A 72089-nucleotide genomic window follows, 5' to 3' on the forward strand; every position below is an offset into this window, starting at 1 on the left:
TTAAATGTTTAATTTTTACTAAATTTTTATTATAGTAATTAAATTCTAAACACTTCATAAAATTGATAATTCAAATAGATATAAAAAAAACATATTATTAATAATAAATCCTCTGACCCAAATAGCAAACGAGGCCCCAATATTTTTACACTACCTTACCCAGCACCGAAATTGATGTTGCTACTAATTCAGTTGGATTGTATCTTTTTATCTTCTTTTGATAATGATTGTTCCATTGTAGAAATTATGCCCAGAATGCAGGCTATTAATTAATATGTTGTGCAATGAATCATCGTATAAAGGTTCAATTTTAGCTCTAAATTTGACGTTACTATCTGCCCTATCAAGATGATCGTAACATACCTGGCAAAAATATAATTACCCCCTGCAACCCTAACTTTTTCATGAAACATGAATGGAAATAGTTTCCAAGCAATAAAACTGACATGCATTATTATCATATGAGGAGGACAACCTGGCATTGATGATTGACAGTTTAAAATAACTCCCAGGTTCTATAAAACGCTTTAAATCACTCTTTTTTCTTTGGCCATGATAGAGTATTTAGATAGATCATTTGTATTTATTACTTAACCAATCCTTTCATACTTTTTAGTAGCTTTGGAAACACCAATAAGAACAACATCAATGTTCTCTTGAATTTACTTTTTGCTAGCTAGGAGTAGAGCTTCATATTATTAATAATTTGATCTCTAAAGATCCTATTTTTTCTATACTTCCATAAGGCCCATTAAAAAAAAGTAGTCTCTATCTTCAAAGGTCTTGCATAACTAGGCATTTCAAGGAGAAATAGTTTAAACTATACAAAAACAACCTTATACTACATAGAAAGATCAAGTTGATGAATAATGAGAAGAAAAAAAATGACTACATGTAATAGGCATAAGGTAAGTAAAAATTTATATGATCAACACTTTTAAAATCCATAAAATATAAGAGAAACCATTCACAAACAAGAGCCCTCTTTTATTTAATTTGTTGAAGATATGACTATTAATATGAACACTGATTCACCAAAAATTATTAATTATAAGAATAAGTTTAGATATCCAAACTTGATTCGACTACAAGGGTTCATCAATGTGATTATTCAAGAAATAATATGCAGATCAAATAGATAAGATATACAAGGACTAGTGTTGTAATATATGCTCATCTTTTCTCTAACTTAAAAAAATACTAGAGTAGTTAAGAATCTATTAAATAGAATAATTTTTTTATTATATGTTATATAAAAGTCAAAAAATTTCTAAAGCCCTTATCTTTTATCTTTTATATCATTTATTATTATTATTATTTATTTAAATAATTTATCATTTAGCTTAAATATATATTTTAATATTAAATTAATACTTATAGTTTACATCAAAAAACATAGTGAAGAAAATAACCACAAAAAAAAAAGGCACTTCAATTTTAAAAGATGTATAAATTATTATTAAGTTTTCCTAAACTATGTACTAAAATTAAATAGTTATATGTTATTTCTTATTTATTATAATATATTTATTCATTAACATTAATTTATATGTATTACATCTATATATTATTTACAAATGTACATATTAAATTATATACATATTATTTCATAATTAAAAATTACTTTATTCTATGAAAACATATGAGCCATCTATCAGATGACAAGTGCAATTCTAGGAAAAAATCAATGCATTCACAATCCTAATTTACAACTATTTAACCTTATTCTCACTCACCTACACCTCTACAATGACAGGAACTATAACGCATTGCGTCTCTTGTTTCATATATATAGGTATTATAATGCCACAAGTTTATATACTGGTTTGAATTGCTTGATAAGTTTAACATAATAATAAGTACATAGTGAGTAGTTACAAAATGCATACATATAGATTATAGAAAGTTTATATACTAGTTTGAATTGTTTGACAAGTTAAATATAATAATAAATACATAGTGAGTAGTTACAAGATGCATGCATATAGATTATATAGAAGTTGAGGAAACAAATAGAAATGGTAATACATGCATGACCACAAAAAATATGCATAGGACTAAATCATATTAGTTATAAAAATTTCTTAATTTTATAACTATAGGCTTGTTTCAATTTATTGTTCAAATCATTTTTCATAGCTTTGATTTGATTTGTAAATTTATTTATCTCTCTGCAAATAGATTTACTCATATATTTGTGTTGTTTATGAAAGACATTGAAATTATATTATTTTTATTATCAAATATGTTGAAAATGATTCATATATTTTTATAAATCTTAAAAATAATAATGATAGTCAATTTATATATACATTTTGATTTTAGAATTAAAAATTTAGATTATCTTAAATTATAATTTCAAATGCAAAAAGTCAATAGAATACAAAAAAAAATTAAAACAAAATAAAAAGATTGCATTTGTATCTAGATTTTATTTTTAGAAAAGTTGATTATAGAAAAAATATAGAAAGATTGTTTTCATATTAATTACAATTTGAAATTATATGCTTGCATAAATATAAAATAGAATAAGATGCTTTTTTTTTTAAAAAATATAGAAAGTTTGCATTAGGTCTAGATTTTTAGTTTTTTGGTTTTAAATTTAAGTTGATTCATTTTAGAAAATTGAAAATAGAATTTAATATAATTTTAAATTTTTAAATAATATATTAGTAAGAAGAAAAAATAAAATTTATATCTAGCACGCGCGCACACAGACATATAAAATTTTATTTTTAATTTTTAATTTTAATTTTTTAAAATTTAGTAATTATTAAGATAAAAATAAAAATGTATGAAAAAATGTAGATTACATATCTTCAATAGATATAGATAGATTTCCTTTGTAAGTAGATTTTAGTTTTAAATTTATAGTTTAATGTTATCATTTAATTTTTTATAGAAGAATGATTTTAAATTTAGAAAAAAAAATTTATTGAAGAAATCTAATAAATTACAAATAGGGAGAGCAATAGACAAAAGGTTGATAAATTTAGAAAACTTTATTATATACATAGATTATTTTGTACCATTTTGAAAAAATTCTAATACAAATGTTGTTTAAAGTAAAAATATAGAATAATTGTCTTCATATCAATTATACTTTGAGATTATATGTATGCAAAAACTTAAAATAAAATAGGAATACTTCTTATTTTTTTGAATAAATATAGAAAGTTAACATTTAAGTCTAGATTTCAGTTTTTTAGTTTTCAATTTATGTTGATTCATTTTGAAAAATAGAAATAGAACTTTGTATAATTTTAAAATTTGAAATGATTTACAAACAAGAAGAAAAATTAAAATATATGTTATACAAATTTATTTCTATTTTTTTTAATTTAGTAAGTATTAAGATAAAAATGAAATGCATGAAATTAAATATTATTTAAATACCTTTAATAAATAGAGAGGTTTTATTTGTATCTAGGTTTTAATTTGATTATTATAGTTTAATTTTATAATTTAAGGTTTTTAAAATAAAAAATATTTAAAATTTAGAAATGTTTGTCATATATGTAAATTAATTTATATTTCTTTTTATTTTAAAAAATTCATAATTATTTATTTGTTTAAAATAAATAAATTTATTTTAATTCCAACATAATACATAATATAAAGATTTATTTACCTATATTTTAATAATGTATTCTAGGATCATTATATTCTCACAACTTTTAGAACTATCCATTATGTAAATCCTAACTATAACCATAATCTCAATCCTAACTATAATCATAATCTCAATTCTAACCATAATCATTTTCCCACACCTTTAACCCTAGGCTAAACCTTAATCCAAACTTTAATCATGTAGCTACAATGTGACTTTAACTATGGCTTAAACCTTAAACATAAAGTTAATTCCAACTTAATTCAATTTTGTCTATGGATTGAAAATTTTATTCACCTACTAAAAATATAAATCCATCTATCTTAATAAATTAACCATTTACCTATCATTAGACTTTATTAAATCATAATTAGAAATTGAACCCTTACCCTAAAAAAAATGAGTTATTGATGCTTTCAAAAATCTTCTCCAATACATTAAACTTTGAACCTACATAACTCTAATACTTACACAAAATCGAATTGAATCATAATATATTTGAAACATAAAAAAGTTAACCCTAATCCTACACTATAATTAATTTTAAGAAATGTTTGTGTACCATAGCCCTAATCCCAAGTGATATTAAAAATTTAAGATATATTTGAATCATAATCCTAACTCTAATCTTGTCCAATTTGAAACATAACCTCAAACTTAACTCTAACCCTAATTAAATGTTATGTTAAATTGATAACTTAATCTAATTATAATTCTAAATTTAACCATAATAGTTCTTTATTTCCTTTCATTTACTTACACAAATCATTCCTATCGGCTAATTGTTGCACGTACATAAACGTGCAATTGCTAGTATAGTATATTAGTAGAGGATTACATATTGATGAAATTAGTTCATATGATTTTTTATCTTTTCTTTCAATTATAATTAAATATTTTATCAGTGGAAAACTTATGTTCTTGAAAGAAAGATTACAAATTCAACTCCCATATCAGATACAGAAAGACAAATAGATCCCTCTCATATATATCTTACCAATTGAAAATGTGACCCAAAAAAATTAAAATTACAAAAAATAATAAAACTTATATAATAGTCCCAAGTTACTATAAAGCGTCTAAAGAATTTTCGCTTTTTCATAAACAAATTTTGGAAAGATAATGAAAATAATGATAACAAATAGAACTTTACAAACTCCCTTGCTTTACAAAATAGAATTCTATCCAAAATAACATTTTATTTATAAATTTTAGGGAATCTCAAGTCAATTATTGGTATCAACAAAATTGAGCCTCACTCACTCACATTGCAATTTGTTTGAATGCCAATCCTTAGCAAATTTAGAAAGCAAGTGTATAATGGGCTGAAAAGATTCCATTGGTGAGAAATAGAATTTCTATATTGATACAGGAAATATTCCATTTTGGTTTTGCTTTTTCCTAAACAAATTTTGGAAAGATAATGAAAATAATGATAACAAATAGAACTTTACAAACTCCTTTGCTTTACAAAATAGAATTCTATCCAAAATAACATTTTATTTATAAATTTTAGGGAATCTCAAGTCGATTATTGGTATCAACAAAATCGAGCCTCACTCACTCACATTGCAATTTGTTTGAATGCCAATCCTCAGCAAATTTAGAAAGCGAGTGTTCGATGGGCTGAAAAGATTCCATTGGTGAGAAATAGAATTTCTATATCGATACAGGAAATATTCCATTTTGGTATCTAAGGAAAAGAGATGAGAAAACAGAAACTTGAATGTGAGATACGATATTATTGGTCAGAGAAGCGACCCACGAATCGATCATGGGCTTCGTCGTTTACTATATATTGAGCCACTATCTACATATTAGTGTAGCCACTGCCTACATCAGATTTTGTATCTGATAAAAGCACAAGCATATATATTAAGAGGATGAAGGTTGGAGAAAGTAGCCGTGGGCGATGGGAGGTTGGAGAAAGTAGCCGTATAAGAAGACAGAGGAGGAAATCCAAGAGTGTCCGGGCGGAATTATTATTTCCCGTTGGGAGAATTGGAAGGTACTTGAGGAAGGGCAGATATGCAAAGCGGGTGGGAGAAACAGCTCCCGTATACATGGCCGCCGTTATGGAGTATATAGCCGCAGAGGTATTATTAATATTTTAGGTTAAAAATGTTAAATAGTATTATCTATTTAAATTTGATGTATAATTTTTGGATTTTATTCTGTAGCTTTTTTAATCAAGATGTTAAATCATACTATATAATTCATCAATACAATGTATTTAATTAATATAAAATTACTACACAATCAAATCTAAAAACTATCTATCAAACTTTTGCTATTTAATAACTCATATTTAATTCATATAACCTGACTCAATTTGTTTCTAGCCGTATTTGAATGGCCTTTCTCATTCTGACATTTTCATTGAGGATTTAAAGTTAGTAGTGACTCACTCAGTTTTGATGGTGTTCAGGTGTTGTTTATGGCGGGGTGTAAGGCGAGAGGTATGAAGAGGAAGAGAATAACTCCTCGGCATATTGCTTTGGTGATAAGGGACGATGAGGATATCAGCCAAATTTTGAGAGGCGTTGTGATTCTGCACAGCGGTGTACACATTGAGAAGCCCGCTGAGAAGCCACCTCCAAAGAAGAAATCAGAGAAACCGTAGGAGGAGGAGAAAAGATGACTCTTTAGTCTCATGTTCATATTCATTATGGCAATAGTGTACGATGGAAACAGTTGGAGTGTAGAATTTATCTCCTCAATGTAAACTTTGAGGAAACATCGGTGTTCAATCATGTTCGTAACAGTTTCTTCTATTATTATTAGTATAAATACTATTGTGACACATTTTGAATTTTAGCCAGGCTTTAATCACTGATTAATTTTGTTTTGTATTGTACAACTGACAAATAATTAATTTTAACTTTAGCATACATGCAAGTTTTTTAATTTTACAATTTTAAAAAAATATTTTGTTAATATTTGATTGGGTTAATATATTGGTTGGGTTACTTGGTTTTTGATTTTTAATTAGATGAATGTGATTCATTTTTAATATTTTTTTAATGTAAGTGGGTTGATTTATATTTTTATATTTTAATATTACATTTTTTTATAATATAATTTTTGTCATTCAATAGAAAATACTAAACCAAATCTTCCTTATATTATATAATCATTTAAGAAATATTATTATTATAAAGATATTATAATTTATTTATAATATAATAGTATCACATGACATATTTATATATACAATAATATATATATATATATAAATAATTATATTAATAATTAATATATAAATTTAAATTATAATTAATATCATTATAGAAAAATATAAATGTATAATATTTTAATTAATTAAAATATTTTATAAACTATAATAAATTTATTAAATTAAAATTATATTTATATAAAATCTAAAGGCAAGTACTAAGCTACTATGTGACACTTGTTGTACTTGTCATACTCAAATACTATTGCATCCACCATATTCATTTCTCTTTTCTTCAGCATAATTTTTGGATACAAATGTTAATGTAAACCTTCTCAACTTTTTTTTATTAATATAAAATTAATATTCATTGATAATTAAATTAAAATTTTAATTTATTATGTACTTTATAGTTTTTTAAATATATTTATAATGATATTTAATATAATTTTTTAAACAATATAATACTTAAATATAATAAGTAAAAATGCTAATTTTATTTACTGTATTAGTGAGCTTAAAACTATTTCAAAATTAACAATAAGAAAGATAATATTTATGAACAATAATAAATCTTTTCAAAAAAAATTAACATCAACTTTATATAGTTATATTACTAACAATAGCAATATTAATTTGATTTAAATTTAGCTGACATAATAAATTATAATCACATAATCTGAAATGGTCAACTTGAAGAGCTTCATATAGTTGTTTTAATACCAAGGTACTAATATGATAAGGCACCTCTCTCATTATGTTTCTTGGAGGAATTTGGGAAAAGTCCTCCATAATTGCAAGAGGCTAATAGTGGTAAGGGATTAGTCAATGGTAAGTGTTTTGTAATTTTTAGTTTTATTTTTTTGGTAAACAGATTTGTTGTTGTGAAGTTACTTCTGATAATGACCTTGTTTTCCCTATGAACGGTGACAACTGGGCCAACAGTTGGAGAGATCGTAATTGATAACTATCAGACTGCAATCTTCCTCTACGTTTGAGAGGGGCAGCTCCCTCATAAGATATGGGTATTTGTGATTTTTCAAAATAAAGACAATTACAACTTAAACGATAGAAAGGAAACTATTGATGAGGAATGCATCACATGATTTCAGTTCTTCCTAAAATTGATGTAAATTGCTATTGAAAACAAATAAGAACTGCGCTTGAAAGATATCATTGACACAAAGCTAATTCAATGATTCATGAATATTTCAATCATACCATGAAAATACTATGCACACAAGATAAACACAAAAGACTAGATTTAATGTTGGAAACCCTTTTAGGAAAAAAACCCACTACACAAGGAAATGAGTATTGCCCTTTTTATTATAGTAACCAATATTACAATTACTAATGTACATTTATAAAAGCTCAAAATTTTTTGCAATTAGATCCTAATTCACCCCTCCTCTTAGTACCTTGTTTTCTATTAAGACATCCAACATAATTATTCATAATTTTTACCAACCCATTCTCTAGCCATAAATCTATATCATGAATTCAACTCAACATGGCTTTAATCTAGTCAATCTTGAGATTTCTCAAAAATCTTAGGGCTCATGTCAACCCTTTCCTCTGTACAATCTTAAAATCACCCTTTAATACTCCACTACACAAATTCTGATGTGCCAATCAAATTTCATAGGCTCCCAATTCACTAATTTTACAAATGTAAGAACTTCATGCATTGTGTATCATGATAACCATATGTGGTATCATTGATAATGCACCCATTGAGTCTACCTTCATAGAAATTTTAGGAATAATGACATGATATTTTGGTGGAGGACAAGTGTCACTCTTCACCAATTTACCATTACTAACTTCTTTGCCTTGATTCCTTGCTGTTGATGATGATCTAGAAGCCATTCTAAAATTTAAGGTTTGAAATTCACTTCTTGAATAACTCAATGCAAGTGACAATCAACAGTTGATGACATTTCAAAAAGAAATGTTCTCTGTCACCTTTAAAATCACTTTACAAATTGCTCAAATCACTTGGGCTCTTAGAATCTAAATGTGAGGTGTGTATAATGCTTTCAAATTTTTACTATATACCTTCATTCGTTCAAATTAAGGCACTCATAAATGTTGTGTACATTATTAGGTGGAATCCAGCTATCTTGGTCAATATTGCAATTATTAACTTGGTCTTCACTTTACATCTTAGTCCATACCATTTGACTCCACCAAAAAAATCAACTCAATCATTGTAAGCATTTGATTCATATTGAAATACTTGATCAATATAGATAGTATTATCAATGCTCGACACCTATTAATGCAATTGATTCTATTACTCGGTTCTTTCCATAATTTTGTTTGAATGCATCTTATCTTATGCAAACATGAACTTTGTCACAATTTGTATTAGGAATTGATGTAAGATGTCTCATTTTAAATATGAAATTTCATATGTATACCTTACTTGATTAGGTTGAGGTAGAGTAATCACCTTCTCCTATAGAGCTTGGCATAGACAAAATTATTTACAAGTCTTAACAAATACATGACTTGGCCTATATCTAGAGTGACTCAGTTACATTGACGAATGACGATATTTTTCTTCTATATGACTAAGTATTTGACACTAATAGATGACAAAACTAGAGAGATCAAAATTTAGATGATCTACCACATTCACTCCTTCATCCATCTTTAGAGAGTACAACACCTTTCTTAGAAATAGCTTATTTACCAAGTATTCTCCTTTATAAATACCTTCCAACTTCTTGCACAAAGAAGATACATTTTTCTCTTTATGACCATTCAATGAATAGAATCTGCAAGGCTCAACCTTATTATTCCTCTAGCCTTTTGATCCACCAGATCCAAATCTTCCTAATTTATTCATGAAGGCTTGTTGTTAAACACAACGATGTACAGATCTTGGTCAACCAATATATCTTGAACTATAAAGTTCCATAACTCATAGTTTGCACCATTAAACTTTTCAATGTCTACTATCACCATCCTAATTTCTAGAAAAATATGTTAAAAAATCATATTGAAACCAAATCGATACAAACTCCTAACCCTACCAGCAATGATAAAAATAAACTTGTTTGGCTTTGATACCAGTTGTTAGGGAAGGTAAAGTACAAAAATGTCTTCCTAGCATAAAATTTGCATGGGAAATAAACATAAGTGAATCTAAATAAAAATATGTCCAAGTAAAAGAGACTATAAAATTACTATGCACACAAGATAAACACAAAAGACTAGATTTAATGTTGGAAACCCTTTTAGGAAAAAAACCCACTACACAAGAAAATGAGTGTTGCCCTTTGTATTATAGTAACCAATATTACAATTAGCAATATACATTTATAAAAGCTCAAATTTTTTTACAATCAATCTGACTTTACACCACTTTGACACTCTACCTTCTTTAAGCCTTCATAGCTAGCCATTTCTAAGAAATTTTGAAGACATTTATTCACACTGCAAGTCATTATAGAATTTAGTATATTGACTGTCACATTAAAAAATGGTATACCTTCTTCCATTAGTGCAATTGTTAGCCATAATAGAATTGTGTGCCAACACATACTCTACTCCACAAGCATCCCCATTTATCATTATGCAAGAATTAGCATTGTACTAATAGAACATACTTGAAATTGTACTTGGCATAGGTATTGTGTCATCCTCATCATATTGTCTTTGTTGTACTTGAACTCACAATTTTAATACTTTTAATCACCATTACCATACTTTTACTTTTCATTTTTTTAGTCATAGTTATCATTTCTACACTCATACTTGTCATCTCCATACTCATACTCATCATACTCATACTCACCATCTTCATACTCTTACTTTCCATCCCTGTACTCATACTGACCATTGGTACAATATGCCATAACCATTGGATAAATTTTATATGCTAGAATCCCTATTATGGAATCGTGCATAAATTCTTCACCAAATAATGAGAACTATAAAACCCACATATGAGTCACTCTGAACTCTCTAATAAACTAAACGATGGTACTAAATTAAAATTTCTTAAAAAATTATGTAAAAACACACAAATAAAAATTGATTTTAATTTTTAGATCAATTTTTAGGTAGATTATGGTTTGGAATCTTTTACAATAGAGTAAAATTGTATTCTACTCACCATTATCGATTAGTAAGACAAAGATCCATACAACTGGATTAGAATTTTTAAAAGATAAAATATCTTGCGTGTTATCAACTGGTAAGAATTATAGAACTTATATAATCATAGATTCCTATCTATTTACAAATAAAATATTCTTGGATATGGATGGTCCTCCTTTTTTTTGGAAGCACTTTAGTTTTATTTTCTTTTTCTTTTTTGGGCTCACCACTCCTTTCACCCTATCTTTGGGCTTTGGCACTTTTATGGGCAAGATGTGTTTGAGCCCCCACCCCTTCATGGTTGGGCTTCTCCTCTGCTTATTTTTTCTGAGTGTTTCTAGCTGGGAAGGTTTCGGTGTGATTTTTTCCTTTTTGTTTCTGCTTAATTGACTTTGAAGACCCATGGTGATATGGATGTTTTCAGTTCCTTGACAATATCAAAATTTTATACCCTAGTCTTCATATGGGATAGTTTGTTTCTTATTTTTCCTTTGGGAATATTGGTGAATGATGGTAGTTTACAAGGGACCTCATTGGCTCTCAGCTATGTTTGTTTAAGTGAATATATCTTCTCAAGGGCTCTTACCCATTTTAGAGTCATGTGCTCCTTAGTTTTTATGATTTGGTGGACTCTAAGATCTATTATAAGTCTACCCATAGACACTTTTATAGAGGTTAAAATTCTCCTTTGGCCCTTGTGGCATCTATTGGAGTTCTTCTAGCATGAGGGTTCTCTTTTATTCCTTCAAAACTCTAATCCTATGGCGGTGGATATGGCATCTATGAAGGGGATGATATAAATTTTAGTTGAAGCTTTTAGCAAATTGGACATGGCCTCATTTGTTGCAAGTACTTGTAAGCTGTGTAAGTTTTTGTAGTAGTCTTCTTTGAACTTTTCCTGCCCGCACTATTTACTATATCAAGGTGGGATCCCTCTCTATGTTGGTGGAAGGGAGATACAAAGGATGCTTAGGCTCTACCTCCTTTTTCTAATCTTTGGGAGCCAAGTTCTATGCCAAAATTGATGTTATCATGACAAATTTCAGAATTAATGTAAAGAGGTTATTCTTGTCCAAGGGATTAAATAGGTCAAAGGATATATATTTGGTGTGGATGAGTGGCTAAGTGGTGAGAAGAAGCTCATATTTTTTATGAGACATGGTATTAACTTATTTGACTCATGTTTTGTGCGTTTGAGCCACAAGGTCATGTGTGGTTTCCCCCTTTATTAGGTAAGATATTACTTGATGAAAAGGCTTCCTTTTGCCTCTTGTTTAAGATATATATGTTCTCTTCTAGATGATGGACTTGGAGTATGTTTTTTCCTTCCTACATGATCTTTTTTTGGCAAGATTGTCTCCTATAGAAGTGGAGTCCAATCTTGTGATTTTTGTGTGGGAGGTAATATATTCCAAAGGAGATGGTAGTTGGACTACCAGTAGTGATAGCACTAATGTTTTGAAGGTCTATTCCTTCAGCTCTTATGGTTAAAGAAGGATAGGCTATCTATGACCTTAGGTTGGTTACTGAGCAGTTTGAGGATGAGTTTGTTTCTCCCTCTTTGATTCTTTTCATCCCATGACTCGGTAGTCGCTGATAGTTTTAAAGGGTTCACATGGGTACCTTGTTCTCGATTGTAGTTCAAGAAAGCAACTAGTATGGAGGCTTGTCCCATGATGATATTTAGCAATGTACACCATGGATTGTGGAATTTCCACATTCAAACCTTTATTATTTCTCCTCTAATTTTACCCCTAGAGACTTTTATAGAGGTTTATCTTCTCCTTTGGTCCTTGTGGCATCTACTAGAGGTTTTCTAGCATAAGGGTTCTCTTTTGTTGCTTCAAAACTCCAATTCTATGGAGAAGTATATGTCATCTATTAAGGAAATAATATACTTTGTAGGTGAATTCGTTGGTAGATTGGACATTGCCTAATTTGTTGCAAGTACCTAGAAGGTGGGGTAGTTTTGGTTGCAGTCTTCTCTAAACTTTTCCTCTCACACTATTTACCATATTGAGGTCAGATCCCTTTCAATGGAGGTGGAAGGGAGCTTTGTAACATTCCACTGATTTCCTATTATTATTGAGATTCATCAATATTTTCTGTTCAAAAATTATGATTCGAAAATAATCACCAATGTAAATAATATTTAAAATAAAAATATTGAGAGATTCGCCAATAAAAATAATTTATTTTTGCAAAATAATGAAAGACTTGCCAATAATTTATATCTTTTTCTAGAGGTGGGTTTATTAAAGTTTACCCTAGGCCAAGGTCTAAAGTTAGTTATGGAAATATTCATTGATACATTTTAAAAGTTCACCAAGGATTTGAGAACCATTAATATTTACAAAGTCTTTTCAAACTATTTATCTAATAGAAGCTCTTGTAAAATTAAAGCTCATCAAATCTTTAAGAAACATAAATTTAATTAACTAAACTAATCTAATTCTAATTCATCAATAATCTTAATTAAGTTAAAATAAATTGAATTTAAAACTTGTATAAAAAAATTATTTACACTTTCAAAAAATCTATTAATATAATTACTTCCATAAATACTATATTCTTCTTCTAAGTTTAATAACTCTTATAATACAACAATATAAAATAAAATCTTAATTATTGAAACACACATCATAAATGAACAATACAAATTAGAGTTTTTATGGAAGAAATAGTAATACTTAAAATGCAGTGTTGGCAAATATTACTTCTATCATGATCCTTGAAATTTAATATTACTTCATAAATTGGAAATTTGGTGTAATTCCATGAAAATACAATATATAGATAGAAGTATGGCAATAAGTTTAGTAAATCCACAAAAAAATTTCATATTTAATGTAATGCAGTAAATGCTACAGAAGGGCATTACTTAGGGGTCCTCCCTAAGATGCTTCAGTTGTTTAGCAGAACACCATTTAGGTTAAGCAGTAAGGAGACAAAATTAAAATTAAGGAAATTATAATAGACAAAAATAAATAAATAAATTGAAGATTGAAATTTCTTCCAGGACAAAACTCATAGAACAATGTTGAAATAAAATAAAGCTTGACATTTCTTGGAGGACAAGACTCACATAATGATGTTGAAATAAAATAGAGAGTGCAGTTACATGATGACACTGAATTAAACATTCAAGGTACAAAGAAACAAACATCAAATTCAGTTCTGAAAAATTTCTTCCCCAAGTTAAAAGATGGTACTGATTTCAAATCAATTTTTAGAAGAAGAAGTGCGGAGCTTCTCTCGGCGGAGGAGAGGATGAACGCGGGGAACCACACCGCCATAGGGAATGATGGCATTGCCAAAAAGTTTGAGCATCTAATTTTTTTCATCTCTCCCTTTTTTTCTCTTCATCCTTGTCATATTTGCAGCCCCTCACACCCAAAACAATATGCCAGGGAATTATCGTCTTCTTCTCCAGTGCCCAAGCTGCCATCGCAGAAGCTTGTAACACTTGTACACACAAACCATTATCTCAAATTCTAACAAGATTGAAATAGAACTAAATTTGATTGTGTCAATATTTTCAAATTATATTTTATTTATAACACCACTTGGTTGCAAGCATAGGACTAGATAATAGGAATACAATATTGGAAATAGGAATGACTATTCCAATAATAGTTTTCTTTTGGAATGGGTATAAGCTCATTTTAGAGGTAAAATAGGAATATGTATTCTGATTCTCTATTCTATTTAAGTAACCAAACAGAAAATAGAAAATGTATTCCAAAATTTCTATTCCTATTTCAGGAACCAAATGAGTTGAATATTAGAAAATTAAAATAAAAGAAAGAAATTATAGCCATTTTTTAAAGATTTGATTGTGTCAATATTTCTTTAATTTATTATTACTAGAACATAACAATATAGAAAGAAATAGTGAACAAATTCATCGTTTATATTAGATATGAAAAACTAAAATACAATTATTAACGTTTAATATTTCAACCACCTAAACAAATACTAAAATAATACCTCTCCAACAATGTACTCTAGGGTGGCAGCCATAAAGACAGTAGCCGACCAACGCACTTGCTTTGCATATGTTCCATTCTTCAAATACCTTTGAATTCTACCGACAGGGAATCGAACCCCTGCCCTAAGGCTCTTTGACTCTCTTCTCTCTACTCTCCTTCTTCACTACCTTCCCCCACGACTGCTCTCTCCTACTTCTATTTTCCCATGATCAGGTCCCATCTTCTTTTTCCAAATGCACTTTTCAAACAAATTGGTATGCAGACAGGGATTCGATTACTATTTGATATTTTTAATCTAGAAATTAAGTCTTAGTGTATGATGTTTATGTAGACCTATTAATTTATAGTAAAAGAGGACGGGGAAGGTTGGATTGGTCTGATCCATGGATAGCTACTCTAGCCAATAGAATCTCATCTTCCTTTCTTATCTTAAAAGAGTGAGCTAATAGAATCTTACCTTCCTATCTCATCCTTAAAGACCAAAAGGGAATATATTTCTGTCTAGATATAGAAATTGGATTTCCTTGGCTTCTTCCACCTATTGGAAACATTTTTAAATGTTGCCAAGGAGGTTGAGATTTGATTTATACAAATTCTTAATAGAAACTCACTTGAGTTCCACTAGAACTTCTTAAAATGTAAAATGTTAACTGCAGAAAATTCAAGAAAGAGAGAGTTTCTATTATTCCATTTAACTGAAATAATTTCTTTATTTCTAATATTGGAATATGATATTAAAATTGTATAGATACGTAATTAGATAATTACATGTGTTAGAAGCTTCTACGATGCCAGTGCGGGCATTGGAGAAGAAGACGATAATTCCTCGGGATATTGTTTTGGGCATGAGGGACTCCAAATATGACAAGGATGAAGAGAACAAAGGGAGAGATGAAAAAAATCAGATGCTCAATTTATTTACACTTTTAAAAAATCTATTAATATAATTACTTCCATAAATACTGTATTCTTCTTCTAAGTTTAATAACTCTTATAATATAGCAATATAAAATAAAATATTAATTATTGAAACACATATCATAAACGAACAATATAAATTAGAGTTTTTATGGAAGAAATAGTAATGCTTAAAATGCAGTGTTGGCAAAAATTACTTTTATCATGGTCCTTGAAATTTAATATTACTTCATAAATTAGAAAGTTGTTGTAATTCCATGAATTGAAATACAATATATAGATAGAAGTATGGCAATAAGTTTAGTAAATCAACAACACATTTTCATATTTAATGTTATGGAATAAATGCTACGGAAGGGCATTACTTAGAGGTCCTTCCTAAGATGCTTCAGTTGTGTAGGAGAACATCAGTTAGGTTAAACAGCAAGGAGACAAATTAAAGGAAGTTATAATAAACCAAAAAAAATTTAAAGATTGATATTTCTTCCCGAAAAAAACTCATAGAATGATGTTGAAATAAAATAAAGATTGATATTTCTTCTAGGACAAGACTCACATAAAGATGTTGAAATAAAATAGAGCATGCAGTTACAGGATGACACTGAATTAAACTTTCAAGATACAAAGAAACAAAAATCGTTCTTCCGCCAGTTAAAAGATTGTAGTGATTTCAAATCACTTTCTAGGAAGTGCTTCAATTGGGCAGCTTGGCAGAAGAAGAAGAAGTAGTGGGGAGCTTCTCTCGGCGGAGGAGAGGATGAATGTGGGGAACCACACCGCCATAGGGAATGATGGCATTGCCAAAAAGTTTGAGCATCTGATTTTTTCCATCTCTCCCTTTGTTCTCTTCATCCTTGTCATATTTGCAGCCCCTCACGCCCAAAATAATATGCCGAGGATTTATTGTCTTCTTCTCCGGCACCCGCGCTACCATCGCAGAAGCTTCTAACACCTATAAACACAAACCATTATCTCAGATCCTAACAAGATTGAAATAGAAGAACTAAATTTGATTGTGTCAAAGTTTCCAAATTATATTTTATTTATAGCACCATTGGTTGTAGGCATAGGATGGGAGAATAGGAATACAATATTGGAAATACGAATGGCTATTCCAATAATAGTTTTTTGTTGGAATGGGTATAAGCTCATTTTAAAGGTAAAATAGGAATATGTATTCTGATTCTCTATTCTATTTAAGTAACCAAAAAAAAAATAGAAAATGTATTCCAAAATTTCTATTCCAATTCTAGCAACCAAATGAGTTGAATATTAGAAAATTGAAATAAAAGAAAGAAATTATAGCCAATTTTGAAAGATTTGATTGTGTCAATATTTCTTTAATTTATTACTATCAGAACGTAACAATATAGAAAGAAATAGTGAACAAATTCATCGTTTATATTAGATATGAAAAACTAAAATACAATTATTAATGTTTAATATTTAAACTACCTAAACAAATACTGAAATAATACCTCTCCAACGACGTACTCTAGGGTGGCAGCCATAAAGACAGCAGCTGGCCAGCGCACCTGCTTTGCATATCTTCCATTCTTCAAATACCTTCGAATTCTACCGACGGGGAATCGAACCCCTACCCTGAGGCTCTTGGATTCTCTTCTCTCTACTCTCCTTCTTCTCTGCCTTCCCCCATGGCTGCTCTCTCCTACTTCCATTCTCCCATGACCAGGTCCCATCTTCTTTTTCCAAATGCACTTTTCAAACAAATTGGTATGCAGACAGGGATTCAATTACTATTTGATATTTTTAATCTAGAAATCAAGTCTTAGTGTATGATGTTTATGTAGACCTATTAATTTATAGTAAAAGAGGACAGGGACGTTGGATTAGTCTAATGCATGGATAGCTACTCTAGCCAATAGAATCTCATCTTCCTTTATTATCTTAAAAGAGTGCGCTAATAAAATCTTACCTTCCTATCTTATTCTTAAAGATCAAAATGAAATATATTCTTATCTTAAAAGAGTGAGCTAATAGAATCTTACCTTCCTATCTTATCCTTAAAGACCAAAATGGAATATATTTCTGTCTAGATATAGAAATTAGATTTCCTTGGCTTCTTCACTTTACATCTTAGTCCATACCATTTGAATCCACAAAAAAAATCAACTCAATCATTGTAAGCATTTGATTCATATTGAAATTCTTGATCAATATAGATAGTATTATCAATGCTCGACACCTATTAATGCAATTGATTCTATTACTCGGTTCTTTCCATAATTTTGTTTGAATGCATCTTATCTTATGCAAACATGAACTTTGTCACAATTTGTATTAGGAATCGATGTAAGATGTCTCATTTTAAATATGAAATTTCATATGTATACCTTGCTTGGTTAGGTTGAGGTAGAGTAATCACCTTCTCCTATAGAGCTTGGCATAGACCAAATTATTTACAAGTCTTAACAAATACATGACTTGGCCTATATCTAGAGTGACTCAGTTACATTGACGAATGACCAAATTTTTCTTCTATATGACTAAGTATTTGACACTAATAGATGACAAAACTAGAGAGATCAAAATTTAGATGATCTACCACATTCATTCCTTTATCCATCTTTAGAGAGTACATCTTTCTTAGAAATAGCTTATTTACCAAGTATTCTCCTTTATAAATACCTTCCAACTTCTTGCACAAAGAACATACATTTTTCTCTTTATGAGCATTCAATGAATAGAATCTCCAAGGCTCAACCTTATTAGTCCTCTAGCCTTTTGATCCACCAGATCCAAATCTTCCTACTTTATTCATAAAGGCTTGTTGTTAAACACAACAATCTACAGATCTTGGTCAACCAATATATCTTGAACTATAAATTTGCATAACTCATAGTTTGCACCATTAAACTTTTCAATGTCTACTATCACCATCCTAATTTCTAGAAAAATATGTTAAAAAATCATATTGAAACCAAATTGATACATACTCCTAACCCTACCAGCAATGATAAAAATAAACCTATTTGGCTTTGATACCACTTGTTAGGGAAGGTAAAGTACAAAAATGTCTTCCTAACATAAAATTTGCATGGGAAATAAACATAAGTGAATCTAAATAAAAATATGTGCAAGTAAAAGAGACTATAAAAATACTATGCACACAAGATAAGCACAAAAGACTAGATTTAATGTTGGAAACCCTTTTAGGAAAAAAACCCACTACACAAGGAAATGAGTGTTGCCCTTTGTATTATAGTAACCAATATTAAAATTAGCAATATACATTTATAAAAGCTCAAAAAATTTTACAATTAGCCTACAATGGTGTAACATGCAAATTTATGTTGTAGACAACATGTGCTAAAAATGGAGTGCAAATAACTGTGTTCTTTACATGACAACTTAGTGAATGATGCAAACTCCAGTGTTGTAGACACCATGTGTTGAATTAGAGTTGCATAGTTCTATGTTTTCAACATGACAACTCATAAAGGTGTGCAAACTCCTAAGTGTCTCACAAATTTTTATTTTTTTAAAATGCAATATAATAAAATAATGCATTAACCTAAGTAAACTTAAGTAAGGGTAAATAGTAAATACATATTTACACCAACAAAATTAATTGTAGAAAAGAAAGTGGATGGATTAGACCCAAAGCAATAGTGGATTCTGTATTTTTGGATGTGTATATTCTTATTTCAAGTTATGTCTTGAAAAAACAAATACGTTATACACGGATTACTTTGTAAAAGTGACCTAATTCATCAATTAAGTATGTCTCATTATTCAATAATTAGGGTCCTTAATGGTGGGATTATGAACACAATTCAAAGTACATTGAATGAGGGAAAAATGATTAATACAAAATGTGATTTATGTGGTGAGTTTCTTTGTTTTATAGTTATAGGGAAAAAGCTTCTAAAGTAAGGATAGTAGAAAATTAGGCCTCTACAAAGAAAATGTCCTTAAGGACTTTGGTGTGGACAATTTTATAGATTTTTAGAGTTGATGTTAACTACCACAGTTACATTTTTACCAAAATATTGATCTATCAATAACTAATACAACCACTAGGCTTATAGAATCCATAAGAGATAATTAATCCATGCCATGAACCCCATGAGTAACACTAGCCCACTATCAATAGTCCCCCTCCTTGCATCACTCACTATGAGCTACAAGGATTTAAACCTATGACAAAGCTTTAACAAAAATTATTACAATATAGGTCTTTTTTGGCATCAAAACATCAATTGTTAGTGCCTAATACAACCAATAGACTAATAGAATCCACAAGAGGGGGTTAAGCCATGTTTCAAACCTCACAAAGGATCCTACCCATCTGCAATGATTGTATTGGGTCCCTAGAGTTCATAAGTAGTGAGAGGAAAAGCATAATCCATAGAAAGCAACTAGAGGAGGTATTACCCTCACATGTCTAGGTTGAAGCCTAAGTGGGATAGTGGCTTCAAGAGAAGATTTTGAGGTGTGAAGTTGTATCAAAGTTGCTAGGTGTTAGTGATATTTTCAAGAATTTGAAATGCGTTGTAAGGTACTATTTTATTTTTACTAAACTAGAGATTAGTTGGGATATTCTACATAGTTTCTAGTTAAACTAGTTTTGCGGGCTATAGGTAATAGTCATTGTTTCCTAGTGTTCTCTACATCATCTTGTTTAGGGATTTATGTATGGAAAATTTTCAACCATCATAAAAATATGATTCTTTTGACCTTTCTTGGTTAATCATTGCCATTTTTTGTAGATTTGGATTCAGATGGCATCCTCAAATTGATGGCTCTATCACATACAATGTAGGATATAGGAAATTACAAAATGCTGAACAAATATTTTCAACATAAATTCATATAAAAAAATCAACAAAAAGGTTTCAAATCAATGATATAGAAGAGAAGGGTAATGTATTGGACATCAATGTATGTGGAGAAGCTCAAAACTATGGATCTCAATGGGAATCCAGATGATGCTCAATTAGAGGCTAGAAAATCGCCATAGACAAGAAGCTAAAATAAATAGTATAATTATTTTTACCTAATTTTTGACTTGGTCATATAGAAACCAAATTGACATCAAATGACCGATTGAAATCATCAAAAGAAACATTAGGATCAAAATCAAAATGAAAGTCAATTGCACCAAGTCAACTCTTAAGTCAACTCTAGTCAAAGTTCAATTAAATATAAGTCAAATTCAATCAAATCATTTGTAGAATAAACTCAATATATTTTAAAGCTTTATTTAAATAATTTCATATGTGAATTAGTCAAACCAGGTCAAACTATAGTCTAAATTGAAAAATAAAGTCAAATCAAAGTCAAAGTTAGCCAAACTCATCTCAATATAACTCAAAATCCATTTTAATCAATAGAATCAATTTCTAATCAATAAAATATGTTCAAAATTAGTTCATAATATTTATTTCCTTTCTATTTCTCTCCCAAGGGAGGCTAATAATTAGAATTGATAAATCAAACCGTCAAACACATTATCACTTTTTGAAATTGAGGCATGGGTTTAATTTAGAGAATTAAAATTTTGTTAGAAAATTAGAAGCATTAATGTCCATCAAATCATCATATTGTTAGTTAAATTTCATCAAACATCCTTGAACAATCAAGGCATCTACAATAAAATTAAATCTTAAATCAATCAACTACTAATCGAATTAGAAATCCAGTTTATCAAATTGAACTAAATAATATTGATAAGTAGGACATAATTTCATAAAATTAATTAGTAGGAGTTAATTAAACTAAATGATTTTGCCAAGGGTATATCAAATTCATCAAAATCCATATCAAGTTGGTTATATTGAACCAATAAATCATAGGGAATGAGTTATTTCATCTAATAACTTGCTTGCTCTTACTAGTGTTTTCATCATTTAAATTAATAGGGACATGTGATGAACTTCATCATAGCACATCAAATTCATTATTCTTTATAATTGACATCACCAGAATAAGTAGATTATTAATTTTATCACTTCATATCAATTTGGTTGTCTTGCTTTCAAACTTATCATGAGGCACCACATCAAGATTTTATATTTTACACATACTTTATATTTTAAATAGTTTCTTGAGGATCTATATCAAACTATTTTCTGAATCTAAACCCTATTGACATCAAACATTAGATGCACACTAATAAAATGTTTCTTCAGGGAGAGGCAAATCTAATCACCTAGAATTTATTCTATCCTTATCAAAAGACCTAAATAATGATAAAATAGATCCAAACCCTAATTAGGTGATTTAACCCTAGTTAAGGTAAATAAATAAATTCAAACATAGGATTACTTGTGTAACTAGATTACATCAATTTAATTAAATAGTTCATAAATACTTGAAGATTAGTGATCAATCATCAAAGTATATTAATCAACTTATTGCCCAAAATATTTAATTATATTGATATTAATTAAGTGAATTAATTAATTGTCCTATCATCCACTCAAGTCACAAAAAACATAATACTTAAAACCAAACATTAGTGAGATGGAATAACATGGATCACTCAAGGTCCTACTCTCAACCACTCATTGTGGACCAATACCAACCATAAAATTTAAATTCAATCAATTTCTTCCAAGAAAAATATTTAAAAAAACCCACATAGAGGCATTTTCATCTAGAATATTTATAAGGAGATCATGCCAAATTGATTCTAGAGTAATTTTATTACATTTGTGAGATAATTCTAAACTCATCATATTAGATCATAATTCATTTTATTTTACATGTTAATAAACCATATACATTTATTATTAAAATCATTTAAGATTTTTTAGCATTTAATTGCATCAATTATAGGATCAATTGCATAGTTTAATCATTATGATAATCTAAATTGCACTCATGTAGACACATTTTTAGTTGAATCTCTATTTTATTGTCATTTGCTATTAATCTTATGCATATTGTGAGAATAAATTTCCACTTTAGATCATACCTAAATCTATAGGAAAGAGTTTTTAATTTGATTGGTTATTTGATGTTCTTTGGTTTGTTTATAATATACTAACCAATTGAGATGATGAATTACTGAGAGTCATGTATCCAAATTTTTAGGTTATAACAATTCATAGACATAGCTCTACGGTGGAATCCTTCCCACAAAATATCCAATCAAAATATATTTTTCAAATTAGTCACAAGAACAATAAAAATCCTATAAAGTAAGACAACGTTCAACATGCTAGAGGTCATGCCTTTTGATTGATTGAACTTGTAAGGATGCTTCTTTAGAGATACCATGATCCCATGTTTCTGCAACTGAAACACAAGGATCATGTTTTTGGCTAAAGCTAGAAAAAATCATATTAAAACCTAAAAATCATGTAGTAAAAATTTTGTATGACAACACAAATATGCAAGGATTTAGATAGACCATCTGTACTTATTACTTAACCAATCCTTTCATACTTTTTAGAACTTTGGTATCACTAATAAGAACAACGTCAATGTTCTCTTGAATTTACTTTTTGCTAGCTAGGAGTAGAGCTTCATATTATTAATAATTTGATCTCTAAAGATCCTATTTTTTCTATACTTCCATAAGGCCCATTAAAAAAATGTAGTCTCTATCTTCAAAGGTCTTGCATAACTAGGCATTCCAAGGAGAAATAGTTTAAACTATACAAAAACAACCTTATACTACATAGAAAGATCAAATTGATGAATAATGAGAAGAAAACAAATGACTAAATGTAATAGGCATAAGGTAAGTAAAAATTTATATGATCAACACTTTTAAAATCCATAAAATATAAGAGAAACCATTCACAAACAAGAGCCCTCTTTTATTTAATTTGTTGAAGATATGACTATTAATATGAACACTAATTCACCAAAAATTATTAATTTTAAGAATAAGTTTAGATATCCAAACTTGATTCGACTACAAGGGTTCGTCAATGTTCTTATTCAAGAAATAATATGCAGATCAAATAGATAAGATATACAAGGACTAGTGTTGTAATATATGCTCATCTTTTCTCTAACTTAAAAAAATATTAGAATAGCTAAGAATCTATTACATAGAATAATTTTTTTATTATATGTTCTATAAAAGTCAAAAAATTTCTAAAGCCCTTATCTTTAGAAATTTTATTACGAATGCTTTCCTAGAAATGTTGATTCTCATACAAATTAAATAATTGTAGGAAAATATACCATTCATTCTTATGAAAATATCTTTGATAGAATTAAAGTTGTTAAAATTCTAGAATTTGATATTATGTTTATGATAAGCAAAATATTCTTTCCTTCCCATTTTACAATTTTCAAGTTTTCCATTTTTTTATAAATTAATCCACACCACTTGGAAGATTAAAAATATATATAAATTTCCCAGTATAATCATCATTCAAGTGAAAAATATGGTAACAAGAAGATATACGAATAAGTGTGTTGTAGAGGAATTCTTGCAAAGGGAAGGGAGGCATCAAAGTGTATGATGAAGCAATTCACTGCTAATGCATAGTTAAAGAGGAGAAGTCGGCTTGTGTCATAAAAGAGAGGATGAGTAGGCGCGTCACATAAAAATATAGATGAATTTTTATGTGGCAGTTGAATGATGTTTTTTTGTTTTTTTAACAGACAATGCAAGGAATGAAGTAACGAGTGGTAAGAAGTAGTTGGATTTATGGAAAGATGAAGAGAGGTTATTAATAGGGATATGATGTATAATGTGTTTGATTATTAAGATAGAATTGAATTGTATATTTGTATATGAGTGTTAGAGAGCTTGCATGTAGAGTATGTTGAGGATTTTATAGGATATTAGTAGAGGATTACATATTGATGAAATTAGTTCATATGATTTTTTATCTTTTCTTTCAATTATAATTAAATATTTTATCAGTGGAAAACTTATGTTCTTGAAATAAAGATTACAAATTCAACTCCCATATCAGATACAGTAAGACAAATAGATCCCTCTCATATATATCTTACCAATTGAAAATGTGACCCAAAAAAATTAAAATTACAAAAAATAATAAAACTTATATAATAGTCCCAAGTTACTATAAAGCGTCTGAAGAATTTTTGCTTTTTCCTAAACAAATTTTGGAAGGATAATGAAAATAATGATAACAAATAGAACTTTACAAACTCCCTTGCTTTACAAAATAGAATTCTACCCAAAATAACATTTTATTTATAAATTTTAGGGAATCTCAAGTCGATTATTGGTATCAACAAAATCGAGCCTCACTCACTCGCATAGCAATTTGTTTGAATGCGAATCCTCAGCAAATTAATAAAGCGAGTGTTCGATGGGCTGAAAACATTCCATTGGTGAGAAATAGAATTTCTATATCGATACAGGAAATATTCCATTTTGGTTTTGCTTTTTCCTAAACAAATTTTGGAAAGATAATGAAAATAATGATAACAAATAGAACTTTACAAACTCCTTTGCTTTACAAAATAGAATTCTATCCAAAATAACATTTTATTTATAAATTTTAGGGAATCTCAAGTCGATTATTGGTATCAACAAAATCGAGCCTCACTCACTCACATTGCAATTTGTTTGAATGCCAATCCTCAGCAAATTTAGAAAGCGAGTGTTCGATGGGCTGAAAAGATTCCATTGGTGAGAAATAGAATTTCTATATCGATACAGGAAATATTCCATTTTGGTATCTAAGGAAAAGAGATGAGAAAACAGAAACTTGAATGTGAGATACGATATTATTGGTCAGAGAAGCGACCCACAAATCGATCATGGGCTTCGTCGTTTACTATATATTGAGCCACTGTCTACATATTAGTGTAGCCACTGCCTACATCAGATTTTGTATCTGATAAAAGCACAAGCATATATATTAAGAGGATGAAGGTTGGAGAAAGTAGCCGTGGGCGATGGGAGGTTGGAGAAAGTAGCCGTATAAGAAGACAGAGGAGGAAATCCAAGAGTGTCCGGGCGGAATTATTATTTCCCGTTGGGAGAATTGGAAGGTACTTGAGGAAGGGCAGATATGCAAAGCGGGTGGGAGAAACAGCTCCCGTATACATGGCCGCCGTTATGGAGTATATAGCCGCAGAGGTATTATTAATATTTTAGATTAAAAATGTTAAATAGTTATAAGATTTTTATTATCTATTTAAATTTGATATATAATTTTTGGATTTTATTGTGTAGCTTTTTTAATCAAGATGTTAAATCATACTATATGATTCATCAATACAATGTATTTAATTAATATAAAATTACTACACAATCAAATCTAAAAACTATCTATCAAACTTTTGCTATTTAATAACTCATATTTAATTCATATAACCTGATTCAATTTGTTTCTAGCCGTATTTGAATGGCCTTTCTCATTCTGACATTTTCATTGAGGATTTAAAGTTAACAGTGACTCACTCAATTTTGATGTTGTTCAGGTGTTGTTTATGGCGGGGTGTAAGGCGAGAGGTATGAAGAGGAAGAGAATAACTCCTCGGCATATTGCTTTGGTGATAAGGGACGATGAGGATATCAGCCAAATTTTGAGAGGCGTTGTGATTCCGCACAGCGGTGTACACATTGAGAAGCCCGCTGAGAAGCCACCTGCGAAGAAGAAATCAGAGAAACCGTAGGAGGAGGAGAAAAGATGACTCTTTAGTCTCATGCTCATATTCGTTATGGAAATAGTGTACGATGGAAACAGTTGGAGTGTAGAATTTATCTCCTCAATGTAAACTTTGAGGAAACATCGGTGTTCAATCATGTTCGTAACAGTTTCTTCTATTATTATTAGTATAAATATTATTGTGACACATTTTGAATTTTAGCCAGGCTTTAATCACTGATTAATTTTGTTTTGTTTTGTACAACTGACAAATAATTAATTTTAACTTTAGCATACATGCAAGATTTTTAATGTTACAATTTAAAAAATATATTTTGTTAATATTTGATTGGGTGAATATATTGGTTGGGTTACTTGGTTTTTGATTTTTAATTAGATGAATGTGATTCATTTTTAATATTTTTTTAATGTAAGTGGGTTGATTTAAATTTTTTATATTTTAATATTACATTTTTTTATAATATAATTTTTGTCATTCAATAGAAAATACTAAACCAAATCTTCCTTATATTATATAATCATTTAAGAAATATTATTATTATAAAGATATTATAATTTATTTATAATATAATAGTATCACATGAGATATTTATATATACAATAATATATATATAAATAATTATATTAATAAATAATATATAAATTTAAATTATAATTAATATCATTATAGAAAAATATAAATGTATAATATTTTAATTAATTAAAATATTTTATAAACTATAATAAATTTATTAAATTAAAATTATATTTATATAAAATCTAAAGGCAAGTACTAAGCTACTATGTGACACTTGTTGTACTTGTCATACTCAAATTCTATTGCATCCACCATATTCATTTCTCTTTTCTTCAGCATAATTTTTGGATACAAATGTTAATGTAAACCTTCTCAACTTTGTTTTATTAATATAAAATTAATAAATCATTTCATTTTTTTATTAATATAAAATTAATATTCATTGATAATTAAATTAAAATTTTAATTTATTATGTACTTTATAGTTTTTTAAATATATTTATAATGATATTTAATATAATTTGTTAAACAATATAATACTTAAATATAGTAAGTAAAAATGCTAATTTTATTTATTGTATTAGTGAGCTTAAAACTATTTCAAAATTAACAATAAGAAAGATAATATTTATGAACAATAATAAATCTTTTCAAAAAAAATTAACATCAACTTTATATATTTATATTACTAACAATAGCAATATTAATTTGATTTAAATTTAGCTGACATAATAAATTATAATCACATAATCTGAAATGGTCAACTTGAAGAGCTTCATATAGTTATTCTAATACCAAGGTACTAATATGATAAGGCACCTCTCTCATTATGTTTCTTGGAGGAATTTGGGAAAAGTCCTCCATAATTGCAAGAGGCTAATAGTGGTAAGGGATTTGTCAATGGTAAGTGTTTTGTAATTTTTAGTTTTATTTTTTTTGTAAACAGGTTTGTTGTTGTGAAGTTACTTCTGATAATGACCTTGTTTTCCCTATGAACAGTGACAAGTGGGCCAATAGTTGGAGAGATCGTAATTGATAACTATCTGACTGCAATCTTCCTCTACATTTGAGAGGGGCAGCTCCCTCATAAGATATGGGTATTTGTGATTTTTCAAAATAAAGACAATTACAACTTAAACGATAGAAAGGAAACTATTGATGAGGAATGCATCACATGATTTCAGTTCTTCCTAAAATTGATGTAAATTGCTATTGAAAACAAATAAGAACTGCGCTTGAAAGATATCATTGACACAAAGCTAATTCAATGATTCATGAATATTTCAATCATACCATGAAAATACTATGCACACAAGATAAACACAAAAGACTAGATTTAATGTTGGAAACCCTTTTAGGAAAAAAACCCACTACACAAGGAAATGAGTATTGCCCTTTGTATTATAGTAAACAATATTACAATTACCAATGTACATTTATAAAAGCTCAAAATTTTTTACAATTAGATCCTAAATTCACCCCTCCTCTTAGTACCTTGTTTTCTATTAAGACATCCAACATAATTATTCATATTTTTTACCGACCCATTCTCTAGCCATAAATCTATATCATGAATTCAACTCAACATGGCTTTAATCTAGTCAATCTTGAGATTTCTCAAAAAGCTTAGGGCTCATGTCAACCCTTGCCTCTGTACAATCTTAAAATCACCCTTTAATACTCCACTACACAAATTCTGATGTGCCAATCAAATTTCATAGGCTCCCAATTCACTAATTTTACAAATGTAAGAACTTCATGCATTGTGTATCATGATAACCATATGTGGTATCATTGATAATGCACCCATTGAGTCTACCTTCATAGAAATTTTAGGAATAATGACATGATATTTTGGTGGAGGACAAGTGTCACTCTTCACCAATTTATCATTACTAACTTCTTTGCCTTGATTCCTTGCTGTTGATGATGATCTAGAAGCCATTCTAAAATTTAAGGTTTGAAATTCACTTCTTGAATAACTCAATGCAAGTGACAATCAACAGTTGATGACATTTCAAAAAGAAATGTTCTCTGTCACCTTTAAAATCACTTTACAAATTGGTCAAATCACTTGGGCTCTTAGAATCTAAATGTGAGGTGTCTATAATGCTTTCAAATTTTTACTATATACCTTCATTCGTTCAAATTAAGGCACTCATAAATGTTGTGTACATTATTAGGTGGAATCCAGCTATCTTGGTCAATATTGCAATTATTAACTTGGTCTTCACTTTACATCTTAGTCCATACCATTTGACTCCACCAAAAAAATCAACTCAATCATTGTAAGCATTTGATTCATATTGAAATACTTGATCAATATAGATAGTATTATTCATGCTCGACACCTATTAATGCAATTGATTCTATTACTCGGTTCTTTCCATAATTTTGTTTGAATGCATCTTATCTTATGCAAACATGAACTTTGTCACAATTTGTATTAGGAATTGATGTAAGATGTCTCATTTTAAATATGAAATTTCATATGTATACCTTACTTGATTAGGTTGAGGTAGAGTAATCACCTTCTCCTATAGAGCTTGGCATAGACCAAATTATTTACAAGTCTTAACAAATACATGACTTGGCCTCTATCTAGAGTGACTCAGTTACATTGACGAATGACGATATTTTTCTTCTATATGACTAAGTATTTGACACTAATAGATGACAAAACTAGAGAGATCAAAATTTAGATGATCTACCACATTCACTCCTTCATCCATCTTTAGAGAGTACAACACCTTTCTTAGAAATAGCTTATTTACCAAGTATTCTCCTTTATAAATACCTTCCAACTTCTTGCACAAAGAACATACATTTTTCTCTTTATGACCATTCAAGGAATAGAATCTGCAAGGCTCAACCTTATTATTCCTCTAGCCTTTTGATCCACCAGATCCAAATCTTCCTACTTTATTCATGAAGGCTTGTTGTTAAACACAACGATCTACAGATCTTGGTCAACCAATATATCTTGAACTATAAATTTCCATAACTCATAGTTTGCACCATTAAATTTTTCGATGTCTACTATCACCATCCTAATTTCTAGAAAAATATGTTAAAAAATTATATTGAAACCAAATCGATACAAACTCCTAACCCTACCAGCAATGATAAAAATAAACTTGTTTGGCTTTGATACCACTTGTTAGGGAAGGTAAAGTACAAAAATGTCTTCCTAGCATAAAATTTGCATGGGAAATAAACATAAGTGAATCTAAATAAAAATATGTACAAGTAAAAGATACTATAAAATTACTATGCACACAAGATAAACACAAAAGACTAGATTTAATGTTGGAAACCGTTTTAGGAAAAAAACTCACTACACAAGAAAATGAGTGTTGCCCTTTGTATTATAGTAACCAATATTAAAATTAGCAATATACATTTATAAAAGCTCAAATTTTTTTACAATCAATCTGACTTTACACCACTTTGACACTCTACCTTCTTTAAGCCTTCATAGCTAGCCATTTCTAAGAAATTTTGAAGACATTTATTCACACTGCAAGTCATTATAGAATTTAGTATATTGACTATCACATTAAAAAATGGTATACCTTCTTCCATTAGTGCAATTGTTAGCCATAATAGAATTGTGTGCCAACACATACTCTACTCCACAAGCATCCCCATTTATCATTATGCAAGAATTAGCATTGTACTAATAGAACATACTTGAAATTGTACTTGGCACAGGTATTGTGTCATCCTCATCATATTGTCTTTGTTGTACTTGAACTCGCAATTTTAATACTTGTAATCACCATTACCATACTTTTACTTTTCATTTTTTTAGTCATAGTTATCATTTCTACACTCATACTTGTCATCTCCCTACTCATACTCATCATACTCATGCTCACCATCTTCATACTCTTACTTTCCATCCCTGTACTCATACTGACCATTGGTACAATATGCCATAACCATTTGATAAATTTTATATGCTAGAATCCCTATGATGGAATCGTGCATAAATTCTTCACCAAATAATGAGAACTATACAACCCACATATGAGTCACTCTAAACTCTCTAATAAACTAAACGATGGTACTAAATTGAAATTTCTTAAAAAATTATGTAAAAACACACAAATAAAAATTGATTTTAATTTTTAGATCAATTTTTAGGTAGATTATGGTTTGGAATCTTTTACAATAGAGTAAAATTGTATTCTACTCACCATTATCGATTAGTAAGACAATGATCCATACAAGTGGATTAGAATTTTTAAAAGATAAAATATCTTGCGTGTCATCAACTGGTAAGAATTATAGAACTTATATAATCATAGATTCCTATCTATTTACAAATAAAATATTCTTGGATATGGATGGTCCTCCTTTTTTTTGGAAGCACTTTAGTTTTATTTTCTTTTTCTTTTTTGGGCTCACCACTCCTTTCACCCTATCTTTGGGCTTTGGCACTTTTATGGGCAAGATGTGTTTGATCCCCCACCCCTTCATGGTTGGGCTTCTCCTCTGCTTATTTTTTCTGAGTGTTTCTGGCTGGGAAGGTTTCGGTGTGATTTTTTCCTTTTTGTTTCTACTTAATTAACTTTGAAGACCCATGGTGATATGGATGTTTTTAGTTCCTGGACAATATCAAAATTTTATACCCTATTCTTCATATGGGATAGTTTGTTTCTTAGTTTTCATTTGGGAATCTTGGTGAATGATGGTAGTTTACAAGGGACCTCATTGGCTCTCATCTATGTTTGTTTAAGTGAATATATCTTCTCAAGGGTTCTTACCCATTTTAGAGTCATGTGCTTCTTAGTTTTTATGATTTGGTGGACTCTAAGATCTATTATAAGTCTACCCATAGACACTTTTATAGAGGTTAAAATTCTCCTTTGGCCCTTGTGGCATCTGTTGGAGGTCTTCTAGCATGATTGTTCTCTTTTATTCCTTCAAAACTCTAATCCTATGGAGGTGGATATGTCATCTATTAAGGGGATGATATAAATTTTAGGTGAAGCTTTTAGAAAATTGGACATGGCCTCATTTGTTGCAAGTACTTTTAAGGTGTGTAAGTTTTGGTAGTAGTCTTCTTTGAACTTTTCCTGCTCGCACTATTTACTATATCAAGGTGGGATCCCTCTCTATGGGGGTGGAAGGGAGATACAAAGGATGCTTAGGATCTACCTCCTTTTTTTAATCTTTGGGAGCCAAGTTCTATGCCAAAATTGATGTTATCATGACAAATTTTAGAATTAATGTAAAGAGGTTATTCTTGTCCAAGGGATTAAATAGGTCAAGGGATATATATTTTGGTGTGGATGAGTGGCTAAGTGGTGAGAAGAAGCTCATATTTTTTATGAGACATTATATTAACTTATTTGACTCACGTTTTGTGCCTTTGAGCCACAAGGTCATGTGTGGTTTCCCCCTTCATTAGGTAAGATATTACTTGATGAAAAGGCTTCCTTTTGCCTCTTGTTTAAGATATATATGTTCTCTTCTAGATGATGGACTTGGAGTATGTTTTTTCCTTCCTACATGATCTTTTTTATGGCAAGATTGTCTCCTATAGAAGTGGAGTCCAATCTTGTGATTTTTGTGTGGGAGGTAATATGTTCCAAAGGAGATGGTAGTTGGACTACCAGTAGTGATAGCACTAATGTTTTGAAGGTCTATTCCTTCAGCTCTTATGGTTAAAGAAGGATAGGCTATCTATGACCTTAGGTTGGTTACTGAGCATTTTGAGGATGAGTTTGTTTCTCCCTCTTTGATTCTTTCTTCCCATGACTCGGTAGTCGCTGATAGTTTTAAAGGGTTCACATGGGTACCTTGTTCTCGATTGTAGTTCAAGAATGCAACTAGTATGGAGGCTTGTCCCATGATGATATTTAGCAATGTACACCATGGTTTGTGGAATTTCCACATTCAAACCTTTATTATTTCTCCTCTAATTTTACCCCTAGAGACTTTTATAGAGGTTTATCTTCTCCTTTGGTCCTTGTGGCATCTACTAGAGGTTTTCTAGCATAAGGGTTCTCTTTTGTTGCTTCAAAACTCCAATCCTATGGAGAAGTATATGTCATCTATTAAGGAAATAATATACTTTGTAGGTGAAGTTGTTGGTAGATTGGACATGGCCTAATTTGTTGCAAGTACCTAGAAGGTGGGGTAGTTTTGGTTGCAGTCTTCTCTAAACTTTTCCTCTCACACTATTTACCATATTGAGGTCAGATCCCTTTCAATGGAGGTGGAAGGGAGCTTTGTAACATTCCACTGATTTCCTATTATTATTGAGATTCATCAACATTTTCTATTCAAAAATTATGATTCAAAAATAATCACCAATGTAAATAATATTTAAAATAAAAATATTGAGAGATTCGCCAATAAAAATAATTTATTTTTGCAAAATAATGAAAGACTTGCCAATAATTTATATCTTTTTCTAGAGGTGGGTTTCTTAAAGTTTACCCTAGGCCAAGGTCTAAAGTTAGTTACAGAAATATTCATTGATACATTTTAAAAGTTCACCAAGGATTTGAGAACCATTAATATTTACAAAGTCTTTTCAAACTATTTATCTAATAGAAGCTGTTGTAAAATTAAAGCTCATCAAATCTTTAAGAAACATAAATTTAATTAACTAAACTAATCTAATTCTAATTCATCAATAATCTTAATTAAGTTAAAATAAATTGAATTTAAAACTTGTATAAAAAAATTATTTACACTTTCAAAAAATCTAGTAATATAATTACTTGCATAAATACTATATTCTTCTTCTAAGTTTAATAACTCTTATAATACAACAATATAAAATAAAATATTAATTATTGAAACACACATCATAAACGAACAATATAAATTAGAGTTTTTATGGAAGAAATAGTAATACTTAAAATGCAGTGTTGGCAAATATTACTTCTATCATGATCCTTGAAATTTAATGTTACTTCATAAATTGGAAAGTTGCTGTAATTCCATGAAAATACAATATACAGATAGAAGTATGGCAATAAGTTTAGTAAATCTACAAAAAAAATTCATATTTAATGTAATTCAATAAATGCTACAGAAGGGCATTACTTAGGGGTCCTCCCTAAGATGCTTCAGTTATGTAGCAGAACACCATTTAGGTTAAGCAGCAAGGAGACAAAATTAAAATTAAGGAAATTATAATAGAGAAAAAAAATTTAAAAAAATTGAATATTGATATTTCTTCCTGGACAAAACTCATAGAACAATGTTGAAATAAAATAAAGCTTGACATTTCTTGGAGGACAAGACTCACATAAAGATGTTGAAATAAAATAGAGCGTGCAGTTACATGATGACACTGAATTAAACATTCAAGGTACAAAGAAACAAACATCAAATTCAGTTCTGACAAAGTTCTTCCCCAAGTTAAAAGATGGTACTGATTTCAAATCGATTTTTAGAAGAAGAAGTGGGGAGCTTCTCTCGGCGGAGGAGAGGATGAACGCGGGGAACCACACCGCCATAGGGAATGATGGCATTGCCAAAAAGTTTGAGCATCTGATTTTTTTTCAACTCTCCCTTTGTTCTCTTCATCCTTGTCATATTTGCAGCCCCTCACACCCAAAACAATATGCCAGGGAATTATCATCTTCTTCTCCATTGCCCAAGCTGCCATCGCAGAAGCTTGTAACACCTGTACTCACAAACCATTATCTCAGATTCTAACAAGATTGAAATAGAACTAAATTTGATTGTGTCAATATTTTCAAATTATATTTTATTTATAACACCACTTGGTTGCAGGCATAGGACTGGAGAATAGGAATACAATATTGGAAATAGGAATGGCTATTCCAATAATAGTTTTCTTTTGGAACGGGTATAAGCTCATTTTAGAGGTAAAATAGGAATATGTATTCTGATTCTCTATTCTATTTAAGTAACCAAACAAAAAATAGAAAATGTATTCCAAAATTTCTATTCCTATTTCAGAAACCAAATGAGTTGAATATTAGAAAATTGAAATAAAAGAAAGAAATTATAGCCATTTTTTAAAGATTTGATTGTGTCAATATTTCTTTAATTTATTATTACCAGAACATAACAATATAGAAAGAAATAGTGAACAAATTCATCCTTTATATTAGATATGAAAAACTAAAATACAATTATTAACGTTTAATATTTCAACCACCTAAACAAATACTAAAATAATACCTCTCCAACGATGTACTCTAGGGTGGCAGCCATAAAGACAGTAGCCGGCCAACGCACTTGCTTTGCATATCTTCCATTCTTCAAATACCTTCGAATTCTACCGACGGGGAATCGAACCCCTGCCCTGAGGCTCTTTGAATCTCTTCTCTCTACTCTCCTTCTTCTTTGGCTTCCCCCACGACTGCTCTCTCCTACTTCTATTCTCCCATGAGCAGGTCCCATCTTCTTTTTCCAAATGCACTTTTCAAACAAATTGGTATGCAGACAGGGATTCAATTACTATTTGATATTCTTAATCTAGAAATTAAGTCTTAGTGTATGATGTTTATGTAGACCTATTAATTTATAGTAAAAGAGGACGGGGAAGGTTGGATTAGTCTGATCCATGGATAGCTACTCTAGCCAATAGAATCTCATCTTCCTTTCTTATCCTAAAAGAGTGAGCTAATAGAATCTTACCTTCCTATCTCATCCTTAAAGACCAAAATGGAATATTTTTCTGTCTAGATATAGAAATTGGATTTCCTTGGCTTCTTCCACCTATTGGCAACGTTTTTAAATATTGTCAAGGAGGTTGAGATTTGATTTATACAAATCTTGAATAGGAACTCACTTGAGTTGCACTAAAACTTCTTAAAATGTAAAATGTTAACAAGATAAAATTCAAGAAAGAGAGAGTTTCTATTATTCTATTTAACTACAACAATTTCTTTATTTCTAATATTATAATAGGATATTAAAATTGTATAGATACATAATTAGATAATAGAATTGATATATTTGATCACTTTCTTTCTAATTTTTGAATAGGATATTAAAATATTATAGATGTATAACTAGATTAGAAAATTAGAACAATTAAATAGAATATATAGAATATAGAATTAGCATTTGCAATTAGAATATAGAATTAGTATCGTCGATGTGATGGTTTGCAGCAAACCAAGCAATTAGTGTAGCCAATTGTCCTTGAAAATAGTTGAGGGTTTTCAGAAATAATTATAATAGAAGACTAAAATATGATGAAGATATTAAAGGACATCATCTTTTACACCTACCGGATACCCTCTGCCTTTAGGACGTCTTCTTATATGGTCAAGTACAATTGCCTCCATATTGTCAGCATTGTAGATTAATTTCTTTTAAAAAATAAATCTGCTTCGGCTCCGTCAATATCATTGGTTAAGGTTTTTCGGAATCAATGCACTCATTTTTTTAAAAATAAATAAATAAGTGCCACGTAATGGCGTCTGCTTGGGTTAGCAGAATGAATATGTTTTATATATACTTAAAAAAACTCTTATATTTATAAAATTTAAACTAATTTAATTAATCAAATCCCAATAACCATGATAATGTGAATAGTTTAATGTGGTAAAGTGAGTCAAATATTAAAAAAGAGAAATTATATATGATAGTTTATTGTTAACTAAATCAAAAAAAAATTCCAATAGTGAAAAATACAGTCTAAACTATTGAGTACGCAAAATTAATATAATTTTCTTTTTTAAAGATTCCTTGCCAAATAAATTTTATTTCTATTCTACAATAATGCTTTGTTTTATTTTACAATATTATGTTTAAAAGAAAGAGAATTGTTTTTAATAAAATTGTGTTAAGCCTAAACACTTTATAATGGGCAAGAGCACATAATTTACTGTGGGAAGTTTGACATTGACTTGTAAAATAATTTTGGAGAAAAGGTAAAAACTAGTATAGATATCTTAAATAAATCTATCTAAAGAAATGGTGATAGATATCCACTACAAAATAATTATAATTTTATTTACTACATCCAAAATTATTTATAGTTCTTTTATTTCCATTTATTTAGTTTTTTACTAACGTGAACTTTTTATTTTAATTTCTAAAAAATGAACAATTTATATTTCCAAATATTATTATTTAAATGAATATTTTATGTGATATTCATTAAATTATTTTAGAAAGTATATTCTATTTATAATAACATTTAAACTTTTGACATGTAGATGGTTGTCAAAATTAACTTAGAAGAATAAAAGTTAACATTAACACGCTCACACCATCCTACTCCATCCATTCTACGTAGAATGCCTATCGGCATTAATAAGGTTAATATATTCATGGATTCATCCACCTTTAATTTAGTTTTCATGGTATTAGTATATTTCTTTTTTTGTTGTTAAACTTTAGAGTTATTTATGTTTTGTTAAATTTCAAAACTATTATTGGTTAATCATTTTTGTCTTATACTTTGAAATTAAGTCAAACAAGTACTTATTCAATCAAATATATTGCACTTTAATTTTTTAGGTAGTAATAATGTTTAATTTCAATCATTTAGATATCTATATTTATCTATAAAACCTAAAAAAAATTTAATATTCATCATGCAAATATCTATATTTATCAATAAATTCTAAAAATCTTGTCATGAAAAATGCAATATAGAGGTCCAGATCCATAAAAGGTCTTAATAACACCAAATAAATTGAGCAAATGGAGATAAATTATTTCTCATAATATATTTAATTTATAAAAAATATGAAAATATGAAAGTATATAAAAATAGTTGAATTTGATTAGTTTATATGTTTAAAACTAATTAAAAAATCATTCAAAGTGAATACAATAGTACATTGCACTTGAATATTACTATTATTGATATTTCACCTCAATAACTGTATGATGTAGAAACTTCAAAGTATTGAAACTAATATGCCATTGTATAGCTTCAAGTTTGGATATATAAGTTCATATATCAATTGTAAGAGGAGAAGTACTAAAAATATTAGTATATTGTATAGTTCATGTACTATACGTATAAATGCCAATCTAATTTAGTAAAATATGAGAAGTGGCATGATAAGTATATAAGATTTGATATGTGAGAAAGATTATCAAAATTTTAACATTAAAGAAAATGTTTAATAATAATTATATGGAATTTTATATGTTACAAATATTAAATTCAAAATTTGTGGGCATGCTTCTAATTTCTTTGTAGTATTCTAGTTTTAATATCTTTTGTTATTTTACTTCACAAGTGAAGATATGAAATGTTAAGTGTGATATTACTATCTTTGCTGGTCAATGACCCACTCAACCAGCTTAAATTAATTGATTTGTGACTTATTAATTTGGATATATGTTAGAGAAAAAAGCAAGTAATTTAAAGAGATGATATTATGTTGTGTACTTCTTTCCATGGAATTATGGTCATTGGAGAGTGTTTTAGTATTATTTGTTGTAGTGAAGAAAAAGGCAATTTCTAACATTCTATTTAGTTCAAATCATTTATGTCTTTCTAATAATTGAATATGATATTGAAATATGATAGATACATAATTAGGTTATAGAATTGGGATATTTGATCACTATCTTTCTAATTTTGGAAAATGATATAGAAATAGTACCCACACACAACTAGAAATCAAGTCTTAGTGTATGATATTTAAGCCATTTGTTCAATTTATAATAAATGAGGAAGAGGAAGGTTGGGTTAGTGTGATCCATGGACCTAATTGGAATATTTCTCTAGCTAGATATAGAAATTGTGTTTATTTGGCTTCTTCCTCATATTGGCATTTCTAAATGTAGGGGTGAGGTTGAGATTTTATTTATGGTAATTTTGAGCAAGGACTCACTTGAATTGTACTAAATTTTCTTTAAAAACAATGTTAATTAGAGAAAAATCATTTTTTTTTTCACAACAACTATAAAAGGGAGTCAGTTTCAATAATCACTTTATTTCTAATATTTAAATAGTATTTAAATAAGATATAGAAATATTATAGATACATAATTAGGTTATAGAATTGATATAACTTGATCACTATCTTTCGAATTTTTGTGAACGCAATAGAGAAATAGTATAAATATCTACATGACTAGGTTCTAGAATTAGGACACTTGAATATGATATAGAATTAACATAGATTTGGAATTTGAATGTAGAATCAGTATCATTAGTGTGATGGATTGGAGAAATTTTTTTTATTATTGTAGAAAATTCTCTACACTAAAATATATTACAAGACATCATCATCATTTACACTCGATGGATACCCTTTGCCTTTTGGACGTCTTCCTCTCTGGTTGAGTACCATTACTTCCACTATTGTCAGCATTGTAGATTAATTTCTAGAGAAATTTTTTTTTTTAGGGCTCAGCCAATATTCTTTGTTTAGGGTTTTCAAAATCTCCTTCTGGTGCTTCTCGTGTTGTTTTTGGAAAATGGTCTTTTTGCCTAGAGTTGGCTATTTCACCCCCATGGGTTGATACAAAAGATGAAGACTAGGCCCCTGATGATGTTGTTGATGGTTAGACTATTCCCTACCTACCTGCCAATCCTAGGGATGACATGAGTTTCCATGATCACGATGAACCACCCCTCTCATCTGGCACTGCTTTGGTAACCTAAGGGGTTGTTTATTGTTTTTTTTATGGTTAGTTGTTGATTCTAGCTTTGGCTGTGTGAACTCTCCTAGGACGGTCTTGTATCCCCTAACCCTTTTTCTTGTGAATTGTAACTAGAAGATTATTTAATAATAGAAAGGGACTATTCATAAAAAAAAATGAAGGCATTTGTTTGGGGGTGAATACACCTATTTTTTTTTAAAAATAAATAAATAATACCTTTATTGATATTTAGAATCTATACCGTAATTGAATTGTACTTTTTTTTTTTTGTAGTCCAATAGTAACCTCTCTTAAATTAAATTAAATTATTTTATTTTATTTTATTGGAATTATAGTTTACTAATTTGAAAGCTCATGTAACTAAAACCATATATTAGTCAAGAAAATGATAAGCTAACATAGTGACAATATTTCATTAAGAAGTGCATCATTTATAAGTATGGCCACAACAAATGTTTATGTAGAAATAATAAACATCAAAGTATTGTAACTAATATGCTATTCTATAGCTTTAAGTTGGGATATATTAGTTCTATATTAATTGTAAGACGAGAATTATTAGAAAAAATAGTCTATTATAAGATGGTCGAATATAAATTTGTGTCAATGACCATGTATTCTAGGTATTAATGCCAATCTAATTTAGTAAAATATGAGATGTCGTATGAAATGTTTACAAGGTTTGATATGCAAGAAAGATTATCAAGATTTTAACATTGGAGAAGAGTGTCTAATAAGTATAGGAAGTTTGATATGTTACAAATATTAAATTTAAAATTTAATATACAAGGATTGTCTATGTCTAACATATTTGAACTAATCTTTGAAACTTGATATGAAAGAATGTATATTTGATGTCTTGTATTGTATGTTTACATAAATATTCTAACCTTTGGTGACAATTAGAGTCATTAAATTCATTATGGTAGAATGTTTTTATTCTTTTGAATAAGAATTATATGATTTATGATGTGCATGCTATAGTCTATAACATTTAAATACTAAATTATATTATTTTCAAGTATACAATATTTGAAAGGAAATGACTATGTTTTATTCTTTAATGAGAGAAATTATTTTAAGTGTACAATGATTGAAAGTAAGAGGTTATGTTTTCTTATTTGTTGAGTAGAAACCTTTTTTTTAGGAATAATCATGACAAGTTGAGAATACTATTCATTGTTTTGCATTGTCATATTAAGTTATGTGATTTTATGGAAATGATTCTACACTTTTGTGGTGTTCTAGTTTGAATATCGTTTATTGCTTTACTTAACAAGTGCCAATATCCAATGTTAAACGTGATATGGCTATCTTTGTTGGTCAATAAACTATTAATCATTTAAGATTAATTGATTTATGAATTATTAATTTGGATATATGCTAGAGAAAAAACAAGGACATTGAAAGAGATTATGTCATGATCTGTATTTCTTTCCATGGAATCGTGTGCATTGGAAAGTGTTTTAGTTTGACTTGTTGACACACCTAAATTCTCTTCCATACATTTCATTTCATTTCAACCATAAGGATTGTTGCAATAATTAAAATTATATAAATTTAATTATCGACAATGTATTAAAATGATTTTGGCCTCCCCTTAAAATATTAGCCTATACCATGTAAATATTTATGCTCATGGTGATTGACTTTGTACACTGATATATATATTTTTCTTATGGCTAACCTTGTTCTATTTGTGATGTTGAAGAGACAATATATATGAATGTGAAAGCATTAATTAAGTGTTAATTTGGTGCAACTTCTATTATTCAAATGTGAAGAAAGAATAATATGAATGAGAGAGTAGAGAAAGAAGACAATAAATTCAAAAGATATGTTGATGTTAGCTTAAAGAATAAATTTGACAACTGAGTGTCAATACACTTAACCAAGATCAAGAATAGGTGCTGAGTGCAATAGATGCCGAGTAATCTTTAGATGCCGAGTAAAGTGTAGGTGTCGAGTAAAGTGTAAATGCCGAGTGAAGATCAGGTGCCGAGTAAAGTTTAGATGCTGAGTAACACAGTTTTGTGTAAGTGCCGAGTAACTTAGTAGAACAGCATGTGCCGAGCAACAGAAATATTTCAGGAGCCGACTAATCTAGGATATCAGCATAAGAGTTTGGAATCGCACAAACTTTGATGAAAATAGTCTTTACAGCCGACATAAGGAAATCTCGAAGGATTTAATGATCAGATCGAATCTTTTATATTTCCTATGTAATTTGCATGCAGTCAATAAGAAAAATGATAAAGGCATGTAACCAATCAGTAAAAGATAAGTATTAATCGGAAATGAAGATTGAATATGGATCGTAGATCCAGACCTAACCCTAAATCCTCGAATGTCTTTATAAGGAAGATGATATCTCATAGAGAAGATATGATAGAGAAGGAGATGATGAAGATGATGATATAGAGGAGAAGATATAGAGTGGTTGATATACTATTTTCAGAAGCGAAAGATATCAGATCATAAAGGATCAAGATCAGATGAAGCAGAACAGAGACATCATTCAACAATCAAGGATTGTAAACTATCAAGTTCATTTTACCTAATACTTTCTAGCCATTGTATTAGCATGGAAATCCTATGGTGATAGGTTAGCTTAAAAACTATTTCATTGATCCTAGAGATAGGTGATTAAATCCTTTAACATGGTGACACTTCATGTTAAGTGTTTGTAAATCCTCTAACCAGGTTGCTATTGACACAGTGTAAAGCCTTTAACAGGGCAGGCCTTTAACAGGGAAAACCATCAGAAGTGGTTAACCAATATTGCTGCAGTAATTTTTGTGGGTATCATCCCCACCCCAGTTTTACCTTCTTATTCCTGGAGGGTTTATGGGTTACCAATTTCAGGTGTTATGTGTTATTGATGCATGTGTTAGTTTCATGTTTACTTAATTTATTTACATGCATGCAATTTATTTCCACATAAAAGTTTTATAGGACAAATTTTAGTACTTCTGATTCACCCCCCCCTCTCATAAGTACTCTTTCCACATTTGAATATTCCAAAAATTGGTATCAGAGTGTTACCAGGTTCTCATAAGGAAAAGTTTAACAGCTTGGAGGAAAAGATCTAGAGATGGAAGCTTTCAAACTTGGAAAGATCATTGAAAATTAGGTGATAGATTTGCAACTTGCTCTACATAGCTTGGAGGAATTTAGAATCAATTTGAGAAACTCATTAAAAAAGAGGAAAGATCTGGCCATAGCTGAGAATGATATAAACTACAAGGAAATTGATACCACCAACATATTTTCCAATGGAGATACCAAAGAGTTTGATGCAACAATAGCAGAACTGATGGAGAAAAACAAAATTCAAGTAGAAGAGATTAGATCTCTCAAGATGGAACGTGAATCTCAAGCCATAATGATATGTGAAATTTCAGAACAAAAGAAAAGAGCAGTTGATGATAAGGTCATGATGGAAAATGACAAAAGGAATCTTGCAAACAGACTTGAAGAAAAATGTACTGAACTGACAAGGATCTCAAACATGTAGATGGATACACTTGCTCAAATGATGAACCTTCATCATGAACTCAATGTGAAGGACATTGAGATCTCTACTCTGAAAATGCAGAATGAACAAATGCAGAATGAATTGAACAGAGAAAAATAGGTAGCAGAAAATCTCAACAAGTCAAGTGAAGCCATCAAGTATTTTGAATAGTTGCTAAAAACTCCAAGATCTTCCCATGATACATCAGGACTTGGTTACAATAGCACTGAAGTTGGAGAATCATTAAAAAGTGCTGAACAAAGAAGTGACAAAGGTAAGAATACTAAACCCACTTGTCATTATTGTAATAAGAAGGGACATACTGCTAATGTGTGTAGGAGCAGAAGATTCAATCAACCAAACACACCCAAGAGTAAGAGTTTCTGTCACAAGTGCAACATGCAAGGACATATGACACAAGATTGCAGATCCAATTTCACAAGGACTCAGAGATTTGATGGACATTGTTATAATTGCAATAAGTATGGACATAGGGCATTTGAATGCAGATCAAAACCTATGTGGACATCAAATCAACCAGTGAAAACAGAAGGAAAAGAAAGTCATCATCATTGGGATTACAATACCAGGTACAGTTGTCATTATTGTCAAGAATATGGACATACAACATAGAACTGCATAAGAACACATTTCAGAGGGAACTACAAAAGATGGTTGAACCAAACCACATGTTTCAGTTGTCTGAAAACTGGTCATATCAGCAAAAACTGTCCTACAAGATCAAAGGCACCCAAGTCTGAAGAGAATAAAGGCAAAGAAAAGATTGATATTGAAAAGATAAGGGGGAAAATGAACAAGACTTGGAAAAAGAGAGATGAGTGCAATACATCAAGTGAAGGGATCACTTCACCCAATGGGTCAAGTGATTACACTTCATCAAACTAAGCATGAGAAGTGTATGGGATTGATATACAAAGTTATATCAGACATCAGTCCCAAGACAAAGAAGCAATTCAAAGTATAAATCTACATGAAACAAGATGTCAAGACGAAAACTAAATGTTGATGCCGAGCTACCTTTGGATATTTAGTCAAAACTCAAAATAGATGCCGAGCTCCCAACAGCGACCGAGCTGATAACCGATGCCGAGTTAAAAAAAAAAAACTCCAATGGAAGCCGAGTAGAAAGGAAATTTAGTAGAAGACGAGTTGGTAGTTGAGCATTTAATGCGATGAAATTAGGGTATATTATCGCGATTTCAATCAGTTTTTCGCATCGCGATCAAGAAACAAAGCCAAAAAAGGAGCGAAGCAGATCAAGAAAAGTTCAGAAGCAATACGTGAAAGATTCCAACAATGATCTCGTTGATTCAAGTTAGTTCTCTTAAGTGCCGAGCTACGTAGGTCTCACAAACTTGTTTGAATTATAAAACCCTAGTTTGGAAAACAATGGCATCCAGGTCAGGAACCACCAAGGGTTTAGAAAGCCATGAAGTTCAGTTGGTCAGCAACGAAGTAAAACAACCTGAATTTAAGCCCATACCTGAAGTAGCATACAAGAATGATCTTGCAGGTGCATTATCAGTTATTCCGGATAAAGTGGTTATGGTAGAAGATATTCACAGATGCTACAATTGTAAAATTGGTGCCATAGGAGACTTAGAAATTCATAATGCATATGATAAATTATGTGAAAAAAAAGTACTAAAAAATGAGTTTTCCATTGTAGAAAGAAAAGGATTAACCAAAACCCTAGCATTTCTGACTGTCTTCAAAACAGAATGGGTACGGATAGTTTTGAGCCAAATACATAACAGAGCTTTTTGGTTAGAGTCAGGGCCAGTAAAATTCACCAAGAAAATCGTTCATAGGGTTACTGGTATTCCAACTCTAGATCGGCCAAAGACCCTACGAATTGATAAAAGGGAAGTAATTGAGAGAAATATAGGTGCTAAATGGAACAATATAGGGATGACTATTGACACAGTCACTGATCCTCTACTAGACTTTGCTGTAAGAATTATTTCACACAAATTCTATCAATCAAGCAGATTAAATAGTGTACCTTGTATAGCAGTTGATGTTGCATACAAGATAATAAAAAGGGATCACACTTATGATCTGGTAGAGCTCATGTTTCAACAGATTAATGAAAATCTGGGAGCTATAAGGAAGAGCAAAGGAGCTTAATGTAAATTGATCAGTTTTGATATTTATGTTTTTCTATCTGATGAAAGAATTTCCTTCTATAGGGAAAGTTAAATGGAATCTAGAAAAAACAATTGTTGAACAAATTAATGGATACATTGAACAGATGGGTGAAAATTTTGATGCCCAAATGACTGGTTATTTTGAGGACTTCAAAAAGTCCATGAAACAAAGAATGAGAATTCCAGTTTCAATGACTGAGAAATATGAAAAAGATATTTTCTTTCTTGTAGATATAGATTATACTTATGTGCAAGTAGTTATACCTAGAATAAGATGGCTTAGGCCACTAGGATATGAACTTGATGTTGATCAAGCCTCTGTAGCAATAAAAACCTTACTTACAGAAGAAGTAGAAAAAAATGCAAAAATCTTTGGAACTTATGATGTTGTCAAATCAAAGATAATAACAGAGTTGAAAACTGCTTCAGCAGTAAAGAAGAAAGAGAAAATGGTAAGACAAATCAAAAGAAAGTTTGGTGTAGAAGAAGAAGGGACATCAGAAGAAGAAGGAGATGACATTAAAAAAGAAGAAGAAGTCATTGAAGAAGAAGAAGACAAACTTCAGGATCAGACTCAAGGGTTAGAAGGAGACAAAGAGGAAAGTGCCGAGGTTGAAGTAGCCAAGGAAGCACCAGTCAAGAAAAAGACCACAACTCCATCTGCTCCTAAATCCAAGGGGAGGAAAGTAGCTGCCCCAGCACCAAAAAGACCAACCACAAGGGCCACAACTCAAAATGAAAAAGAAGAGGCTAAAGGGAAGAATAAAGACTCAAAGAAGACTGCTGCTGAGTCAATGAAGAGGAAGTTCATTCCCCAACTTGAAACAGATGAGGAGGAAACAAAGTCAGAAGACAACAGTCAATCTCAAGAGGTAAGACAAATACCCCAGATTGATGTTGATAAATTATGTACAGAAATTAGAAATAATGATTTGAAAGGATTAAAGAATCTAAATTTTTCTAAGCTCACCAAAGGAGAGAAAAATAAATTAGAGGAGTCTGTGTATGCTATGATGGCTGAATATAAGCACACACCTCTAGAATTAGATGACTCTATGCCGAGAGAACTGTATACAATCATAGAGGATAAATGGCATTTTTGTTTACAAATGGAAAAAGAAATAAGGGAGTCAACATTGGCAAGATTGTTGCCTAATTTGACTAGAGATCAACTAATAAATGGCATAAAAAGGCATAATAACAAATTCACTCCTAAGTATAGAGCATTCAGTATTCTACAGAATAAAATTGAAGAGGTAGTTACCAAATCCACAAGATTGTGGAAAATAGTTTACAAGAAGATTGAAGATGTATATAATGAGGAATATAAGGCAGAAGAAATTGCCAAGATAAAAGAAAAGGGAGCATCAGAATTAAAAGAGAAGAAACTAGTGGAGAAGGAGAGTAAAGGAAAAAAGGAAGGAGAGCCACTCAATGAGGAGAAAGAGGAAGAGAAAGATACAGTTGAGCCACAAGATCAAAGTATGCAAGACATATAGATATCTCCTCCTAGTCCTCCTCATGCCACCATCACACATGCAGATTTCATAAAAATAAAGGATGTTACAGAAATTTTAGTTCAAAACATCAATCCATTAACTGCAGAGGATTTGGAAATCCTTGACCAATCATCTTTAGTAGCAAAATTAAGTTCAAATCCTATATTGGTCAGTGTTGATGAATTATAGAATCCAAAAGTCAAAGAAAAAGCAAGGGTAAAAGCACAAATGCCACCTTTGATCACACAAACTACTGGTATTCTATTCCTTCAACCACCACCTCCACCAAGTATAAGTAGTTATACACTCCAAGTGCCAAGTACAGCAATAGGGGAAACAAAAGAAAAATTTGAATAGCCACCAAGTTCAACCCCATCTAGCATTCAAAAAGGGGATACTCAAGCTAAAGAAAAAGAGACACAGAAAAAGGAGGAGACTGCAATACAAACACTGGTTGCATTAGCCAAATCTGGGACTCCAACACAAACTCTTCAGCAGTCAAGCACAGATGGATTACAATTGAAAATCAGAACACCAGGCTCGAGTTCATCAAAAGCAGTTAGGAGACTTCACTATGGAGTTCCTGAGCTTGATGAAGAAATTAAAATCCCATATTATGAATCTAGCACTCTTACAGAAGAAAAGATTAATGAAATTCAGAGTGCACTAGATAAAAGAAGGAGACAAGAAGCACTAAGAAAGGAATACAAGCATAAGCGTACATTGAATGAAATTAAGGACATATTCAACAGAAGCTTTTTGCTTACAATCTCCAGATGAGTCAAGACCAATCATGGAACAACTTTCTGATATAGTTGACCAGGTGACTAATGAAGACCAGGAAACAAATGTAAAATTACTTGACTGGTCAGAAAAAAAGTTCCAAGGAAAAGTAAATAGTAAAATATCCAGTGATATAGCACTAGCACAAGAAGAACTGGCAAAGAAAGTTACAACAGTTAAAATTGTACTAGGAAACATCTTTTCCTTGTACAGCAAGTTGTGTGATTTTTCAACATTCACACAAGACACTAGCCAAAAAATACTGAGCTTGGAAAGCAATCTAAAAACTTCTAGTATGCAACTCCCTATAGATCCAGCTTAGAGTGAGAAGCATTTTGTCCAATCGCTTCACACACAAAGAGAGCTAGCCATTTTGGCAGTAGAGGAGGCGACTACAAAAGCCAAATTGATACAAATGCAATCATCAATTACTCAAATATGGCATTTCATTGTAAAGACCCTTGACATAAGTGTCAAAAAAGGGGGAGAATAAGTAATTAAAGAAAGAAGTTAAGTACAGCAATGAAATGATAAGTATAATAAAAGGGGGAGTAAGTATAATAAAAGGGGGAGATAGCAGAGATATCCAATTTTGAAATTTTGATAGGGAGATAGCAGAGATAAGAAAATTTTGGAATTTTGGGGGAGAAAGAAAATTTTGGGAAGCAAAGTTTGAATGAAGGATTAATTACTGAGTCACATGGGTTAAGTGTTTTTGCCACTCATGTCAAAGGGGGAGATTGTTAGCTTAAAGAATAAATTTGACAACTGAGTGCCAATACACTTAACCAAGATCAAGAATAGGTGCCGAGTGCAATAGATGCCGAGTAATCTTCAGATGCCGAGTAAAGTGTAGGTGTCGACTAAAGTGTAAATGCCGAGTGAAGATTAGGTGCCGAGTAAAGTTTAGATGCCGAGTAACACAGTTTTGTGTAAGTGCCGAGTAACTCAGTAGAACAGAATGTGCCGAGCAATAGAAATATTTCAGCAGCCGACTAATCCAGGATATTAGCATAAGAGTTTGGAATCGCACAAACTATGATGAAAATAGTCTTTACAGCCGACATAAGGAAATCTTGAAGGATTTAATGATCAGATCGAATCTTTTATATTTCCTATGTAATTTGCATGCAACCAATAAGAAAAATGATAAAGGCATGCAACCAATCAGCAAAAGATAAGTATTAAGCAGAAATGAAGATTGAATATAGATCATAGATCCAGACCTAACCCTAAATCCTCGAATGTCTTTATAAGGAAGACGATATCTCATAGAGAAGATATGATAGAGAAGGAGATGATGAAGATGATGATATAGAGGAGAAGATATAGAGTGGTGATATACTATTTTTAGAAGCGAAAGATATCAGATCACAAAGGATCAAGATTAGACGAAGTAGAACAGAGCCAGCATTCAACAATCAAGGATTGTAAACTATCAGGTTCATTTTACCTAATACTTTCTAGCCATTGTATTAGCATGGAAATCCTATGGTGATAGGTTAGCTTAACAGCTATTTCATTGATCCTAGAGATAGGTGATTAAATCCTTTAACAGGGTGACACTTCATGTTAAGTGTTTGTAAATCCTCTAACCAGGTCGCTATTGACACAGTGTAAAGCCTTTAACAGGGCAGGCCTTTAACAGGGCAAACCATCTGAAGTGGTTAAACAATATTGCTGCAGTAATTTTTGTGGGTATCATCCCCACCCCTGTTTTACGTCTTATTCTTGGAGGGTTTCTGGGTTACCAATTTCAGGTGTTATGTGTTATTGATGCATGTGTTAGTTTCATGTTTACTTAATGTATTTACATGCATCCAATTTATTTCCACATAAAAGTTTTATAGGACAAATTTTAGTACTTTTGATTCACCCCCCACTCTCATAAGTACTCTTTCCACATTTGAATATTGGAACAGTTGATGAGTTTAATCAAGAGATCCTATATCAATTTTTATAGTTATTTCTTTAAGTTTATTTGACAAGATGATGTTCACCTTTGGAATCTTAGGTGCATCAATACCTTTCCCTAGGTAGTGTAAGTTGACCTATAAGCTCTAATAGAGGAAGAAATTTTCTTCCTTGGCTATGAGTCTAAAGGAAATATTGTACTTTTCATTTTATATATACTACATTGACTCTTAGTGTGGTTTTGACTAAGGATAAAATAAATTGTTTTTGATAGCTTTTGTAGACAAACTAGAAAAAATGAGACAAACCTCCTCTTGCATTTGAAATATGATTGAGTGATAGATGTTAATGATGTAATCCTTTGTTATTATAGAAGATCTTTTTTAAAAAATGAATGAAAGTATAAAATCTATGGGGGGGGGGGGGGGGGGGGGGAGAGAGAGAGAGAGAGTTCTTTATTTCAATTTTAATTTGTTTTTGCATTTAAAGTTATTGTAATTTTTTTTTGCAAGGTCTACTTATATGTTCCATAGTTTAGGGATTCTATAAAATTGATACATGAGAATCCTTGGGTCATTTGCAATATTTTATCATGTCCAAAATTATTTTCATTTAGTTTGTTTTTTTCCTTGTTCTTCTTTTTTGTGTGGACAATTTTCCTATTAGTTTAAGTAGTGACTGATGAAGTTAGCTCATTTTCTTATGTAGACATTATGGAATGATCTAGGAATTGTAGAGGTCCTATGTGTATCTTCATATCTTTTTTTGAAGTTTCTATATGATGTTATATTATGGTTGGTCAAGTCTTATTCTTGTGTCTCTTGTTGTAATAGCTAGGTGAGTTCAAAGGTTTGTCTTATGAGGATATTTCACAACATGCAATGATAATTAGCATATTATTTTGTGTTATTATACACATATTTTAATTAAGTAAGGAGGGATGGGGAAGTAACCTTTAACCCAAAAATAATATTGAGTCGAAGGACATAAAGATAAAGTGACAAGCAGATACACCTACAAAATAGAATAAGGATCATCAACTACTAAACTAAAGAAAAAATCCTAGCTCAAGACTAAGAACAACTAACTAGGCTAGGAAACACACTCAAAAAAACTATGTACAACCAAAATGGATAAAAATTGACCCGGCTAGCCCAAAACCAACAACCAACAGCAAGGGCTTGGCTGAACCAACACACACCATCCATCAAACACCACACCAGCTGTACCAAAAAACCAAACACCACTAATAACCAAAACATTGAAACATTAGAAACTTAAAAAAGAGGATCAAGCACACACCAACTAGAGGAAAACCTATAAGGCTAGCCAACTACTTTTAAAGTTCATGGAGTTACTGTAGAAAAGAGAACTTGCTGGGGAAGACATGCATTGTCTCACTCATCCCCTCAGAGGCCACTAGATTACCATCCACTTTTCTTGAGGTCTCGTCCTTGCACTTCCTCGTTGCCAATATTGCTTCAAGCTAAAGTTTCAAGCCACCAATATCGACCTCCATTTTTTCCTACATAGAATTATTATGGGAGATCAAATTGTTAATCTGATCCCCACTGGTCCTTTCATTTTTCATAGAAAAGAAATCCTTCAATATTTCATCTTTCTTAATCCAAGAGAAACATATTCTACAGATCCACCACTTTCTACTTATGATACTGCAAATTGTGCAATTCATCACCAAGCTCCTAACCAACTTCCTACCACACTCATCCCTATGACCTAAAGTCTAGTCAATATATTTCTACTTTTTCTTAGAAATGGATTCTAGCATATGAATTATCCAACATGAAATATGAATTTGGAATAGAATCCATCTTACAAGAGCTTTAAAAATATTATACATAAATCCATCTATTTTCAATGAAGGACGAGGATTTCAAATCTATAGAATTATCCTCATTTTTAGTAATAGTGCCCAAAGAGTGTTCTCAAGACACCTAAGGGTCACCATGATAAATTAAATAAATGACTAGGGAGGGAGGGAACATCATGGATTCTAGGAAGAGTTCAATCATTATACATGTGTGTTGATACATGTTATGTCCCTACTATTAGAAATAGATTGGGTTAATTATTACCTATAAAATAAATATTAGTATTGAAAAATAACAAGACTAAACATATTATTCTATTGTTTATCCTACCTCCAACCTTAAATACATCTCTAGATTATTTTTTATAAACCTTATTTATACAACCATGCTCTCTAGAATGCACTTGTTGAGGTTCACTTTTGTATATGTTGATGTCATCAGAATAGTTTTCTCATTATTTCAATCTCAAGATATTTTGTCAAATGGAGATTAAATAAATATCAAATACCCACATTATATAGATTATATCCATTTAAATTGTATTGACCAAATGGGAAGTATGCCCTTATCTAATACTAACACTAATCAATAATCTCACTATGTTAGCCAAATGGGTTATTACACCCATCTCTAATACTAGCACTAAGAGTTTATATCCAACTTCTGATATGTAAACCAAATGAGAATTTCACCCATCGACAATACTAACTCTAGGAGTTTGAGAATTCCAAATCAAATACTTATTTTACAAAAAACTATAGTATTTATGGAAAACTAACATTAATGGTAAAACTGCATACCCTATTAATATACATAGTCACAAGTACATACTTAAACCCAAATACTTCTACACATATTTGTTACAATTGACAAAAGCTCATCTAACTTTAAAGAAGTGATTCTACTCTCTTTGTGTTGTTCTAGTTTGAATATCTTTTGTTGGTTTACTTCAGAAGTGAAGATATGCAATGTTAAGTGTGATATTGCTATCCTTTTTGGTCAATACAATATCAACCATTTTAGATTAACTTATATATGAATTATTAATTTGGATATATGCTAGAAGAACAACTAGGACATTGAAAGATATTAGGAAATGATGTGTAGTTTTTTCCATGGAATTGTGGACATTGGAAAGTGTTTCAATTTGACTTGTTGACACACCTTAATTATCTTCCATACATTTCATTTCATTTCAACCTTAAGGATTGTTCTAGTGATTAAAATTCTATAAATTTAATTATCCACAATGTAGTAAAATTATTCCCCCCACCTTCAAATATTAGCCTATAGAACATAAATATTTATTCTCATGGTGACTGACTTTTGTACATTGATTATTATTTTTTGTTATGGCTAGCCTTGTTCTATTTGTGATGTTGAATATCCTATTGGAATTAGTATATGGGAAACAAGATATCAAGAGGGGGGGTCCGGGGGGGGGTGGGGGAGATGGGGGTGGTGGTGAATTAGGATCTTAAACTTGTGACTTTAAACTCAATTTAATTAATTAATATCCAAATTATCAATAGAACTGTAATGCTGAAACATGAATGAAATACATTGCATCCATAAAAGTTTAATACATAACAAAATGATTTGGTCACCTAGAAACACTTCAAATTTTTTTTGGCACGGATGAAACCCACAAATGTTAACTATAGTAGCAATAAATTTAACCTATTAAGGTTACAATATTTTGACCATAAAATATCATCTACACTATGAATGGTATGCTCTATTAAAAGCTTAAGAGACTATTAAGTCCCACCTTGTTAAAGGATTTACACTTACAATTAAGTAAGGAATTAATTAAGAGGTTTACATAGATCTATTAAGACCATTTTGTTAAGAGATTTACCCCGTCTCAATCATAAAATAACTGATTTAGTACCTGACCCTCCGTATGCTTTGCAAAATGATGTTGGCCCTCTTCTTTCCTATAACTCCAATATAATAATCATGTTGATTCCTTCACTGCTCTAATTTCTCTCTGCTAGATCTATTAATGAAACTTTGGTTCACTCCTTTATATGCACATTTGTTCTTCACACATCTCTTCTTCTTGCTAATAGTAATAACTCATTGTGACTCTTGATACTAGGGTTAGAATCCACCTTTAAGTTTCTACGTTTTGATTGATGGCTTAAACTTCAACATCTTTTGTCATTTATCTCCCATTTTTTGATTGGTTTAATTTCACATGTTGGGATCATTACCTTCTATAATGATGTGTAATCAACATATATTCTATGTCTACAAATATTAAATACCATAGAAAGTCAGCCAAAAATGGTTTACATATAAGTTTGTGCAATTACAAACTAATATATCAAAACTAGATTACTCAGCACTTGAATGTTCCAATGCTTAGTCATGATTAACTCTTCATGCTATTACTTGGCCTTTATATACCTTTATGCTAAACTCTTGATAACTCATTGATATGTTTAGTATCAATTGAATGCTCAACAATCACTTATCTTTCCTAGTATAAATATTGAACTCTTAGCCTTTACTAGATAACTTGGTCATAATGATGACCTTATATTCTTTCCTAGTAAATGACTTGCAAATGAAGAAGTGTTTGAGCACTAATATGCATATTTCCCTTCAAATTTTTTTTTGATTTCTATAACAATATTCTAAAACAAATGATGAAGATATTGAAATATGCGATGGTTCTCATGTGTCCCATGCATAGCTCCTTCAAAGCATGAAACTCAAGATTTAGATTTTTTATAGTGCCCTAGTTGACCGAATCATTAATTTGATGAAATTAATATATTAATCCTATTAGGCCTTTGAACAATTGACTATACTTTTAGATAAACGTAACCCAATCAAATTATGTTTAATAAAGTCATACTAGACATAAAGTGATCATTTTATGTCTAATATAGTCATACTAGACATAATGTGATCCCATTATGTCTTGTATGAGAGTTTATTCATATGAAGAATAACACAATCACATTTTTCTTCAATCTATTTCATGTACAACTTTTTGAGACATGTTTTGCATCAAATATAATCATTTTGAGATGACTTATGGAAGTGAAAGGGGTAATTTCTAATATTGTAATAAAAAACAATTGGGATATATGAAGACAAACTAGTAGTGAAATGGCATAAAAAGTAAATCTTACAACATTGGATGGCTTATGGTGGGGACATGTGAAATATCTCATTAAGTTCACCAAGCCCATTATGATCTTGCTTAGGTACATAGACATGGATTTCGCTAGCCATATATGATAAGGATTCCCCCCATAAAAAAAAACTTTTTTTTAAACCACTCCTCTAGAAAAGAAAAATGTCCCTACAAAGAAACCCTTTCTAAGGAAAATGATAGAAAATATGGTTAACAAGAAAAATAATTTTATAGAGATCTATAAGGAGAAGAATAAAGAAAATGAAACAATGTATAGAAGAACCTAAAAATAGGGAGAGAATAGGGAAAGAAGGTTCAATAGAATATCTAACAAACATATTAAAACAATAAATTATGTTAGAGATAGTTGAACAATAGGAATGTGGAAAGGAAGATGAAAGCGTGGAGATAACAATTGTGTGGTTGAAGCTCACAAACTTGGGAGGAGTCTAGAATAAAATTTATGGAAATAATAGTGAATGTAACAGAATTGGACATAATGGTAATTATGATATGCATCTCTCATCCAAACTAGTAACAAACATCTAAAATTTGTACATTCCTTTGTTGGTATAGTAAAAATGCACCTTTTACCATTAGGATCAAATTGAAGACATGCAAATCAAGATTACTTCTATTGAGGTCTTTTTTCTACTATAGAATAACGTTAGGAATAAATATAAAAATTCCATCAATTCTATGTGCAAGGTGTAGGATGATGTTATGTGAAAAGTTCTATTTTGAGTGGTCATAGGAAGAAGCAAATTCAAAAAAGCAAAAAATAGATGATAGAATGATGAAACTAGTGACAACGAGCCTTGTGAGGGAGATATTGAAGACTATACATTCTACCTTACTAGTCTATCTAATGACTAGAAGAAGACTTTTAGGTTTGATGAATGTCGGTTCATTATTACTTGCTAACACTTTTGGTCTTTGTGCCTTTTATGGTATCATAAATTGTTTCAACTTGGGCTAGTTTATACATGTATCACAACATGTTTTTTATTTGATGAACTTGACATATTTGATCATGATGCACTTTATTAGTGTTTTGGGTAATTTTATATCCTACAAACACTTATCATATTTAAACTCATGTTAAATAAAAAGTTCTCTTGAAAATGGCCTTGCCTGGATCTAGTGATTTCTCCTCCATGGCTAGAGGTCGAAGATGCAAAGACTCCCACTGATCTTCTTATTACTGCTACTGAAGATGGCTATACTATTCCTAGCCTACCCTCGAATCCCAAAGATGATTGGGGCTTCCATGATAGAGATGAACCACCACCCTTGGCTGGCACTACTTTGGCCACCTAAGGTTGCCTTATATATGTATTTTTTTGATGAATAGTGTCTGATTCTGGCTGCAACCATGTGTTTTTGATCTGGCTCTAGCTATGTGAACTCATTCATGGCGTGATCTTGTATCCCTTGGCCTCTTTTTGTGAATTGTATTCTTAGTATATTTTTATTAATAGAAAAGGATTATTCATAAAAAGGTTCAAATTGTAAATTTTTTTTTGATTGACCATTGGCTAGTAGAAAATGTTGAATAATTGCAAATAAGAATGACTAGATGTAATTCTATTAAATTTATTTGACAACATAAATAAATTGTGATGTTGCTATTAGGATTTAACTATGTAGCTTTTTAGTCAAATTCATTGATCCATATTTCATGATTAGTGATTAAATATGAATCCATCTCTCATGATAATAAATGAAACACTTATCACTCAATGGATCTAAGTGAATCTCATAGATGTGAAGCACAAGGACTTCTTGGGAGGCCACCCATCCTAGTACTGCTGTAGCTTGAATGTGTTTAACTATAAATTAGCCTAAATGGTTAGACCTACTCTACTTGCAACCCTATTTGCAAAACCTTCACCAAATTTTTTGCCTTATGAACCATTCATTAGAAAGCTCCTTAAGCTAATCAATTGATAAGTAGGAGATAATTTCCATAGCAAGTCAAATTGTGATATTGCTATCAGAATTTAACTGTGTAGTTTTTGAGTCAAACCCATTGACCTGTATTTCATGAGTAGTGATTAAAAATGAATCCATATCTCATTATAATAAATGGAAGACTTATCACTCATTGGATCTAGATGATACTCATAGAGGTGAAGCACTGGGACTTCTCGGGAGGTCACCCATCCCAATACTACTCTAGCTTGACTATGCTTAACTATAGAGTTCTCTCTATGGTTAAACCCACTCTACTTGCAAACTCATTTGTAAAACCTTCACCATGTGTTTTTCCTTATGAACCATTCATTAGAAATCTCATTAAGCTCATCAATTGATAAGTAGGAGATAATGTCTGTAGCAAGTCAAATTGTGATATTGCTATCAAGATTTAACTGTGTCATTTTTGAGTCAAACCCATTGACCCATTTTTCATGAGTAGTGATTCAACATGAATTTATCTCTCATGATAATAAATGTTACACTTATCACTTATTGTATCTAGGTGATGCTCATAGAGGTGAAGCACTAGGACTTCTTAGGAGGTCACCATCCCAATACTACTCTAGCTTGAGCGCACTTAACTACAATGTTCTCTCCATGGTTAAACCCGATCTTCTTGCAACCCCATTTGTAAAAACTTCACTGAGTGTTGTGCCTTATAAACCATTCATTAGAAATTTCCTTAAGCTCATCAATTAATAACTAGGAGATAATGTCCATAGCAAGTAAAATTATGATATTATTATCAGGATTTAACTGTGTAGTTTTTGAGTCAAACTCATTGACCCATATTTCATGAGTAACGATTAAACATGAATCTATCTCTCATGATAATAAATGGAACTCTTGTTAGTCATTAGATCTAGGTGTTGCTCATAGAGGTGAAGCACTAGATCTTCTCAGGAGGTCACCCATCCCAGTACTACTCTAGCTTGAGTGCGCTTAACTACAAGGTTCCCTCCATGGTTAAAATCTCTCTTCCTCCAACCCCATTTGCAAAACCTTCATTTAGTGTTGTGCCTTATGAATAATTTATTATAAAGCCCCTTAAGTTCTTCAATTGATAAGTAGAAGATAATTTCCACAAAAAAGTCAAATTGTTATATTGCTATAAGGATTTAACTGTGTATTTTTTGAGTCAAACTCATTGACCCATATTGCATTAGTATTGATTCAACATGAATCCATCTCTCATGATACTAAATGGAACACTTTTGACTCATTGGATCTAGGTGATGCTCATAGAGATGAAGAACCAGGGGTTGAACCCACAATATTGGGTACCAATTTTGTGGCACAAAGAAAATCATGAAATGGTGGAAAATTTCCAAATTCTATTTTGCATATGTTCGTGCGAACATAGTAACTACGTTCGCATGAAGGTAATAGTATTACACATTTGCACAAACATATTTATTTAAAATAAGGTATTTTCACAGAAACAAGCCTACCAAATATGTTTGTGTGAACATAAATTTATGGTAATTTTTGGATTAAAACCCCCATTTTGCATTTTTCCCATTCATTTTTATGGTGAGGTGAATTTGATTTGGATGTTGGAGCAAACATATCCCATTGTTAAGCGAGTTGCGTCACTTTGTGTCATTCTCCTTCAAATTTTGGTCACTGCACTATTTTGGGTATGTTTATATGTTATTATTTGAATGTTTTAAATGGTTTTTTACATTTTCAAAGAATATTTTCATGTTAATTTAATATTTTTATTGTTTATTTATGTTAGTTAATTCTACAAATTTAACATTTATAATTTTTTTGTATTTTTTAGTTATATATGAGTGTTCTTAGAAAATACATTAGCATAGAATATTATAAAAGTATTAATTTATCATTAGGAAACAAATTTAGAAAAATATTAATGTTACATTAGATAAATATTTGAAAAAAAATAGTCTAGAATATTAGAAAAACATTACAAAACATTAGAAATTTTTTAATAACCCTAATCTAACTAGATAACCCTAATCTAATCATAATTGTAACTGAAACCCTAATTGAACCCTACAATTGAAAACCTAATCTAGCTATATTACTTAAACCCTAATCTAACCCTAACTCAAACTCAAACCCTAATTTAATACTAAACCTAACTAAAACCCTAATCTAACCCTAGAACTGTAACCATAATCTAACCCTAACTTGAAAACTCTAATCCTAATTTAACACTAACCCTAACTAAAACCTTAATCTAATCGTAACTTGAAAAATCTAACCCTAATCTAACCTTTACCCTACTCTAATCCTAACTAAGACCCTAATCTAACAACATAACCATAACCCTAATCTAACCATAACTATAGAACTCAAACCATAACTGTAACTCAAACCCTAATCTAACCCCGACTTCAAAATTCAAACCTTAACCCTAACTCAAACCCTAATCTAACCCTAACCCTAATTTTTAACCCTAGCTCAAACCTTAACCTAACACTAGAATTATAACCCTAATCTAAATGTAAACCTAGAAATTAAACCCTAATCTAACCCTAACCAAACCCTAATCTAACTCAAAACCTAATCTAAATCAAACCCTAACCTAGGTAACCAAACCTTAATATAACTCAAACCCTAATCTAAATCAAACACTAATCTAACTCAAACCCTAATGTAATCCTAACTGAAAACTCAAACCCTAATCAAAATCAAGCCCTAATCAAACTCTAATCTAACTCAAACCCTAATCTAATTATAACTAAAAACTCAAACCCCAATTTAACTCAAACCCTAACTCTAACTCTCATGTATGATATATATTGATGTGTAGATTAGATAATGTTAGATTACATATATTTTAAATAAAAATTTGTGTACTAGACTACATGTATATATATGTGTATTTAGAATATATATTAGCTCCAACATTGTAGATATGACTTCACATGATCAGCCTACTAGTCATCCTAAGGGTGATGAGGCTCCTATTGTGACTCCTCCTATTGTGGCTCTTGTTGGGTTTCATAGTGTAGTTTGTGGTGTTGTTCATGGTGGCACTCATGGTGGGGCTCGTACTATAGCTTGTGGTGGGGTTCATGTTGTGGCTGATGTTGAGGATCATCATGGGGCTCATGCTATGGCTCATGCTGTAACTCTTGGTGTGGCTCTTGGTGTAGCTCTTGGTGTGGCTCATGTTGGAGGTCTCATTGTAGCTCCTACTATGGCACCTCCATGCATTGATATTGATGCATTATTTTTATTTGTAGAGGAAGAGGTTATTAGATTAGAGTAGTCTATATTTTCCTGTGATGATGGCTTATATAGAGACATATGTACAACCATATGTAGGAGTTTATAGGATCTCACTGCTAGATTTAGAGATCATCCTTCATTTACCCCTGATGTATTAGCTTCCATATCTAGGGAGCTTAGAGCTGAGATTTTAGGAGATGCATCTTTTGCTGATGTCAAGAGGGTGGCCCCCAAAGATGTCATCAAACAAGATTTTTTTCCATCTTATGAGGGTACACAAGGTAGAGTGAGAAGCTATCGAGTGACACATTGCAGTGATCCTATTGTTGCTAGCATGATCTAGCCTTATTTCTTAGCCACGCATGGTCATTATCCTTATAATAATCAAAGACCTCTTTATTTTTCACAATAGTTGTATGTTGAGTTGCACATGGGGCTCAATTTCAACTACTTAGATATTCTAGATTATTATGGATAGGGGTATGGTTAGATTGAAGGTCATGACCAGTATCATAGTGCACAACGCTACCACCTCCAAATGTCAGATAGTTCATTGGATAGAGACATCCTCTAGTGACTCCAGCACTAGCTCCTATTGTAGATAGAGTTTTCATTGCTTCCCACAAGGGATTAATTGACAGTATTGGACAGATTGCATTTGAGGATGCTAGTATCACATCTGACTCTCTCAGTTGCTATATTCACACTCAATGGAGTCATCTAGGTTGACAATCTTCAGAGGAATTGTGTAGCACTCTAGGAACCTCCCTTGATGAGGCATATAGAGTTGCTAGACTACCGGTACCAGGCAATCATCATGCTCTTTCTGGAAAATGCACACATATGGGTCTAGCACTCTATTTTTTGGAGGATCTATTGTAGGGTGTTAGTTATATTTTTGATACACAGGGGATACCAATTCACTCAGTGATGGACACCATTAGACAACATCAGAGCCCCATAGTTCAATAGGCACAAACCACACTAGTGATAGTCACTTCACAACATAGCTCACAACATTCTACACTAGGCTCACGCCACTCTGAAAGTGGTTCAAGCATACGAGCTAGAGATGTCAAGATCATAGCTAAGGGCCTTGATGATTTTGGTGAGTAGTTACAAGCACTATTTGAGATTGATACTAGTTTGAGCATGGGATTTTCATCATACATGGACATGCTACTATGACCCAGCACTAATTCTACAACATTACCTAGCTAGTTACACATGCCACTTCACACATCATTACTAGTAGTTGGAGATTATGGTGATGAGGGTGCTTTAGGAGATTGTGGCATTGAGGGTGGTTATGTAGGTGTTGGAGTTTCAGGAGGTGATGCTAGTGTATTAGTAGAGGATCTTGATACTAGATGTGCATTGATAGATGATATGATCTAGAGTCTGATGATCACCATCCACCTCCTGAGACCTAGGTACATATATATAATACTTTAAATTTAAATATATGAAATTTAAAAATAGTTCTGATAGATATTTTAAATTTATAATAAACCATCTAGGCACAAGTTATCAAGCACATGATTACATATAGTGTTGGGTGAAGGCATGTCTGTTAAAGAGAGGATTCTACTACAACACCCGATAGTGCTTAGGTAAAAGTTTTAAATAGTTTGTAAAGTTATTTATATTTCAAATTGCATGCACTCGTATTCATGTACAAAAACATAGACACATACACAGACACACACACACACACACACACACACACACACACACACACACACACACACACACACACACACACACACACACACACACACACACACACACACACACACACACACACACACACACACACACACACACACACACACACACACACACAAGATGTACATAAGATTATTACACCTCAGACATAAGATGTACAAGAGACTCGATTATAGAGTCATTCTATTTGTATGCATCTTGAGGGGTCCCTCCAGTTGTAGTAGATTTATATATATTTTTTGATTCATTTATATATTCTTGAATTTGTATATTCTAGAGACAAACCCTGGTAGCAACAAGTAGGTGGTTGTATTGTAAAACCTTGGTGTTAGGTTGATAATCAACAAAGTGTATTCTATGTTGGACTATTTTGTCTTTCTTGAAATATGTTTCCTGTATCACAATAGAACCTGCACCACAAATTTAAATATTTTAAAATTTGATAAATATAAAGTTGTATGTGCACATGTATGTATAATACCTATGGGGCACAACATTTCATCACTTTCTTCAGGATCATATAAATCTATCCTCTTTGTAGTACATTGCAATAAATAATAACTAACACCTTCATGATTTCCATGCTCAAGAATCACTGCAAAGAAATCTCCTATAGAAAAAGTATACATACATGTACAATATATAAGCAGCTCATTGATAGTTAAATAAAAAGTCAAGATTAATTGGCAAGTTGATATTAATTTTTATGATACTTACCCACTTTTACCAATCTAGATATATAATTATAATCATCAGAAAACAATGGAATATCATCAAAATTTTCAACATCTTTATCAAATGTATCGGTAACATAAAGCAATACTCAAATCCATGCACCTGTAAATTGACATATTTGATTGATGCATTCTTGATAATATTCATGAATGCAACTGTCACAAAAACATGAGTATTCTCTTGTCTTCAATGTGCTATTGTGAAATTATCTGTACTCATGATCGAATGTAAGAAACGTGTCTTTTATATCATCTTGCAACCATGCATGTTTTTTCTATTAACAATTAAAAGTTCATTACATTGAAAATATGGAAAAATTAAATTTAGACTTGAACCAATCAAGATAAAAATGAAATTTTAAAACTTAATTGCATAAAATTTAAATAATTGTACACATCCATACCTATTATCTCCCAAAAGACTCTATATGGTACCTATCAACTTGTTCTTGATGATGTCTCAATCTTGTCTAATGGAAAATGTGTCTTACACCATTCAACAACATCATGTGCATCATTTATATGAACTCCCCAATAATTCATTTGATACTTTCATAAAGCACATTTGATGCAAGCTCCAACACCATCATGTTCACCTTTTCCATGCTCACTCTCAAAGAAATTCTATGTGTTTTTTATTCTCATTACGATGATATGTACATAATGCATAAAATGGTCTAGATGATTTAAACTATGTGGTACATCCATTAGACCAAACATAATGTTTATCAACATTTATATCTCTTTCTTTCAAATAAGAAAAGAACATATCAAAGCAATGTTCTACATAGTGAATGTCTTGTTCTTTATAATCACTTATATAAAAGTGATATTCTTTTTTAATCACTCATGCTTCAAGTGTACTCTGAACACCATCCAAATCTAACTATGAATATCTATAACAAACATTTACCATAATAGTGACCTTCTTAGAAAAGAAATAATCTAAATGAATTTCTTTTTGATGAACAAAGGAATAGTTCTCTGCAAAAAAAAATGACTGATACAATCATTCCAAGCAAGAAATTATCTCTCAAAGTTTGAAACTGTTGTGCTTGCCACTTTGTAAAAAATGTGTAACAAATATAAGATTGAATTGAATTCTTAAATCTATCCATAAATGTTACAATAGGAAACTCCTCTTCAACATATTCCAACCTTTTTGTCTCTTTCCCCAACTTTGTTTCATTCTTCACATACTTGAAACTTTTTCAATTCAATTTTTTTATTACATCAATATTTTCAATTTCTAAATAAAATAGAGCGAATTCACCACATGTTCACATAATCCTTTGATGCAATTTATTTGACCAGATGGATCATCTATTTTGTCACATACAATGGATGATACAAACTCACTTCTCCTACTAAGAGGAGTAGCATGAAAACCATATGTGTCTTCGACAACATTTTGAAATACTTGATAGTGGAGATCAAACTCAATATGATGACAAAAAAAACATATTTCAAACACTTTGTTTGACCTCAAAAAGTATGGCTTTAATTAATCAAACAATGTTTGCCCAATTTTTACATTAGGATGTTCACTACAAAATGACACATATAACTCATGTTGCATTGTGTCCAACCAATATTTTATATGATGTTCATATTGCCCATATGCAATCCTATGCTTGATAACATCTCTATTATTTGATGAATGAAGAGTGTTATTAATCGAAAATGATATAACTAAATTTTTGAATCCCTCATCAATCCTATAAGAATGAGGTGATCTACACATAATTTCCCAATTGCCTTCCATAGTACTGTCATAAAAAATTAATCTTCTTTTAACATATTCCATCATTGTTTTCCTACTAAAACCCATATCAAACAAAATTGAATATATTTGTCTATTTTGGGTCATATTCTTATTTGCAATAGGCATCAACATCACTTTTCTTTCCATGGACTTATCTTTAGTTTGAGAGTACTTTCCTATGTTTCTCAAACCCTATTTAACATTTTCAATCACATTAGTTTGCATGTTAGAAAATTTTCTCTTCTTTGATGTTGTGTCTACACCTAAAAATTTTAATGCCTCTTGCAACTCCTTTTGTGTAAGAAAAAGTGAACGCAAATGAGCTTGTTCAAGTGTTTCAATGTTATCAAATTTAGTTATTATTTCTCTTATCTTCTTATTCATTGACCTTTTCTTAAACAAACTTAAGGGTTGAATAATAGCTACAAGTGTTCTCAATTTATCCACATTCATTTTAAGTAAATGATGTAAATTTTTATGAGAAATTCCTTTCTTTATAGATTGGAAAATATTTAAGATTTTATCCATACTAGTTCCTGCACCTGATCCTAACCGTTCTTTGACTTCTATTGCTAGAATTTTACAGGGAGAGATCTTGAGCCTTCTCCAATGTTCATTGTTTGAGATTTTGTAGGAAAAGATTTTGACCCTTCTCTGACTTTTGTTACTTGAACCTCTCTAGGGAGTGATCTCAAAGTTGCTTCAACATGCATTGTTTGATATTCCATATGGAGCAATCATGAACCTTCTCCCATATGCACTTCTACTTCTATTGAGCCTCCTTCAAAATTTTCTTCACCTTCACCTTGTTGACTGTCTGAAACAATTTTATAAATGAATCAAAAAAGATAAATACATAATTAAATTCAAGACCATGAAAATTAATTATATATATATATATATATATATATATATATATATAATTATAAACCTTGTTTAATTTTATGACAACGTGCCAAAGTTTCTTGAAGATTTCTTTGTTCTGCTTCATGAGATCTCTTCCTTGCATTTTTTTTCGTCTTCCTTTCTTATTTCCCATCAAAAAATCATAAAAATAGAAAATTTATAATTGCCTTCAAAAATTCACAATAACTTTATAAAAAATTTGTAGTAATTTTATAAAATTCAGTTTCACATTCAAACTTTTTTCCTCACTACCTAAGTGACATCAACATTTCTTTATTGGCATGTTCACGTGAACCTATCAAATTAAATTTTTGACTACCATAATGTTTTGTCTTGTGCATTCATGTGAACAATTGTTTGTGCAAACATGCTAAATATGTTTGTGCGAACATAGTATTTGCATTGACACATTAATTTATAATATTTGGATGTTATTTTCTTTTAAAAAATTTGAAATTGGTTGTTTTGACCCCTAAAATTGAGATCGAATGATCCCTAGTATATATAAAAAAAAAAACCAATCTGTGTTGCTTGGAGAAAGCTTTCCAATGACTATAATTTTAATACATATTATATTCATTAAGACTTTCAAATATGAGTTTAACTCATTATAGGTTCATTAACAATTGAACATCAACTTACTTCGACACTTCAAGAAAATTTGTAACTTAGGCTAAGTTTTTTTTGAAAAATATCTAGGAAAAAGGTTGTTGAGATAACTTTGTATTAAAAAAAGAAAATTTTATTTATGATAAATTGATTTCAAGTTATCTATGTCAAAATGAACACATGTCTAAATTACGATTGATGTCACTTCAAAACTTCATAAACTATATAATATTTAACCAAAATGAATTAAACCAAATGCATCCCCTAGATATTGATGTTATAAATCAAACATCGAAAGAATTACCTCATTATCATTTCTAGAAAGAATGTTATGCTTGTCAAAATGACTATTACTCTTTAAAAATATTGATTTTTCATATCTACCACTTTTCAGGGGTGAAGAAAAATTTGACTAAAATTCTTTTTTTGTAAAATTAAAAATATGGTTACAAATTAAGAACAAAGTACTAGAAATCACTAGTTTACATCATCTTTAAATTATTCATAGTTTTAGAGATATAATCACTCGAATATGAGGTTTTTTTCAAAAATATTTATTTCAATATAAAAATTGGTCAAAAAGTAACACACATAATTGTAGGATCACCTTGGGACTTCCCATGAAATCCACCATCCATTTACTAATCCATCTTGAGTGCACTTAACTATGGAGTTCCCTCCATGGTTAAACTCTCTCTTCTTGCAACCCCATTTGGAAAAACTTCACCAAGTGTTGTGCCTTATCAATTGATGAGCTTAAGGGGCTTTATAATGAATGGTTTATAAGGCACAACACTTGGTGAAGCTTTTTCAAGTGGGGTTGAAAGTATAATGGGTTTAAACATGGAGGGAACTCCATACTTAAGTGCATTCGAGATGGGTAGTACTAGGATGGGTGATCTCTCGGGAAGTCCCAGTGCTTCACCTCTATTAGCATAACCTAGGTCCAATGAGTGATAGTGTTATTTATATTATCATGAGAGATGGATTCATTCTCAAACACTACTCATGAAATTTGGGTCAATGAGTTTGACTCAAAAATTATAGCGTTAAATCTTGACAGCAATATCACATTTTGACTTGTTGTGGAAATTATCTCCTACTTATAAAGATAAATAAATTTATATTATTAAATTGAAAGAAATCAATTTAGCATGGTAATTTCTTTAAATATAATAATCTAACGTAAACATTTTTCATATTAAAAGTAGCCAAAACAAGGGCCACATAGTGGCCAAGTACTTTCCTTCAATTATGTAACTAAGTATAGTTATTCAGATCATTTTAATCAATATTGAATAAAGTATAGTTTTACTAAGATTAGTTAAAAAATAGTATGTTGATGATCTCTACTTCTATAAAATATAACTTTAGATAATTAAGGAAGTTTTGTCTAAAAATATTGGTTTTTGTATAGATAAAGTTTCTATCCATACAAAGTTTTTGTTTTCTTATGATAGAGTTATCTTAAGCTATTTTAAAATGTATGAAACATATTTATATATAGTAGTGAGCTCATGATGATAGCTTAATTTTTTAAATCTAGATTTTACTTAGTGTATGATAATTTCAATTAAATTTTTAAAATAAGATTCAAATTTTAAATTAGAAACATTGAAAAAGCTTAAATTCAATGATACTACTTAATTCTATTAATATATAATATATCTTAATATTATATATCATTTAAATATTTATATATATGTTGCCAACTTTCAATCTCTCCCCTTTGGGTTTGTAGTTGTTGGTAATTCATTGCATTTTTGTTCATAATACTTGTTGAGGTAGCCTCTAGGTGACTCACTTCTCATCGACCTCCCTAGTCTCCCACTTTCCATCTTCTTTTGAGTCTCTCTTGCTTTACCTTTCCTTAGTCCTCCATGCATAATTTTTGTCATTTAAATGCATTTGGGGCTTAGGTTATTTAGGTTTGGTTAGGATATATTTGAAGCATCTTCCCAGTGAGAAGTGAGTCTTCCTTGATTCCATATCTTCTTTTTTATTCCTCCATTCTCATTTCCTTAAAATTTTGAGTAATTTGGATAGCTATCCGACTTGGTGAAATTAAAGCATCTACTTGAAGAGAAAAGTAATGATGGTATTTAAAGATGTACATTTTCTTGACTTCTTATGGAAAGTTATAGGAAAGTGCAAGACAAACTAAGAAGCTCTCAAGTAAATGTTCTGAGGTAAAATCCATTTTTGTGAAGAGAAACAAGCTTGCGGGTTTTCAGTAGCTCATTGATGGAAATGAAAGAATTCTATTATGTTTCATACACTAGCATGGATTGTATTCAATTCAAAAAAAATTATGCATGAACAAGACTAGGCATGATAGTGAAAAAAAATAATCTAATCCTGTAATGGTGAATCCATGTTTGAAATCTCATCTCGAATTATTTGATCAAAATAAGGGAAAATGCTTCGAAGTGTTTCTTTCCCTAGAAAGAATTTCTTTCAAAGGTGTTTTCCATCCTATAGAAATATAAAAGGTTACTTCTCTGAGGACTTGAAAAATAAAGATCAACATCACTATAATATGAGAATAATCTATGGAGATAACCCAAAGCATGCTTCTGGAAAAGCCAGTCATAGAGGTGTAATCTTGATGTAAAGGAGATCAAGTGTTGGAATAATCAATGTGGAGAATAAGAAGGTGAAGTGCCCGACATATCAAAGGATCATTCCTCACACTATGATATTGAATCAAAGGAAAGAAAGGCTTACAAAAAGGTAGATTTTCTCTCCCCCCTCTGTATATAATGAGTTATCATATGAATCCTTATTTTGGATGTTGAAGTAAACAAGGGACTTTTCATCAAACTAAAACCACTTGGTTTGGTAAGTTCCTTTTCACAATACTACCTCACTTTAAGTGAAATAATATGGCTTTTAGATTTATGAATCTTTATGTACATAGAAATGGAAAATTTTAAATAGTTGTTGATTATCAAATTTATTGAAAACCTTACCATTATGATCATTGGTGGCACTTAATTTCATTCATGTGGCACCAAAATTCAAAATTTTGCATCTAATTCATTAGAATTGCCTCAAATTTGTTTGCTCATTGTTTTAATGGCTATTTATCAAGTATTACATCCTCTTTGATATCATAGAAAATGGCAGTCTATGCAATAGGTTATAATAAACTTATAGGTTTGAAAAGTGAATTAAAAAATCTTATTGATAGTTTATTAAAGTTCTATAACCTATGAGATCTTCATAGAAGGCTTAATTCCCACCCCATCCACCTGATTAACCAAAAATTGAAAGAAAGTGGGTTTGTGTATGTTGATGAGTTTCCCATGGCTCTATAGGCACTAGAGGTAGTGAGGGAATGCATCAAGAGATATAATCTAGAAACAAAGAAAATATTTCTTCCTGATCAATCTATCCTTATCTCAAAAAATAAGGCCTTGATGCATTTTTCATTTAGTGTGACAATAAGGGAAGAGTATTATGATATTGATTTCAGATCCTCTACATCTATGTTTAATGAAAAGAAAACTTTGAGAAGAGATAATATGTGAAGAACCTTGTTCCAAACACCTCATTCCAAGAAGAAGAAAATGCTAAAAAATCTTTCTAGAACCAAAAAGGCTTCCTATGTACCCTCAGGACAATGTTTTTCTTATCAAATTGTGTCGACAAATACTAGAAGTGAACATGCTATGCTCAAATGTAATGAACATATCTAGGATTTCCTTCCTAGTAGTGGTCAGACCCTATTCCTATGCCTCTAGATTTGATGCTCAAAATATAGTTAAGATTTTTAAGAGAAAGATCAAGTTGGTTGATTATCAAGTACTTAGGCCTCAATAAAACCTAGTAAACTTTGTGAAAGATCTTTTGAAGCTGGGATATGTGCACAAACATGTTCCAAACATTAAAGATTTTTTGGCTGAATGTCACAATGAATACCGAACCTAGGAGAGGTAATGTTTGAGGCTCATAATTGATGAAACTAAGTTGTATAATGACTCAATTTATATTTTTAATCTTGCAGATGATGACTCCTATATGCATCACTCATCCTTCAAGAAGATCAACAAAACTCCCATTACATCTACCCTGCTTGAAGGTCCTATCATTGATACAATGGAGATCTTAATTCATGGGATTATTAAGAGAATGAAAGAAAATAACATGAATGATGAGCTCTACTCATTGAGTTTCTTTTAGAGTGTCTTAGTCAACTACAACTACCTCCACCACTACTGCAACTTCAAGATCTACAGGCCTCGCCTACTCCATCGGCCAAGGAAAAGATAAACCTCCAAAGAAGAATATCTAGATTAACCCTACTTGTGGAGGAGGATATCTCCTAGATACATGAAAATTTGGGGATAAGGGGAAAGATAAAGAGACAGAGAAAGAGAAATCGGTGGGCAAGCCTTCCTCCCATATGTAAGTAATCAAACATGATGGTGATAACAATCCCATAGATAGTCAAGAACTAGATGCTTCTTAGTAGGGTGATACCTTGGACCTCTTAATTAAAAAAATGACTTCCCCAATACTACTAAGAGAAAGAAGATATCCCTAGTGGCAAGGAAGATCTTTGATCCCACAACCCTTTAACAATGATCAATTTCCTCTCAACCGAGTCATGGTTGGAAGAGACCATTGAGTGGAAAAAGTGAAAGTATGAGGAATTTTCCCCATCCAAGGACCTCATCATAGAAGTAACCTCTTGTCATCCACAATCACAGAAGATAAAGAACTAGAAATCTATAGTAGCATTGGCCATTAATCCCTCTTCTAGTCACATGTTAATGGATATAGCATTGCCTTAGAAGGAGGGCAAGTTCCATTAACTCACTACTAATAACTTTCAAATTAGAATAGTTGACATTGGTATTCCTTTGCATGACTCCATGGTTAATAAATGGAATTTTACCAATGACAAGATAGAGGATAGACTAGAGTAGTTGAGGATGGAAAAATAGGTATTGAAGGTTTCAAACAAAGGACTAATGGATTATATTCAAACTACACTTGGAAGGACTTCAACTAGTACATTTAATCCAAATACAAAAAGAGAACAAGAAATTGCTTTTGAAGCTGCAATGTGAAAGGCAATTTGGTCAAATTGGTTGATCATGGATTCATCAAATGAAGACTCAATGTCCCCCACTCATCAATAATTTGGGAAGTCTCATACTAGATGTTGACAAGATGAGGGAGGCAGATTCTATTCATCAAATCACCATACACAAAGCATCTTATGAATTGACAGAGTAATTAGAATTGTTGCAAGAGGTGATTGATATGAAGACTAACATCACCATCATCCATATGATCCTCAAATCAGGTCAAAAGCCATTGTTTTATTGGAAGAAATCTTTAGAGTTCATAGTGGAAAGCTCTATGAAATTTGCAAACCAACTTAAATATGTACATGATCTAGTGGAGAAGGTCATGGAGAAGATTTTTACATTTTAAAAAGTGTTGCTAACATAATCATATTTATCTAATAATGGAAAATGTGGACATTGAGGGAATGAATGAAAAATTCCTATCTTGGTCAATGAGGCCAATGATCTAGTAAACTTCTAGAAGTCAAAGATCCAAGAGATTTCATTAGTAGACTGCATCTTGGAATGAGAATTAGAAAAGTTCCAATCAAATATCGCTAAAGTGGACAGAGATGCATGAATACTAGATGATTTGAGTTGATAATATTATAATTCTAGGTGGTGATGAACTAGATAAATTAACATATGCAATGTAGGCTTATAGAGATAAGGGTATGAACCCAAAGAAAACATGATATTTTGATATTCTCTTAGACATCTATCGCCCTCTCTTCTTGCTCAATTATCTTTTGTAGCCATTTTTCACATTCTCTTAGTAATTTTAGACTCTGTAATGGATGATGACCCAGTCAAGTCCTATTTTTATCTTCCTCCATTCAAATCTTCTCTGCAATGAAATCATCAAATGTAACTGGCCATTTTGAAGAGGCTTATATATGTAACTTCTTGAGAAATTAATAAGATTAAAAAATTATTTTATGGGCAAACCCTTGTAGCTAGAACTATTGTGTTTGACTCTGAGTATACATTTTGATTTTTTTGTTCATTTAGTTGATGTATAGTACTTGGGATGAATGTGTCATAACTAAAAACTGAAATATCATAAATAAAATTGGTTTTATTACTTTCATTTCAATGATTATAAGTTTTATTTTCTTTAGCATATGTACTATACTATTCCCTTGTATTGCACATGTTATTTCATGGATATATTGTTGATTGTATGAGAAGTTTGGATTTTGATTAAGGGAGTACTCAAATCTTAGTTAATTCTACAATCCAAGAATTCCCCACTTAGTCATTCTTTCTCCTCTCATATTGTTTGAAGGTAATCGTGCATGGTTTCAATGTTGCATTCAAGTTAGAATAGATTTAATTTTAAGTGTTAATCCCCATTTTGAAATTTAGTTGGATTGTTTGAAGTGTTAGATAATCTGGTCATTAGCCTCTTCTACTCTTAGGTTATGAGCATACCCCAAAAGGATAGAAATAAATTCATTAAAAAACTTGCACTTAAAAGGGAGATATACCTTTCAATTCAGGGGTCTTTGATAGATTACTATACTAACCCATTCTTTTATTAGCTATTTATTTTTCCATTTTCCATTGGATAGAGTCAGAGTCAAGGTATAAACCATAGAGTTAAGGAAGACAAAATATTAACCAACAGTTTTTGGCAACTCCACTAGGGACTTACTTGCATGCCCCAAGTTTTATTAATGACTCTACCTATGGCTTTATTGGATAACTTAAAATTCATCT

The 72089-nt window shown here is 30.7% G+C and overlaps 3 protein-coding genes across 3 annotated transcripts; 2 read left to right on the forward strand and 1 right to left on the reverse strand.

Annotated features, from left to right (window-relative positions):
• Positions 1–5496: 5496 nt before the first annotated feature.
• Positions 5497–6236, forward strand: LOC149558457 (uncharacterized). The gene is made up of 2 exons (XM_089830850.1): positions 5497–5709; positions 6042–6236. The coding sequence occupies exons 1-2, from the start codon at positions 5497–5499 to the stop codon at positions 6234–6236; spliced, it is 408 nt and encodes a 135-aa protein (XP_089686976.1).
• Positions 6237–16505: 10269 nt separating this feature from the next.
• On the reverse strand, positions 16506–17511 carry LOC149558458 (uncharacterized). Its single transcript, XM_089830851.1, has 2 exons — positions 17290–17511; positions 16506–16763 (listed from the first exon to the last, which is right to left on the reverse strand). Exons 1-2 carry the CDS (start codon positions 17509–17511, stop codon positions 16506–16508), a joined length of 480 nt encoding a protein of 159 aa, XP_089686977.1.
• An 8135-nt stretch (positions 17512–25646) lies between these two features.
• Positions 25647–26398, forward strand: LOC149558459 (uncharacterized). The gene is made up of 2 exons (XM_089830852.1): positions 25647–25859; positions 26204–26398. Exons 1-2 carry the CDS (start codon positions 25647–25649, stop codon positions 26396–26398), a joined length of 408 nt encoding a protein of 135 aa, XP_089686978.1.
• Positions 26399–72089: the final 45691 nt, after the last annotated feature.

This window comes from Cupressus sempervirens, chromosome 5 (genome assembly GCF_028749045.1).
Source record: "Cupressus sempervirens isolate cs-2001-9-10 chromosome 5, ASM2874904v1, whole genome shotgun sequence".
NCBI classification, from domain to species: Eukaryota; Viridiplantae; Streptophyta; class Pinopsida; order Cupressales; family Cupressaceae; genus Cupressus; species Cupressus sempervirens.

Coding starts and splice junctions, on each gene's coding strand:
- LOC149558457 (XM_089830850.1), top strand. CDS start 5,497: ATGAAGGTTGGAGAAAGTAGCCGTGGGCGATGGGAGGTTGGAGAAAGT. Junction 5,710..6,041: donor TGGAGTATATAGCCGCAGAG/GTATTATTAATA, acceptor GATGGTGTTCAG/GTGTTGTTTATGGCGGGGTG.
- LOC149558458 (XM_089830851.1), bottom strand. CDS start 17,511: ATGGGACCTGGTCATGGGAGAATGGAAGTAGGAGAGAGCAGCCATGGG. Junction 16,764..17,289: donor TAGAGTACGTCGTTGGAGAG/GTATTATTTCAG, acceptor TTGTGTTTATAG/GTGTTAGAAGCTTCTGCGAT.
- LOC149558459 (XM_089830852.1), top strand. CDS start 25,647: ATGAAGGTTGGAGAAAGTAGCCGTGGGCGATGGGAGGTTGGAGAAAGT. Junction 25,860..26,203: donor TGGAGTATATAGCCGCAGAG/GTATTATTAATA, acceptor GATGTTGTTCAG/GTGTTGTTTATGGCGGGGTG.